Here is a 72,089-nt window from a genome sequence, read left to right as displayed (position 1 = left end):
ATAGGGGCTGCAACCTCACACACTGTATGTAAACATGGAGCAACAGCTCTACAAAACTGTGAGCATACTCACAGGTTTATACATTACACCTTCCATCCAGGTTTGTGCTACAGTTGGCCAATTTTCCACCGCAGGCAACCTGCACCAACTTTGGCCCACATAGCTCGCTCACAAAAAAAACGTTGATAAGGCCTGAAGCTGGAAGTAGTTCGGGTAGGATTGCCAACCCTCTGAGATAATTCTGGAGTCTCCAGGAATTGAAGCGTAATCTCCAGGACACTGCTGAGAGAAAAAAAATTATTCGGGTATTTAAATAAAAAATTATTAGTTGTGAAAATATTGAAGATAGGGAAAAAGTTGTTCTGACTGAAATCCAATTGGTTTTCCAATTGGCATAGGGAGGTGCTGTGAGGATGGATGAGTTGGGCGACCAATGGCGGGAGAGTAGGCTAGGACAGTTAAAAGCAGGAGGTCACATGATGAAACCGCCAGGAATACGTGCAACCAAAGTTGGCGCCCCTAGGATTGGGCCTTCCGGCTGCCACGTTGGGCAGGCACCACAGACGTATCGCCAATAGCAGCCCATTCAGCACCAAAACCAAAAGTTTCCCCATAGTGTGAGAACCACAGCTAAGGTAGATGGGAAGATCATTGGTAATTCTTCTAAATTCATTAGGATTACTATCAGAAGTTAAAGCTCCACAGTATTCATGGAGAATAATTCTCTTGGCGTGGCATGGCAATCAAAGAGGCGGCCTGCATACTCTGACTAATTAATCTGAAGAAGCCTATTTCAGAGTTATATTTTCCATCTCTCTGAGGCCAATGTTTCCAAACTGAACTGGCACACTTCACCGCTTCCACATATTGTATATCAATACTGTCGGAATCGCTTAAATCATGCAGCCCATTGTAACACTCTTGTTTCCTAATGCCTTTTTATCACTTGTGATCTTCTCCTCTGCCCCATTGTTTTTCCCCTGAACACTCTTTCAACGACTATTAAACGCAATGTAACCCCACTTTTTAAAAAAGGAGGGAGAGAGAAAACAGGGAATTATAGACCGGTCAGCCTGACATCGGTAGTGGGTAAAATGATGGAATCAATTATTAAGGATGTCATAGCAGTGCATTTGGAAAGAGGTGACATGATGGGTCCAAGTCAGCATGGATTTGTGAAAGGGAAATCATGCTTGACAAATCTTCTGGAATTTTTTGAGTATGTTTCCAGTAGAGTGGATAAGGGAGAACCAGTTGATGTGGTATATTTGGACTTTCAGAAGGCATTCGACAAGGTCCCACACAAGAGATTGATGTGCAAAGTTAGAGCACATGGGATTGGGGGTAGTGTACTGACATGGATTGAGAACTGGTTGTCAGACAGGAAGCAAAGAGTAGGAGTAAATGGGTACTTTTCAGAATGGCAGGCAGTGACTAGTGGGGTACCACAAGGTTCTGTGCTGGGGCCCCAGCTGTTTACACTGTACATTAATGATTTAGATGAGGGGATTAAATGTAGTATCTCCAAATTTGCGGATGACACTAAGTTGGGTGGCAGTGTGAGCTGCGAGGAGGATGCTGTGAGGCTGCAGAGCGACTTGGATAGGTTAGGTGAGTGGGCAAATGCATGGCAGATGAAGTATAATGTGGATAAATGTGAGGTTATCCACTTTGGTGGTAAAAACAGAGAGACAGACTATTATCTGAATGGTGACAGATTAGGAAAAGGGGAGGTGCAAAGAGACCTGGGTGTCATGGTACATCAGTCATTGAAGGTTGGCATGCAGGTGCAGCAGGCGGTTAAGAAAGCAAATGGCATGTTGGCCTTCATAGCAAGGGGATTTGAGTACAGGGGCAGGGAGGTGTTGCTACAGTTGTACGGGGCATTGGTGAGGCCACAACTGGAGTATTGTGTACAGTTTTGGTCTCCTAACCTGAGGAAGGACATTCTTGCTATTGAGGGAGTGCAGCGAAGGTTCACCAGACTGATTCCCGGGATGGCGGGACTGACCTATCAAGAAAGACTGGATCAACTGGGCTTGTATTCACTGGAGTTCAGAAGAATGAGAGGGGACCTCATAGAAACATTTAAAATTCTGACGGGGTTAGACAGGTTAGATGCAGGAAGAATGTTCCCAATGTTGGGGAAGTCCAGAACCAGAGGTCACAGTCTAAGGATAAGGGGTAAGCCATTTAGGACCGAGATGCGGAGGAACTTCTTCACCCAGAGAGTGGTGAACCTGTGGAATTCTCTACCACAGAATGTTGTTGAGGCCAATTCACTAAATATATTCAAAAAGGAGTTAGATGAGGTCCTTACTACTAGGGGGATCAAGGGGTATGGCGAGAAAGCAGGAATGGGGTACTGAAGTTGAATGTTCAGCCATGAACTCATTGAATGGCGGTGCAGGCTAGAAGGGCCGAATGGCCTACTCCTGCACCTATTTTCTATGTTTCTATGTTTCTATGCAACACCTTCAACTTAATTTTCACCTAAAAGTCCTCCGGTTCTGAAATTGTGAGTTTTGCAATCGGCCGCTGTAAGTATAGTGGAACAGGACTCTTTGCCGACCCAACAACCCCCTCCACCGTCTTCCCCTCCTTGCCCCCATCCCTCCCGCCCCATCCCCCCCTCCTCCCCCAACCAGATGCTGACCCTATCCTAAGTCCCAGAGTCACCAGCATGCAGCAATTTCAAACCACAGACCAAAAAATGACTCTGGAAGAAAAGAGCTTGAAACTTCTCAGAGTGATGTAAAGAATACTCGGACAGAAATTAAGCACAGGGTGAAGATGCGTGGGGAGAATAATGCAGAGAAAATGGGTCACGAGATCTGCTGATGTCGCAGCCAGGACCATGTCGAAGCAAGTGGCACAGGTAGTGAGTGGCAACTCCGTAACCCCCAGGACCCTTCTCCAATGGAGGGCCAGATTTAATTACTTCAAGGTCGATAATGATAAGTGTTAAGGCTGCAAGCTGCCATTAATGTCCATTTCAGACCCATATTTATCTTAGAAGTACATTTTCAAATCTAAAGACATCACCTTGTGCATTAAATGATCTGTAGTGACACCTGTACATGGAAGGCTTCATTAAATGGTTACAGCATTCTGCAGGGCAAGCACGCTGCACTACTTCAGTGGGAATTCCATAAGTGAAGTGATGAGTATTCACAAGCAGTTGTCAAATTCAACAGCCTGTGACTGACAATAACGAGCATTCTTTTGGCATGTAGAAATAGATTGCGCGCACTTTCCGAGAACGACAGGCAACAGGAGGAGGAGGAGGCAGCAAAGTAAATCCCTGGGAACTCACACGGCTGATGCTGTAGGGGATAGTGACATGGCAGGGCCTGCGTCGAAAGATGGTTTATGATGACTAAGTACTAATGGTCAAGGATTATGACCTTTTATAAAACACTGGTTCAGCCTCAACAGGAGCATTGTGTCCAATTCTGGGCACTGCACTTTAGGAAGGTCGCAAAGGCCTTAAAGAGGGCACAGAAAAGATTTACAAGAATGGTTCCAGGGATGAGGGACTTCAGTTACGTGGATAGACTGGAGAAGCTGGGGTTGTTTTCCTTAGAGCAGAGACGGTTGAGAGGAGATTTGATAGAGGTGTTCAAAATCATGAGGGGTCTGGACAGAGCAGATAGAGAGAAACTGTTCCCATTGGCGGAAGGGTCGACAACTAGAGGACACAGATTTAAGGTGAATGGCAGAAGAACCAATGACGCCATGAGGAAAAAAGTTTTTACGCAGCGAGTGGTTAGGATCTAGAATGCACTGCCTGAAAGGGTGGTGGAGGCAGATTCAATTGTGGCTTTCAAAAGGGAATTGGATAAGTACCATGTGATATATTCACAGAGCACAGCACTCGCAGCTTTCTACATTGGCAAACAGCATCTCAGAAGTTCTGGAAGCTTCTGGTCAGCTGACTCATTTATTCACCTTTAGTTGCAGTAACACAATACATCCACATCCACAGTGTGGAGCTACAACATTACACGCTTACAGACATTACACTTCTCCTTCCTTAATGAAGTTATTATTATAACAAACATCATACATAACTTGCATGTTTATACATAACAAATGATATGGACTTATTTTGCCATATTTACAAATTTAATTTAACCACATGTTTTCTGTTTCGAAGAGGATTCCTTCGCTCTCGAACAGAACCTTCCAAACATGATGTCGAATTTAAACTCATTCGAGGCTGATCCTGAGGAATGTTTTCCTCCAAGGAATTCCCTTGATTTTCATTTGAACTCTCTCTAACTTCAGACTCTTTGTTTTCCTGATTTGGACTCAGACTTGCATTCTGATTTTCTCTTGGATTTGTTTCCAGTACATTAGATGTAGGATATGCTACTGGTGTATCAAAACTATCTGATGAGTCAGAAATAATTGAATCATTTTCACCTTCAACTCCTTCCGTGTCTGTGGGTTAAATATGATCAACGTGGACAAACCTAACCTGTCCATTGTCAAACATCTTGACCAAATATGTGCGATGACCACATATCTTCACCACTCCTCCTGGTAACTACGTTAACCATTTATGGTGATGGTTCTTCACTCTCACCTTCTGGTTTAATTTCACACTTCTCTCTTTTACTCTACCTCTATCTTGATTCCCTTTCTGTCTTAATTGTGTCTCTTCTACGGACTGTGCCAAATTTGGTTTTAACAACGAGAATCTGGTTCGTGGCTGTCGTTGTAGGAACAACTCTGCTGGTGTTCTACCAGTAGTTGTATGAGGAGTATTACGATAAGTAATTAGAAAATTAGCCAATTTGTGATCCAATGACAACTGTCGTTTCTTTGGATTTGGATCTAACATTTGTTTTATGAGGGCAACATTTGTTTTATGAGGGCACGTTTTACAATTTGTACAGTGCGCTCTGCTGCACCATTCGAAGCAGGGTGGTACGGTGGAACCTTGATATGTTTCACACCATTTTTGCTCGTGAACTGTGCAAATTCTTCTGAATGGAATTGTGGTTCATTACCTGAAACAATTTCTTCTGGGGGGGCCAAATGAAGAAAATAAACTTCGTAAAATGTCTAATGTTTTACTTGTTGTTATTTTCCACATTGGGAACACCTCGACCCACTTTGAATGGCTATCAATCAAAATGAACAATTGTCCTTTTAGCTCAGCAAAATCAATATGTAGCCTTTGCCACACACTGGGAGGCCATTTCCATTGGATGTAATGGAACTGATGGTGGTTGCTTACTTACCGATTGACATGTGGTACACTGACTCATGATGTACTCTATATCTTTATCAAGACCTGGCCACCATAAATAACTGCATGCAAAACTCTTGGTCAAGCACATTCCCAGGTGCTGGTCATGGAGGTCTTCTAACAATTTGGACCTGAATTTATTTGGTATAACCACTCTTGCACCCCACATGATACAATCTTTATCGCCTGATAATTCATTCCTACGGGTGAAGAATGGATGAATATCTTTGTCTATTACCTGGTTTGGCCATCCATTTGCAATACAATCATACACCTTTGACATCACTGGGTCACAGCTGAAGTTATTGCTCTACCAATCACTTCAGCTGTGACTGACAGTTCATCAATGTATGAAAAATAGAATACTTCTTCCCTATCGGGTGTAACTTATGATGGGGAAGGCAATCTAGACATTGCATGAGCATTACTGCGATCAGCTGATCGTCTGTATTCAATATCATATGTATATGCTGACAAAATCAAAGCCCATCTCTGCATTCGGACTGCAGCTAATGTTGGAACTGGGGACTTTGGATGGAGGATTGCTGTTAGGGGCTTATGGTCCGTAACGATGGTAAACTTGCGACCATAAAAGTATTTGTGAACTTCTTGACCCCAAAAATTAACGCCAAAGCTTCCCTTTCGATTTGCGCATAATTACTCTCACTGGCACTGAGAGTGCGTGAAGCAAAAGCAATTGGTCTCTCCTCCCCACTACTTAATACATGAAAGATTACTGCCCCAACTCCATACGGAGAGATATCACATGCTAGCTTAATCTCCTTAGATATGTCATAGTGAACTAACATGGTGCTCTCTACCAATTTGCTTTTACACCCCTTGAATGCTGTATCGCATTCTTTTAACCACTTCCAATGGCACTGTTTTTTCAATAGTTCATTCAGTGGATGTAATACTGTAGCCAAATTTGGTAGAAACTTCCCATAATAATTCAAAAGATCCAAGAATGAACGCAGTTCAGTGACATTCCTGGGAGTGGGTGCATTTCTGATTGCAACCTACTTTCCCATGGTTGGATGTAAACCATCTTTGTCTACTCTGTACCCTAAGTACTCCACTGAGTTTTGAAATAACTCACACTTACAAGCAGACATTTTCTAGCCGTTTGAAGACTTCATTCAATATGTTATTATGAATTTGGCTATTTGGTACTGAAATTAATATGTCATCCAAATAACATACTACCCCTTCAATACCTTGCAAAATCTGGTTCATCACCCCATGGAATATGCCAAGGGTGGAAGACACTCCAAATGGTAGCCTATTAAATTGATATAGGCCGATGAGTATTTATAGTCAAACAATGCAATAGTTAGGAAAGACATTAGCTTGGATGATGTGGAATCTATATGGGTAGAGCTGCAGAACACCAAAGGGCAAAAAACGTTAGTGGGAGTTGTGTACAGACCTCCAAACAGTAATAGTGATGTTGGGGAGGGCATCAAACAGGAAATTAGGGGGCATGCAATAAAAGTGCAGCAGTTATCATGGGTGACTTGAATATGCATATAGATTGGGCTAACCAAACTGGAAGCAATACGGTGGAGGAGGATTTCCTGGAGTGCATAAGGGATGGTTTTCTAGATCAATATGTCGAGGAACCAACTAGGGGGCAGGCCATCTTAGACTGGGTGTTGTGTAATGAGAGAGGATTAATTAGCAATCTCGTTGCGCGAGGCCCCTTGGGAAAGACTGACCTTAATATGGTGGAATTCTACATTAGGATGGAGAATGAAACAGTTAATTCAGAGACCGTGGTCCAGAACTTAAAGAAAGGTAACTTTGAAGGTATGAGGCGTGAATTGGCTAGGATAGATGGCGAATGATACTTAAAGGGTTGACAGTGGATAGGCAATGGCAGACATTTATAGAATACATGGATGAACTTCAACAATTGTACATCCCTGTCTGGAGTAAAAATAAAACGGGGAAGGTGGCTCAAACGTAGCTAACAAGGGAAATTAGGGATTGTGTTAAATCCAAGGAAGAGGCATATAAATTGGCCAGAAAAAGCAGCAAACCTGAGGGAGAAATTTAGAATTCAGCAGAGGAGGACAAAGGGTCTAATTAGGAGGGGAAAATAGAGTATGAGAGGGAGCTTGCAGGGAACATAAAAACTGACTACAAAAGCTTCTATAGATATGCGAAGAGAAAAAGATTAGTGAAGACCAACGTAGGTCCTTTGCAGTCAGAATCAGATGAATTTATAATGGGGAACAAAGAAATGGCAGAACAAATACTTTGGATCTGTCTTCACGAAGGAAGACACAAATAACCTTCCGGAAATTATAGGGGTTCGAGGGTCTAGCGAAAAGGAGGAACTGAAGGAAATCCTTATTAGTCAGGAAATTGTGTTATGGAAATTGATGGGATTAAAGACCGATAAATCCCCAGGGCCTGATAGGCTGCATCCCAGAGCATTAAGGAAGTGGCCCTAGAAATAGTAGATGCATTGGTGATCATTTTCCAACATTCTATTGACTCTGGATCAGTTCCTATGGACTGGAGGGTGGCTAATGTAACACCACTTTTTAAAAAAGGAGGGAGAGAGAAAACAGGGAATTATGGACCGGTTAGCCGACATCGGTGGTGGGGAAAATGTTGGAATCAATTATTAAAGATGAAATAGCGGCGCATTTGGAAAGCAGTGACAGGATTGGTCCAAGTCAGCTTGGATTTATGAAAGGGAAATCATGCTTGACAAATCTTCTAGAATTTTTTGAGGATGTAACTTGTAGAGTGGACAAGGGAGAACCAGTGGATGTGGTGTATTTGGACTTTCAAAAGGCTTTTGACAAGGTCCTTACACAAGAGATTAGTGTGCAAAATTAAAGCACATGGTATTGGGGGTAATGTATTGACGTGGATAGAGAACTGCTTGGAAGACAGGAAGCAGAGAGTCGGACTAAACAGGTCCTTTTCAGAATGGCAAGCAGTGACCAGTGGGGTGCCGCAGGGTTCAGTGCTGGAACCCCAGCTCTTTACAATATACATCAATGATTTAGATGAAGGAATTGAATGTAATATCTCCAAGTTTGCAGATGACACTAAGTTGGGTGGTGGTGTGAGCTGTGAGGTGGATGCTAGGAGGCTGCAGGGTGACTTGGACAGGTTAGGTGAATGGGCAACTGCATGGCAGATGCAGTATAATGTGGATAAATGTGAAGTTATCCACTTTGGTGGTAAAAACAGGAAAACAGAATATTATTTGAATGGTGACAGATTAGGAAAAGGGGAGGTGCAACAAGACTTGGGTATCATGTGTAAGGTTCGAAAATCCACGGCCGCATTTGAAACACCATAAGGACAAAAAAACTAACATGGGATCGTTGCATACACTAAATGAACATTTTTGGCTAAGTAAAATCAGGCTGGGAAAACGTGTGGGTGGATACAGACATTGTGGAGTCTGGCTCACAAGCGAGACAGAGGCACTGGCCAATGGGGGAAAAGTGCATTCTGGCAGGCCAATCAGGGGTCGAGTCGGGCCTGAAGTGGGGAAATCCTCAACCAATAAGGACTCCCCGGCCCAGTTTGAAAATGATTTCCCTCCCCACAAAACAAACTATGAATGTGGGCCATTATCTACCTAATTAATATGGACAATAGCTCTGAATCAAAACTATGAATCACTGCAGGAATGGCCCACTGACTCCCAGGACTATAACAAAGGACCCACAGACTTTCAGGCACCTATGTACCCTGTAACAATACCCTGGTCCTCACACCTGCATGTACCTGTGACATCTTCTGATTAAATATTCAAAGCTATCTCCCCGCCCAAACTTACACAATGGACCACCCACTGGGTTTGAGCGCGAAAAGACCAGAATGGAATTGAATACAAATATAGGACACAGAATCACCAGAAGAGTTGTATGAAAAAAACTTGCAGAAAGGTGGAGAAAAGGAGTTGTGGACCAAAAAGAGTTGTGGACAGAGTTGACAGGGGAGGAAAGGTGTGGAGGGGAAAAGACTTGCAGGAGTTGTGGAGAAAAACAGTTTGGGGTCAGTTCTTGAAAGGGCTGCTGGCTGCTGGGGGGGCAGGAGCTGAGAGATTTTCGCAAACTTTGATTTTGGTTGAGACTAAAAACCCACGAGCCAACCTCCTGGTTGGTAAGTGGCAGCAGGTGCTGCTGTTAGCCCTGAACACACTGGACAGGGTGAGAATAGCCGAAGCATCAGGCTGGGGCACGCAGAGCTGTGCAGACCTGGACACCTGGTTCAATAACCTGGATTCACAGCTGTAGTCTGATGATAACCGAGAGGCAGATAGAAGAAACCGACGTAACATCGAAGAGGAAAACCGAACAATAACATAAAACCCACCCAGAGGGACCCTGAGCTGAAATAAGTGCTACAGAACCCCGGAGTTGATAGGATTGAGTATAGCCCAAACCCCCTCACAGACTCAATTTAGGATCGGAATTGGTAGGAAGGGTGGGAGTGGGGGGTGTGGTTGTGTGTGAGTGGGATGTTTTAACCTCTTGTTTTCCCCTTCCCTGTTGCGAGATTTTTCGGGTTGTTGAATGAGATTTTGCCATTACTGCCATTTTATGACCTCTTCCTATGCCCTCTATCTTTGTGTTTGCTGTTCTGAATAAACAACATTCGCCATTTTGTACTCTTACCCACTGTGTCTGGTGCCTCATTACTCACCCACCCTCATAAATCGCACGTACAGAACCCAAGGGGAGTGTGGATTCGAACCCACACCCCAAACTCCCCTTACACATGGTACATCAGTCATTGAAGGTAGGCATGCAGGTACAGCAGGCGGTGAAGAAGGAAAATGGCATGTTGGCCTTCCTATCTAGAGGATTTGAGTATTGGAGCAGGGAGGTCTAACTACAGTTGTACAGAGCCTTGGTGAGGCCACACCTAGAATATTGTGTTCAGTTTTGGTCTCCTAATCTGAGGAAGAACATTCTTGCTATTGAGGGAGTACAGCGAAGGTTCACCAGATTGATTCCCAGGATGGCAGTACTGACATATGAGGAGAGACTGGGTCAACTGGGCTTGTATCCACTGGAGTTTAGAAGAATGAGAGGGGATCTCACAGAAACATATAAAATTCTGACGGGATTGGACAGGTTAGAGGCAGGAAGAATGTTCCCGTTGCTGGGGAGTTCCAGAACCAGGGGTCACAGTCTAAGAATAAGGAGTAAGCCATTTAGGACCGAGTTGAGGAGAAATTTCTTCACTCAGAGAGTGGTTAACCTGTGGAATTCTCGACAGCAGAAAGTTGCTGAGGCCAGTTCATTAGATATATTCAAAAGAGAGTTAGATATGGCCCTAATGGCCAAAGGGATCAAAGGTTGTGAAGAGAATGCAGGAAAGGGGTACTGAGGTTGAATGATCAGCCATGATCTTATTGAATGGCGGTGCAGGCTCAAAGGGTCGAATGGCCTGCTCCTGCACCTAAATTCTATGTTTCTATAAATGAGTCAGCTGACCAGAAGCTTCCAGAACTTCTAAGATGCTGTCTGCCATTATAGAAAGCTGTTTGTGCTGTGCTCTGTGAATATATCACATACCCAAAGAAAAAAATTGCAGGGTTATGTGGTAAGGATGAGGGAGTGGGACTAGCTGAAGTGCTCTTGTTGAGAGCTGGCATGGGCTCGTAGGGCCGAATGGCCTCTTTCTGTGCTATAACCATTCTATGATTTGCAAATTCGCTGTCGCGTTTCCCACATTACAACAGCGACTACACTCCAAAAGTACTTAATTGGCTGTAAGGCGCTTTGAGACATCCGGTGGTCGTGAAAGTCTCTATATAAATTCAAGTATTTCTTTCTTTCTTCTTACCTCCACAGATGTCATGCAAATGGCATGTTGGCCTTCATAGCGAGGGGATTTGAGTACAGGGGCAGGGAGGTGTTACTACAGTTGTACAGGGCATTGGTGAGGCCACACCTGGAGTATTGTGTACAGTTTTGGTCTCCTAACCTGAGGAAGGACATTCTTGCTATTGAGGGAGTGCAGCGAAGGTTCACCAGACTGATTCCCGGGATGGCGGGACTGACCTATCAAGAAAGACTGGATCAACTGGGCTTGTATTCACTGGAGTTCAGAAGAATGAGAGGGGACCTCATAGAAACGTTTAAAATTCTGACGGGGTTAGACAGGTTAGATGCAGGAAGAATGTTCCCAATGTTGGGGAAGTCCAGAACCAGGGGTCACAGTCTAAGGATAAAGGGTAAGCCATTTAGGACCGAGATGAGGAGAAACTTCTTCACCCAGAGAGTGGTGAACTTGTGGAATTCTCTACCACAGAAAGTTGTTGAGGCCAATTCACTAAATATATTCAAAAAGGAGTTAGATGAAGTCCTTACTACTAGGGGGATCAAGGGGTATGGCGAGAAAGCAGGAATGGGGTACTGAAGTTGCATGTTCAGCCATGAACTCATTGAATAGTGGTGCAGGCCCATTGAAGGGCCGAATGGCCTGCTCCTGCACCTATTTTCTATGTTTCTATGTTTCTATGTCGAAAGCAAAAAAGATTCTGCAGTGAGAAAGAAGGAGCCAATGCCAAAACCTTCATCATCTGACAATGCCAGCAAAAACTGGCCCACTCGGTCAATAACTCTAATACTTGCACTCACCAGCCCAGGCAGGTTAACTTGGGGTGATATCTACTCAAGGTCTTTAAAATGATTAAGGGATTCGATAGGGTGGATACAGAGAGACTATTTCCTCTTGTGTGGGAAATTAGGGCTAAGGTATTTAGGAGTGAAATTTGGAAGCACTTTTTCACACAAAGGATTGTGGATGCTGGTCAATTGAAATTCTCAAAACTGAGTTTGATAGATTTTTGTTAGCTAGGGTATCAAGAGATATTGGACAAAGGCAAGTAAATGGAGTTGTGATACAGATCAACCATGATCTAATAGAATGGTGGAACTGGCTCGAGGAGCTGAATGGCCTGGTCCTGTTCTTATATCTCTGCAACAACGCAAGCGCTCTACTCGGAACTCCTTCGCGGCAAACGACCCAAAGATGGACAGCGGAAACGTTACAAGGATACCCTCAAAGCCTCCCTGATTAGGGTCCCCATTGACACCTGGGAGTCGTGGTCAAAGGCCACCTTAAGTGGAGGAAGTGCATCCGGGAGGGCATTGAGCTCCTCGAGTCTCGTCGCTGAGAGCATGCAGAAATCAAGCGCAGGCAGCGGAAAGAGCGTGTGGCAAACCAGTCCCACCCAACCTTTCCCTCAACGACTATCTGCCCCACCTGTGACAGAGACTATGGTTCTCATATTGGACAGTTCAGACACCTAAGAACTCATGTTAAGAGTGGAAGCAAGTATTCCTCGATTCCAAGGGACTGCCTATGATGATGATGATGATGGATCTCTGCAACCAGCCATTTATCTCCTCCACGATCCAAGATCCTCTGACTGGACTTTTCTGCATCTCCAGTCCTCTCTTTGCCCTACCATTGGTGGCAGAGCCTTCAATCACCTCAACCCTATTCTCTGGAGATATCTCCCTAAACCCCACCATCTCTCCATTTCTCTCTCTCTCCACCATGGAACCTTCTCAAATCCAACCTTTTCAACCCAGCTTTCAGCCATCCGTTCTAACTCTTCCTCCTTAACTCAGCATCCATTCTTGTGTATCTGTTATGTATGCCCCCCCCCCCCCCCGCTGACCCCCGCCTCCTCTCCATAAAGTGCTTTGGGGGGTTTTCTTCATTAAAGGTGCTATATAAATGCAAGCTCTTATCGCTGGGTTGCACGCTTGTTGGGGTGTATGTTTGTGTCTATCAATGGCTATGCGCATGTGTGTCTGTCTGTTTGTGTCTATATTTGCTACCTGTGTTTGTTTAAAAACATATATTCATGTTTGTATTTTTGTCTATATTTGTGCTTATGTTTATATTTATAGCTATAATCAGTGCATCTCTCCATATTCGTGTGAGCTTGTTTTAGTCTCTGTGTGACTTTGCATACAATCTCCAAGTTTGTCTCGGTAGATATATACATATTCATAGACACATACATTTCTGTAGATGGTTTTATACTAGTGCTCATTCAGTTCTGATTCTGGGAGACTGGGGTATGTGAACCAGCTCCCCATTTTTACGCTGCTAATTCCAGCTCCCTTGTCCCAGTGACAGAATCGTAGATCCCCCTAAAATTTCGATCTATGATCCTGACACTGATAAAGGATTCTGATTTTGCCGTGCCTATTTGTGAAGGGTGGGATTCACATCTATTCCCCTGTTCCCAATGCTGGAACATTCTGTCCTTCAGAAGGAGAAAAAAATATTGAATGTGACATTGTGATGCCATCTGCCAGGGTATTATTCAATTTCCTTTTCTATGGCAATCCTCATCAATCCACAATATAACTTATAATTTAAAGCTCTGTATTTGAAAATGATTTACGTGGTTTATTCTGCTAACTCTTAAATGCTTCAGCTTTATACCTTCAAATACTAAAAGAAAGTACTTTCTGTTTTTTCAGTATTGTTCCTGAACTGAAAGGAGAGATATTTTAAAATTTATATTGGTTATATATTATATTGCATCAGCTGGAAGGTGGGGCAGATAAAAGTTTTATCCCAAAGACATTTCCTGCCAACAATTCTGAAAGAAACAACTTACATTAATATAAGGACATCTCACAACACTTCACATCCACAGCTACATAGAGCTAGAATTTCAGTACCATTTCCGCCCAGTTTCTCAGCATAAAACCATCCGGCGGGAATTTCTACAAAGAGTCTCGAAATATCGCTGGGGGGCAGACCGCCGGCATGCACCACCGAAAAAATTGCTACTGCCCAAGTATGGCCACAGTGGTGAACCATCGGTGAGTAGAAAAAAACTGGCCACGAGAAACCAGTCAGAGCTGGGCAGTAGTATGAAACCCTGCATAAAAAGGTAAGTTAAAGTTTTTTTTAAATTCTTTTACAGCGATTAAGTGGAAAGGGGGCCTGAGAATGTTTTCCGACTTTTTATTTTTTGGAAAAATATTGTGTGTGTTTTCCCCTCGGATTAAATTTTGAGTAAGTACCGCCCAATTTGCCCAATTTGCCCAGGATCGCGTTTACCGCCGAGAATCAGCCAAGAATCCGTGTGTCAGACCCATTTTTCATGCCGGGCGGAATGTGTTCCTGTCTTTCGCCAATTTTTCGCCGGCGTTACTTTAATAATCTTAAAGGTTTTTTGGCCGGCATTCTGGCGGTGATGGATTTTGTGGAATTTCTAGCTCAAGGTACTTACAGCACAGAAACAGGCCATTCAGCCGATGTTGGTGTTTATGCTCCACATAAACCTCCTGCCACCTTACTTCATCCCACCCTATCAGTATATCCTTCTATTCTTTTCTCTCTCATATATTTATCTAACTTCTTTTTCAATGCATTTCTGCTCTTCACCTCAACTATTCCATGTGACAGCAAATTCCACATTCTAACCACTCTGAGTAAACATTTCTCCTGAATTCCTGTTTCTCCTGACTATCTTATATTTATGGCCCTTAGTTTTGGATAACCCCATAAGTGGCAACATCTTCTCTACATCTACCCAATTGAACCCCTTCAAAATGTTAAAAACCTCTCAAGTCACCTCAAAGGCTTCTCTTTTCCAGAGAAAAAAGCCCCAGCCTGTTGAGTCTTTCCTGATAATTATAAACTCTCAGCTTTGGTATCATTCTTGCAAATCTATTTTGTACCTTCTCCAATGCCTCAAAATCCATTTTGTAATATAGAGACCAGAACTGAGCATAGTACCTTAAGTGTGGTCTAACCAAGGTTCTACATAACTTTACTATAACTTCTCTGCTGAATTAGAGATGAACCCCAGTGCTTTGGTCGCATTTTTGTGGCTTTGTTAACCTGCGTTGCGACTTTTAATGATTTGTGAATCTATACCCCTAGATCCCTTTGCTCCTCTACCCCAGTTAGAGTCTTATTTTCCAAGGAGTAGGTGGTCTTTTTATTCTTCATACCAAAATACAGCACATCACATTTATCTATATTGACATTAATTTGCCATTTACAACAACAACAACTTGTACTTATATTGCGCTTTTAATGCAGTGAAACATCCCAAGGTGCTTCACAGGAATATTATGAGATAAATAGTTTGACACCGAGTCACATAAGGAGAAATCAGAGCAGGTGACTAAAAGCTTAGTCAAAGATATAGGTTTTAAGGAACGTCTTGAAGGAGGAAAGAGATGTATAGAGGCAGAGAGGTTTAGGCAGGGAATTCCAGAGCTTAGAGCCTAGGCAACAGAAGGCACAGCCACCAATGGTTGAGCGATTATAATCAGGGATGCTAAAGAGAGCAGAATTAGAGGATTGCAAACATCTCAGTGGGTTGTGGGGCTGGAGGAGATAGGGAGATATGGAGATGCGAGGCCATGGAGGGATTTGAAAACAAGGATGAGAATTTTGAAATCGAGGTGTTGCAAAGTGCCGCAGTACAGCAGGACCTGGGGGTACTTGTGCATGAAACACAAAAGGATACTATGCAGGTACAGCAACTGATCAGGAAGGCCAATGGTATCTTGGCCTTTATTGCAAAGGCAATGGAGTATAAAATCAGGTAACTCTTGCTGCAGCTGTACAGGGTATTGGTGAGGCCACACCTGAAATACTGCGTGCAGTTTTGGTTTCCATATTTACGAAAGGATATACTTGCTTTGGAGGCAGTTCAGAGAAGGTTCATTAGGTTGATTCCGGGGATGAGGGGGTTGACTTATGAGGAAAGGTTGAGTAGGTTGGGCCTCTACTCATTGGAATTCAGAAAAATGAGAGGCGATCTTATCAAAACATATAAGATTATGAGGGGTCTTGATAAGGTGGATGCAGAGAGGGTGTTTCCACTGATAGGGGAGACTAGAACTAGAGGGCATGATCTTAGAATAAGGGGCCGCCCATTTAAAACTGAGATGAGGAGAAATTTCTTCTCTCAGAGGGTTGTTAATCTGTGGAATTCGCTGCCTCAGAGAGCTGTGGAAGCTGGGACATTGAATAAATTTAAGACAGAAATAGACAGTTTCTTAAATGATAAGGGGATATGGGATTAAGGGGAGCGGGCAAGGAAGTGGAGCTGAGTCCATGATCAGATCAGCCATGATCTTATTAAATGGCGGAGCAGGCTCGAGGGGCCGTATAGCCTACTCCTGCTCCTATTTCTTATGTTCTTATGTTAACTGGAAGCCAATGCAGGTCAGCGAGCATAGGGGTGATGGGTGAGCGGGACTTGTTGCGAGTTAGGACACAGGCAGCCGAGTTTTGGATCACCTCTAATTTACGTAGGGTAGAATTTAGGAGGCCAGCCAGGAGCGTGTTGGAATAGTCAAGTCTGGAGGTAACAAAGGCATGGATGAGAGCTTCAGCAGCAGATGAGCTGAGGCAAGGGCTGAGATGGGCGATGTTACGGAGGTGGAAATAGGCGGTCTTAGGTTATCCTGCGGATATGTGGTCAAAAGCTCATTTCAGGGTCAAATATGACACCAAAGTTGTGAACAGTCTGGTTCAGCCTCAGACAGATGTTAGCGAGAGGGATGGAGTCAATGGCTAGGGAACGGAGTTTGTGGTGGGGACCGAGAACAATGACTTCAGTCTTCCCAATATACATTTGGAGAAAATTTCTGCTCATCCAGAACTGGATGTCGGACAAGCACTCTGACAATTTAGAGACCATGGAGGGGTCGAGAGCAGTGGTGGTGAGGTAAAGTTGGGTGTCATTAGTGTACATGTGGAAACGTTAACTATATTGGTGTTGAACCTCATTGTCGATGTCTGTCCTTGCTGGTAATAGGCTCCCGAGATATGGAAAGTGGTCCACGTTGTGGGACCAGTACAAACCGGACGGTCTGCACTTGGGCAGAATTGGAACCAATGTCCTCGGGGAAGTGTTTGCTAGTGCTGTTGGGGAGGAGTTAAACTAATATATCAGGGGGATGGGAACCAATGCAGGGAGATAGAGGGAAACAAAAAGGAGGCAAAAGCAAAAGACAGAAAGGAGATGAGGAAAAGAGGAGGGCAGAGAAACATAAGGCAAAGAACAAAAAGAACCATTGTACAGCAAAATTCTAAAAGGACAGAGGGTGTTAAAAAAACAAGCCTAAAGGCTTTGTGTCTCAATGCAAGGAGTATCCGCAATAAGGTGGATGAATTAACTGTGCAAATAGATGTTAACAAATATGATGTGATTGGGATTACGGAGACGTGGCTACAGGATGATCAGGGCTGGGAACTCAACATCCAGGGGTATTCAACATTCAGGAAGGATAGAATAAAAGGAAAAGGAGGTTGGGTAGCATTGCTGGTTAAGGAGGAGATTAAGGCAATAGTTAGGAAGGACATTAGCTTGGATGATGTGGAATCTATATGGGTAGAGCTACAGAACACCAAAGGGCAAAAAACGTTAGTGGGAGTTGTGTACAGACCTCCAAACAGTAGTAGTGATGTTCGGGAGGGCATCAAACAGGAAATTAGGGGTGCATGCAATAAAGGTGCAGCAGTTATAATGGGTGACTTTAATATGCACATAGATTGGGCTAACCAATACGGTGGAGGAGGATTTCCTGGAGTGCATAAGGGATGGTTTTTTAGACCAATATGTCGAGGAACCAACTAGGGGGGAGGCCATCTTAGACTGGGTGTTATGTAATGAGAGAGGATTAATTAGCAATCTCGTTGTGCGAGGCCCCTTGGGGAAGAGTGACCATAATATGGTGGAATTCTGCATTAGGATGGAGAATGAAACAGTTAATTCAGAGACCATGGTCCAGAACTTAAAGAAGGGTAACTTTGAAGGTATGAGGCGTGAATTGGCTGGGATGGATTGGCGAATGATACTTAAGGGGTTGACTGTGGATGGGCAATGGCAGACATTTAGAGACCGCATGGATGAACTACAACAATTGTACATTCCTGTCTGGCATAAAAATAAAAAAGGGAAGGTGGCTCAACCGTGGCTATCAAGGGAAATCAGGGATAGTATTAAAGCTAAGGAAGTGGCATACAAATTTCCAGAAATAGCAGCGAACCTGGGGACTGGGAGAAATTTAGAACTCAGCAGAGGAGGACAAAGGGTTTGATTAGGGCAGGGAAAATCGAGTATGAGAAGAAGCTTGCAGGGAACATTAAGACGGATTGCAAAACTTTCTACAGATATGTAAAGAGAAAAAGGTTAGTAAAAACAAACGTAGGTCCCCTGCAGTCAGAATCAGGGGAAGTCATAACGGGGAACAAAGAAATGGCGCACCAATTGAACAAGTACTTTGGTTCGGTATTCACAAAGGAGGACACAAACAACCTTCCAGTTATAAAAGGGGTTGGGGGGTCTAGTAAGGAAGAGGAACTGAGGGAAATCCTTATTAGCCGGGAAATTGTGTTGGGGAAATTGATGGGATTGAAGGCCGATAAATCCCCAGGGCCTGATGGACTGCATCCCAGAGTACTTAAGGAGGTGGCCTTGGAAATAGTGGATGCATTGACAGTCATTTTCCAACATTCCATTGACTCTGGATCAGTTCCTATAGAGTGGAGGGTAGCCAATGTAACCCCACTTTTTAAAAAAGGAGGGAGAGAGAAAACAGGGAATTATAGACCGGTCAGCCTGACATCGGTAGTGGGTAAAATGATGGAATCAATTATTAAGGATGTCATAGCAGTGCATTTGGAAAGCGGTGACATGATAGGTCCAAGTCAGCATGGATTTGTGAAAGGGAAATCATGCTTGACAAATCTTCTGGAATTTTTTGAGGATGTTTCCAGTAGAGTGGACAAGGGAGAACCAGTTGATGTGGTATATTTGGACTTTCAGAAGGCGTTCAACAAGGTCCCACACAAGAGATTGATGTGCAAAGTTAGAGCACATGGGATTGGGGGTAGTGTGCTGACATGGATTGAGAACTGGTTGTCAGACAGGAAGCAAAGAGTAGGAGTAAATGGGTACTTTTCAGAATGGCAGGCAGTGACTAGTGGGGTACCACAAGGTTCTGTGCTGGGGCCCCAGCTGTTTACACTGTACATTAATGATTTAGATGAGGGGATTAAATGTAGTATCTCCAAATTTGCGGATGACACTAAGTTGGGTGGCAGTGTGAGCTGCGAGGAGGATGCTGTGAGGCTGCAGAGCGACTTGGATTGGTTAGGTGAGTGGGCAAATGCATGGCAGATGAAGTATAATGTGGATAAATGTGAGGTTATCCACTTTTGGTGGTAAAAACAGAGAGACAGACTATTATCTGAATGGTGACAGATTAGGAAAAGGGGAGGTGCAAAGAGACCTGGGTGTCGTGGTACATCAGTCATTGAAGGTTGGCATGCAGGTGCAGCAGGCGGTTAAGAAAGCAAATGGCATGTTGGCCTTCATAGCAAGGGGATTTGAGTACAGGGGCAGGGAGGTGTTGCTACAGTTGTACAGGGCATTGGTGAGGCCACACCTGGAGTATTGTGTACAGTTTTGGTCTCCTAACCTGAGGAAGGACATTCTTGCTATTGAGGGAGTGCAGCGAAGGTTCACCAGACTGATTCCCGGGATGGCGGGACTGACCTATCAAGAAAGACTGGATCAACTGGGCTTGTATTCACTGGAGTTCAGAAGAATGAGAGGGGACCTCATAGAAACATTTAAAATTCTGACGGGGTTAGACAGGTTAGATGCAGGAAGAATGTTCCCAATGTTGGGGAAGTCCAGAACCAGAGGTCACAGTCTAAGGATAAGGGGTAAGCCATTTAGGACCGAGATGCGGAGGAACTTCTTCACCCAGAGAGTGGTGAACCTGTGGAATTCTCTACCACAGAAAGTTGTTGAGGCCAATTCACTAAATATATTCAAAAAGGAGTTAGATGAGGTCCTTACTACTAGGGGGATCAAGGGGTATGGCGAGAAAGCAGGAATGGGGTACTGAAGTTGAATGTTCAGCCATGAACTCATTGAATGGCGGTGCAGGCTAGAAGGGCCGAATGGCCTACTCCTGCACCTATTTTCTATGTTTCTATGTCCAGGGACGCGCCGTGGATCTTGATGACTAGGATGACACCATCTCCAGTGCACCAGCGCAGCGTTCGGCCGCCTGAGGAAAAGAGTGCTCGAAAATCAAGCCCTCAAATCTGCAATCAAGCTCATGGTTTACAGGGCTGTAGTGATAACTGCCCTCCTGTATGGCTCAGAGACATGGACCATATACAGTAGACACCTCAAATCACTGGAGAAATACCACTAACGATGTCTCCGTAAGATCCTGCAAATCCCCTGGGAGGACAGAAGCAGCAACGTTAACGCCCTTAATCAGACCAACATCCCTAGAATTGAAGCACTGACCACACTCGACCAGCTCCATTGAGCGGGCCACATTGTTCACATGCCTGACACAAGACTCCCAAAGCAAGCACTCTACTCTGAAATCCTACACGGCAAGCGAGCTCAAGGTGGGCAGAGGAAACATTTCAAGGTCACCCTCAAAGCCTCCTTGATAAAATGCAACATCCCCACCAACGCCTGGGAGTCCCTAGCCAAAGATCGCCCTAAGTGCATCCGGGAGGGCGCTGAGCACCTTGAGTCTCATCGCCGAGAGCATGCAGAAAACAAGTGCAGGCAGCGGAAGGAGCATGCGGCAAACCAGTCACACCCACCCTTTCCTTCAACGACTGTCTGTCCCACCTGTGACAGAGACTGTAATTCCCATATTGGACTGATCAGTCACCTAAGAACTCACTTTCAGAGTGGAAGCAAGTCTTCCTCGATTTCGAGGGATTGCCTATGATGATTGAAGGGTTTAATAGGGTTAGTGCGAAATTGCTGTGCTTGAGAAAAACAAAACAATTGCAAAAAGGTCACAAGATGCTGAGCAACATGGAAACCAACTGCCAGCTTGAGGGAAGAGGTCAGTCACACAACAGATGCTGGCCAAAGATAAGGAAGGGTGCCAAACAACAAACTGTAAAACTGCTGTATGGGGACTTTTGAAATGTCAGATGATCGGGTCATGTGGAAGTAGTGACATGTGACCTCTGTGGTTTACAACTTTAAATATGCTGTATGTGTAACACCAAGTTGAGTTTGTGCCTGGTTGAGGAACCTACACAAAGCTCCCCGGTACCTTGAATTAATAAACTGTGTGTGTTCTCTACTCTCTAATTTTGGTCTCGGAGTAGATTTATTTCTACCTCGGGGTTTTATCCCAACAGTTTTGGCGCTGCGAGCAGGGTGTACCGGTGGGCGGAGTCGACTGAGACTCAAGTGTATGGGGATAAGGTCGGATTTTACGACATCCCGGAAATTGGAACGCCTGAAATGGCAGAGTTGAAGCCGTCGGACACCCAATGGAAAAAGTGAGACACGGCGAGAGTTGATAATAGACACAGTGAGTAGAGACTAAGATAAAGTAGAGTATAAGTAGGATAAAAGTGGCGTGAAAGAGAAACGAATGTCCTCGTCACTTCAATTGTCACAAACTATCTCAGTCGCCTAACTTGAGCAAGAATGAAGAGGGCAAATGCCTCACGTGTTGGCCAAGGATTAAGGTCGAAGGTACCACTGAGAGGACAAAGTGACGGCGGAAACCTGTGAGTGACTGTGTGATACGCATGAGTTGGCGTGAGAGTTGAGGGATAATCCTATCGCGATAAATAAGTAATGAAATAGAAGTAGACCCGCGTGAAGAGACTCATTCACAGAGGAAGTGAAGGAAGGTCCGATCACATAATGGCATCAGGGAAAAACCTTGAATGGGGGCCGGGAGGGTCTCTTAGTAGGTTCTATGCAGACGACCAGAAGGGCTTAATAGACAAAATGATTAAAAACCGGGTGAGATCTCTCGGCTGTCGCCAAGGAGCAAAAGAATTGGTGGAAAAAACAGAAACAGAAAAAGGCAAAGAAAGCCGGAATACTTTTAGTATATCAGTTATGTGTATTACAAAGTAAAACTGAACAATTAGTAGAAAAAACTAAGGAAACAGAAGCCAAGAATAAGAAATGGAGAGAGCGGTATGAATAAACCGGCAAGTGGTGGGGATCAAATTATGACCTCCCTCCGACTTATGTTGCCGCAGTAGCGGCCTCGGCTCCTCCCTTTGATGAGGAGACAGAAATGAAAGGATCAAGTGACGAGAGAGGAGATGAGGAAAGAGCAGACCCTGTTAGGGTGACCCTGGGCCCAGCGGGAGGAAATCCCTGATATGAATACCACGCTTTTACTCCCACAGAAAAACAAATGATGAATCAGGATTTGGGGAACATACAACCACGGAAAAGGTATGTAGAATTTTGGCAAAAGTTGGAAGAATTATACGAAACTCACAACATGCATCAAAGAGATGTCCATCAAATAGTTCGGGCTAAGTGTCCGATAGATCGGTGGATAGGGTTAGTAGCCCCTCACAGTTATGGCAAATGGATACCCACCATAGGCACCACAAAGGCACAACGAGATACAACCAGAATGGAGTTCGTTCAGGCTGTGCAGGCATTAATGGGAGCATCCACTCCAAATTGGGGATTGATAATGCAAGCCCGCCAGAAAAAGGGAGAAAACGCCAATGACTATGGAGAAAGGTTATGGTTTCAGTACCAAGAATCCTCGGGACAGGCAGCACGACCAGAGATGACCCAGTCTTCATGAAAATGTTTAAGGATGGCCTTTCGGCCGACCATCAAAAGATCTTGAAAATAGGGGTGTTAGTCGCAGACACCTATGACCAAGCTGTCTGGTGGGTATGCCACATTAACTCTGGGGAAATAAAACAAGAAGTGGCCGCGGCTAAAAGTAGTAAGAGTGCAGACCGAGGGGAAGGCTACAACTGTGGCAAGACGGGTCATTTTGCCGCCGACTGTAGGGGCCCCAAGAGACCAACCGTCCGATGTGACAATTGCGGGAAAAAGGGACATGCCACTGATAAATGTTGGGTGCCCAAATCAGAAGAGGAGAAAGGAAATAGTCAGTCAGGCCTTAAAGTAGAGGAGATGAACCGACAGCAGCTAATCAAAGCGCTGAAGGACTTAGGGAAGGACTGAAGGTCAGCGGCCCCCGTGGGGCAGGGAGAGGATCCGCGTATTCACATAACAGCGCTGTTAGGGGGCCAGTAGTGTGATATATTGGTGGATACCGGAGCATCGGTATCTAGGACAGATATTCCCTTGCCCACAACTAAACATATCGTCCATATAACTGGCGTGGGAGGATCCGCCAACAAAGCCCACCAGAGCGAAGTAATCCTATTGGAAGTAGCCGGTATTCTGATCCCGGCACAATTTTATGTATGCCTGAATGCAGAAGGGACCATATTGGGGATCGACCTCCTGGAACAGTTAGGGGCACTAATAGACGCACAAAATAAGAGAATAGTCTGGAAAAATAAGGGAGGACGCAAAATCACGACATACGGGGAAACAGACTAATTTGCACAATCATGCAAAGGTCGGAAGTGTGCAACTCCTCACCCGAGATTGGGGTACAGCAGGAGACTATGGCCCATTATGCGAACAAATGAGGGAAGTGTGGGCTCAATCAAAACAGGATTGTGGGCTGGTAAAGACCAAGCCAGTGGTCATTCCTGGGCCCGAACACCCTCCTCATAAGCAATACCCCATTAAACCTGAAGCCCGAGAGGCTGTAAAACAAATAGTGCAGGACCTCTTGCGGAGCGGTGTCCTTCGGGAAGCCGAAAGCATTACGAACTCGCCAACCTGGCCCATAAAGAAACCAGATGGGTCATACCGATTGACCATAGACTATACACCGTTAAATAAAGTAACTCCCCACCAGCACCCCATTGTAGCGAGCCCAGCAACCATAGTTAATGGACTGAAACCGGAACACAAAATATTTACGGTCTTAGATATAGCTAATGGATTTTGGTCCATACCATTAGCCCAGGAGTCCCAAGATAAATTCGCATTCACGGTAAGGGATAGGCAGTACACTTGGACGCGAGTGCCCCAGGGTTTTCACAATAGTCCAGCCATATTTTATAGCCAATTTCACGACAATTGCAGAACCAATACAGAGGCTAGTCACAGGAGGAAAACCAGCTCTAAAAAGTGTGGAGTGGGGCCCGGAGCAGGAAACCGCATATGGCCAGATAAAGGCAGCCCTAATGTCGGCGCCAGGCTTAGGACTGCCCAATATGAACGCACCGTTTCACAGCCATTGTGAGAATGAGGGTGGGTTTTACGGGGCAGTAGTTGCCCAAATGCATGGGGACAGAGCCTGCCCGGGAGCTTACTATCCCACCCAACAGTCGCCCATGGCAGGAGGTCTGTCAAGATGTGTAGCAGCCTTAGACTGTGCGACCTGGGCGGTGAAAGTTAGCGAGCGACCAGTAATGATGGGGGAAGTCATACTGCACACCAAACATACCTTGGTGGAAATGCTCAACACCGGGAAATTGCGCTCCTCGTCCAACGTACGCCGGGCCAAATGGGAGGCAGTGTTACTTCCCTTAGATGGGTCCGTAAAAATCATACGAGATACGTGGGAAAACCCGGCAGCGAGTCTCTTATCCATGGGTGAGCCTCATGAGTGGCAGGCACAGGAATGGGAGGACTCACCGGGACACATAAGTGAGATTCCCCTTGAAAACCCCGAGCTGACCCTGTATGTGGATGGGTCCCGGAAATATATTCAGGGGACCCCGCATACGGGATGGGCGGTGGTAGACGAAGCTCTAAACACTGTCCGAAAGGGAAGGTTAGACGGAGGACTGTCGGCTCAAGTAGCTGAACTCACTGCCCTGACTGAAGCCCTCCAACTAGCCGAAGGCCGGCGGGCAAATATCTATACGGACAGCCGCTATGTCTTCGGGGTAGTCCATGATTACATGACTACCTGGGCCAGGAGAGGATTCATCACTTCGGGCGGGGAGACTATCAAACATGAGGGCCGAATCAGACTACTATTAGACGCCGCCAGTAAACCCGCAGAGGCAGCAGTGATCAAGGTTAAGGCTCATCAGAAAGTAGTAAACAATGTCCAACAGGGCAATGAAGCGGCGGATAATATGTTTGAATATAAAGGTGCTGCCGGAGGGGTCAAAACTAAAAATCTTGGTTTAAAAACTAGTATTAAAACACTTTACCTAAACGCACGCAGCATTCGAAACAAAGTAAATGAGTTGACGGCACAAATCATTACAAATGGGTATGATTTGGTGGCCATTACTGAAACGTGGTTGCAGGGTGGCCAAGACTGGGAATTAAACATACAGAGGTATCTGACAATTCGGAAAGATAGACAAGAAAGGAAAAGAGGTGGGGTAGCTCTGTTAATAAAGGATGATATCAGGGCATTTGTGAGAGATGATATTGGCTCTAATCAACAAAATGTTGAATCATTGTGGGTGGAGGTTAGAGATAGTAAGGGGAAAAAGTCACTGGTGGGCGTAGTTTATAGGCCCCCAAATAATAACTTCACGGTGGAGCGGACAATAATCAAGGGAATAATGGAGGCATGTGAAAAAGGAACGGCAGTAATCATGGGGGATTTTAACCTACAAATCGATTGGTTAAATCAAATCGCACGGGGTAGCCTTGAGGAGGAATTCATAGAATGCATATGGGATTGTTTCTTAGAACAGTATGTTACAGAACCTACAAGGGAGCAAGCTATCTTAGATCTGGTCCTGTGTAATGAGACAGGAATAATAAACGATCTCCAAGTAACAGATCCTCTCGGAATGAGTGATCACAGTATGATTGAATTTGTAATACAGATTGAGGGTGAGGAAGTAGTACAAGCATACTATGCTTAAACAAAGGGGACTACAGTGGGATGAGGGCAGAGTTGGCTAAAGTAGACTGGGAACACAGACTAAACGGTGGCACAATTGAGGAACAGTGGAGGACTTTTAAGGAGCTCTTTCAAAGTGCTCAACAAAAATATATTCCAGTGAAAAAGAAGGGCAGTAAGAGAAGGGATAACCAGCCGTGGATAACCAAGGAAATAAAGGAGAGTATCAAATTAAAAACCAATGCATATAAGGTGGCCAAGGTTAGTGGGAAATTAGAAGATTGGGAAAATTTTAAACGACAGCAAAGAATGACGAAGAAAGCAATAAAGAAAGGAAAGATAGATTACGAAAGCAAACTTGCGCAAAACATAAAAACAGATAGTAAAAGCTTTTACCGATCTCTAAAATGGAAAAGAGTGACTAAAGTAAATGTTGGTCCCTTCAAAGATGAGAAAGGGGATTTAATAATGGGAAATGTGGAAACGGCTGAGACCTTAAACAATTATTTTGCTTCGGTCTTCACAGTGGAAGACACAAAAACCATGCCAAAAATTGCTGGTCACGGGAATGTGGGAAGGGAGGACCTTGAGACAATCACTATCACTAGGGGGGTAGTGCTGGACAGGCTAATGGATCTCAAGGTAGACAAGTTCCCTGGTCCTGATGAAATGCATCCCAGGGTATTAAAAGAGATGGCGGAAGTTATAGCAGATGCATTCGTTATAATCTACCAACATTCTCTGGACTCTGGGGAGGTACCATCGGATTTGAAAGCAGCTAATGTAATGCCTCTGTTTAAAAAAGGGGGCAGACAAAAGGCAGGTAACTATAGGCCGGTTAGTTTAACATCTGTAGTGGGGAAAATGCTTGAAGCTATCATTAAGGAAGAAATAGCGGGACATCTAGATAGGAATAGTGCAATCAAGCAGACACAACATGGATTCATGAAGGGGAAATCATGTTTAACTAATTTACTGGAATTCTTTGAGGATATAACGAGCATGGTGGATAGAGGTGTACTGATGGATGTGGTGTATTTAGATTTCCAAAAGGCATTCGATAAGGTGCCACACAAAAGGTTACTGCAGAAGATAAAGGTACGCGGAGTCAGAGGAAATGTATTAGCATGGATCGAGAATTGGCTGGCTAACAGAAAGCAGAGAGTCGGAATAAATGGGTCCTTTTCGGGTTGGAAATCGGTGGTTAGTGGTGTGCCGCAGGGATCGGTGCTGGGACTACAACTGTTTACAATATACATAGATGACCTGGAAGAGGGAACAGAGTGTAGTGTAACAAAATTTGCAGTTGCACAAAGATTAGTGGGAAAGCAGGTTGTGTAGAGGACACAGAGAGGCTGCAAAGAGATTTAGATAGGTTAAGCGAATAGGCTAAGGTTTGGCAGATGGAATACATTGTCGGAAAATGTAAGGTCATCCACCTTGGAAAAAAAAACAGTAAAAGGGATTATTATTTGAATGGGGAGAAATTACAACAGGCTGTGGTGCAGAGGGACCTGGGGGTCGTTGTGCATGAAACTCTTTTTGGAGTTTATCTGAAAAACATAAAACATTAAACTGTGCCACCCGACCTGGATGACACGCCAGACATTTACAAGGCCCTTTTTTTCTTTTTTTGTGTTTTTTATTGTGTTTTTCTTTTTTTGTGTGTTTTTTTTGGGGCACTAAAATCAAATTTTTTCCAGTGCCCCCTATAAAAGGGGAGGGGGACACTAAAATCACCGGCAATTAAAACAAATGAAACTTTAAAACATAAAATCAAATTAAAATTTGGTTGCCGGGCGTGACGATGCACTCCAGTCCCTCCGGTGCCCACCTCTCGCGGAAGGCCGCGAGCGTACCGGTGGACACCGCGTGCTCCATCTCCAAGGACACCCTGGCGCGAATGTATGCGCGGAAGAGAGGCAGGCAGTCAGGTTGAACGACCCCCTCGACCGCCTGCTGCCTGGACCGGCTGATGGCACCCTTGGCCGTGCCCAGGAGCAGTCCTACGAGGAGGCCCTCGGACCTACCCGCTCCCCTCCGCACAGGGTGCCCAAAGATCAGGAGAGTGGGACTGAAGTGCAGCCAGAATTTCAGGAGCAGCCCCTTTAAATAATAAAACAGGGGCTGCAACCTCATGCATTCCATAAAAACATGGAACACGGACTCTTCCAGACCGCAGAAATTGCAGGCGGCCTGAGAGTCCGTGAACCGGCTTAAAAATTTGTTGCACGGCACTGCTCCGTGCACCACCCTCCAGGCCAAGTCCCCGATGAATAGTGGGAGGACTCCCGCATAGAGTGCCCTCCATCGGGGACCCCTGCCTCCTCCGGACGTCAAGATGGTACGCCATGGCGTGTCCGGACAGCCAGCGAGGATGGCAAAGTTGAGAGTGTGCAGGAGCAGCCCGTACAGGAAACCCCTCCGCGCGGAACTGAAAGGCACGGAGGGGATTTCCTCGAGGCGGCTCAAGTTGTGAGGCGCCGGCTCCCGAGGGAGGTTCCGGGGTTTGGCGACGAAGAGGAATTCCGTCCGGACGGGGGTCAGTTCGGACGGGATCTCCCCACGTGCTTGAGCCTCCTCGATGCACCTAACAGAGTCAGGGCCCAAAGCTGTTTTTAGCGACTCGATGGCTTCGGCCGCGCAGCAGACGTTGGCTGAATTTAGGCGCCGCGCCAGCGTGCCTGGCGCCATCCAGCCCGCTCCTCCGCCATCGAGCAGGTCCCTGACCCTGGTCACCTCACCAGCCACAGCCCTCTCTTCCGACCGCCACATAAAACCTCGGTCGTGTAGGTACGGATTCCCGAGCAGCGGCTCCTGCAGGACGGCTGCCACTCCAGCCGGCGGAGAGCTGCGCTTGGTGGAGACTTTGTTCCAGACCCTGATGAGTTCCTTGTAAAAGACAGGCAGCTCCTGGAGGGCGGTCCTGACACCCCCCAAGTTCACAAACAGGAGCTGCGTGTCGTAATTGAGGTCGCGCTGCTGGCGGAAGAAATACGTCGCCAGAGCACACCACCTAGCAGGGGGCTCGACGTAAAGGTATCTCTGCAGGGTCTGAAGACGGAAAGTCGCGAGCTGGGCGCTAACGCACACCAACGACTGACCGCCTTCCTCAAGCGGGAGACTCAAGACCACGGCAGAGACCCAGTGCTTCCTGTTGTTCCAGAAGAAGTCCACCAGCTTCTTCTGTATCTTGGCGACAAACGCAGGGGGAGGGGTCAAAGTGACCAGCCGGTACCACAACATTGCGGCCACCAGCTGGTTTATGACTAGCGCTCGACCCCTGTAGGACAGCACTCGGAGCAGTCCTGTCCAGCGCCCTAGGCGAGCGGCGACCTTGGCCTCCAGCTCCTGCCAGTTCGCCGACCAGGCTTCCTCGTCGGGGCTAAGGTAGACTCCCAGATAGAGGAGATGGGTCGTGCTCCAGGCAAAAGGCCTGAGCTCCTCCGGCAGGGAGTCCACCCGCCACTGACCCACCAGGAGTCCGGAACATTTCTCCCAGTTGATTCTGGCGGAGGATGCGGCCGAGTAAATCTCCTGGCACTCACGCATCCTCCGCAGGTCAGCGGGATCCTCTACCGCGAGGAGCACGTCATCGGCGTAAGCCGAGAGGACGACTTCCACGCCCGGCCCTTGTAGAGCCAGTCCCGTCAACCTCGTCCGCAGGAGGCGCAGGAAAGGCTCCACGCAGATGGCATATAACTGGCCGGACATGGGGCATCCCTGGCGCACCCCTCTCCTAAAGCGAAGGGGCGCCGTCAAGGACCCGTTAACCTTAATCAGACACTCCGCGGCGGCGTACAAAAGTCGGATCCGGGCGACGAAATGCGTCCCGAACCCGAAAGCGCGCAGAGTTCCGAGCAGATAGTCGTGATCCACCCTGTCGAACGCCTTCTCTTGGTCGAGAGATAGGAAGGCGACCGACAGACCAGCCTCCTGGGAATGATGGATGAGGTCCCGGACCAGATGGATGTTATCGTGGATTGTCCGGCCCGGGACCGTGTAGGACTGGTCGGGGTGGATCATGTGGTCCAGCACGATGCCAAGGCGAGCAGACATCACCCTGGCGAAGGTTTTGTGGTCTGTGCTGAGGAGGGAGACCGGGCGCCAGTTCTTAAGGAGGCGGAGATCGCCCTTCTTAGGCAGCAGGACGATGACTGCCCTGCGCCAAGAGAGGGGCATCTCCCCGGTCGCCAGACTTTCCCCCAGGACCCGCGCGTAGTCGCTCCCCAGGACATCCCAGAACGCCCTGTGGAACTCCACGGTCAGCCCGTCCAGCCCCGGGGATTTTCCCCTCGAGAGCCGGTCGAGGGCACCGGTCAGCTCCGCCAGGCATAGCGGAGCTTCCAAATTTTCACCGCCCTCCGGGCTGACTTTCGGCAGGTCCTCCCACAAAACTCTACGCGCTTCCTCGCTGGACGGATCCGGAGAGAACAGAGCCCCGTAATATTCACCGGCCCTGTTGTTGATGCCCTACGGATCCGAGACGAGAGAGCCGTCGTCGGCCAGCAGCGTCAAGAGCTGCTTACGGACACTCTGCCTTTTTTCCAGCGAGTAGAAGAAGGGGGAGCCGCGGTCCAGATCCCGCAGGAACCGGATCCGCGACCTCACGAACGCACCTCAGGACCCGACGAGCTGCAGGTCCTTCAGCGCGGCCTTCTTAGCTTCGTACACCGTCCGCAGGGCCGGGTCCTCGACGACTTGACCGAGACGGGATTCCAGGTCGAGCACCTCTTTTACTAGGCGCCCGACCCTGGCCGCCCGCCTCTTGGTCGACCCCCTCGCGTACTCTTGACAGAAGACGCGGACGTGAGCCTTGCCCACGTCCCACCATAGCCTCAAGGAGGGGAAGCCCCCCTGCTTCCTTCTCCAGTCGGACCAGAATCGACGGAACGAGTCCTGGAACCGCACGTCCTCCAGCAGCCGGTTGTTAAAGTGCCAGTACCTGGACCCCGTCCTCGCGCGGAGCGAAGCGAGCTCCGCCCACACCAGGTGGTGGTCCGAACACGGCACCGGCCGCATGGAGGCCGCCGGGACGCAGGAAACGTACGCCCCAGACACGTAAAGGCGGTCGACTCTGGACCATCCTACTCCAGGCCTCACCCAAGTAAAGGCGCTGGAGTCGGGGTGGAGATTTCGCCAGACGTCCACCAAGTCGAAGGACCCGACTTCTCCATCGCCGTCATGCACTGCGGGGCACCGGAGCGGTCCCTTGCCTCGAGGGTGCAGTTAAAATCCCCCCCGAGGACAATGCAGTCGCCGACGTCGACGGAGCCAAGAAGAGCGGACACTTCTTCGAAGAAGCGCGCCTGCTGCGGGCCGGGCTGAGGGGTGTACACGTTCACGAGATGGAGCGGACCGTCCCCCAGGCGAACCGTTACGTGCAGCAAGCGGCCTGGCACGGGCTCCTCGACCCCCAAGATCTCCGGCTGAAAATGCGGGCCCAGCAAGATGGCCACCCCACTAGAAGTGGTGAGGTGGCTCATGCGGACCTCTCCTTGCCATTCCAGGAGCCACGTGGCTTCGTCTCCCGGAACGGTGTGGGTTTCTTGCAGGAAGCACACTGCATATTTCCCCTCCCGCAGGAGCGAAAAATTGTCAAATCTACGACGTGCCCCTCTGCCGCCGTTGATGTTGAGGCTGGCTATGGTTATCTTCATGGCAAAAGCATAGTGCAACCTCTACCTTAACCTATTGCGGGGGAGGGAGCGGAGTCTTTTGTTGACCTCCACTCCTTCAGCAGCCCAGCGAGGAGTCCCTCGAGCTCGCGCAGCTCAAGCCCTTGCGCCCTTGCGCCCGCGGCCATGGTTTTAGCGGCGACGCGGACGGAAGCGATGAGCAGCCCCGGCTCAGACCATCTTTCCCGGGCCAGATGGGCTCGGTTGCGGCGACCCTGGCTCTCGACCAAAAAGTCCCGGAGACCCTCTACGGGAATGAGGGGGTCTCAGCGGCGGGCACGAGGAGATCCACCGCCTCAGTGGCGATGGACTCGAGATCTTCACCCGAGTCCTCCACCGAGTCCCCGTCCTCCTCCGGGAGGTCGCCGCTAGCAGCCGGCCCGTCGACCGCACGAGGTACGGCAAACGGCCCGGCCGCTCCATCCGGCCCTGGCTCTGCCCTGATCCCGCCCCCAGGATGGTCGGCAGAGGAGTCCCCACTGGGCTCTTTTAGAATTGGTGCTGGGTCGGGAAGCGACAGCGGAAGGGGTTCCTCCTCCGCCCCAGGAACCGGGGAACAAGGAGAGACCCGGCCATAGAAAATCCCCAGGCCCTCCAAGCGCTCCAGCTCCAAAGTAGGGGGCGAGGGTGGGTGTTCCTCCCCCTCCCCGCCGCCACCCCCCGGCCCAGCGTGTACAGATTCATTAAAAGTGTTAATACTTTGTATTTCTGCCGAGTCGAGCAAATCCCGGGGGAAGTTGGATATTGGCTGGGCGGGCTCAGGTTCGGCCTTTTCGGCCCCGCCCGCCTCAGTCCCCGGGACGCTCGACCCGGCGGCTACGCATTCCTCCGCGATCCCCACGCCCCCCATGACAGGCAGATCTTCCATGCCATCCCCGGGAGGCAGCGGCTGGGCAGCCTCGACTGCCTCACCCTCCCCGGGGACAGATTCCTCGTACCTGCGGCGCAGTTTGGGGGCGCCGGTGGGGGACGCGGGGGACGCGGCGGGCACCGACTCCTCCGCGGAGGGATGTTGTTCCCCCCCCGCCTCATTGGAGCGGCGCCTCCTTTTTTTCCTGGGGGGGCACGGAGACAGGGAGACACCAGTGTCTGCCGAGGCCTCCCGCTCCACTCCCCCCTTTTTCTTATCTTGCCCGCGCCCGAACCCCTCTGCGGTATTAGTCAAGGGCTTGGGCACAGGTTCAGGGCACCCCGCGCTCGCCGGTGACGGGGTTGGGCCTAGCGCGGTGAACAGCTTGTCTGGCGCACTAAGGGGACCCGCCTCTAGGTGTTTCGCCGCCTTCTGCGCCTTCTTTCTGGCCGGATGCTCTCCCTCCCCCCCGCCGGAGGCCGTGAAAACAAAGGCCCCCGACGATGCCCGCGCACCCACAGCTCCCGGCACGCGGACGCTACTAGGGGGAGAGGTGGCGGCGTCGCCAACCTTGGCCGCCCTCGGTGGTTTGGCGGCTTTGCGAACGTGCCCCACCTCCCTGCAGGCATGGCACCGCACGCCGTCCGACGTCCAAAAGACGCGGTAGGCATTCCCCTTGTGCACCACATTAAAATTGCCCTCTGTCGTCTCTTCCCACGCCAGCCGGACAAAGAGCTGGCGGCGGAAGGAGAACACGTGGCGCAGGCTGTTCTCCCTGAGGCCAAGCGCTTTGGGGTTGATCCCCGACCTTACCTCCCCCAGTTGGTGTAGGTGAGGGAGGAGGAGCTCAGCGGGAACAAAGGGCGGGACGTTTGATAGAATGACCCTCTGCGCGGTGGCCTCGAGAGGGTCCACCAGCAGGAACGCCCCGCCCACCGTGAGCCCCTTTTCAATGGCCAGGGACACCGCCCGCTCCGACCCCAGGAAGAACACGGCCTTCCCAGACATCTTGGAGGCTGCGACAATGGCCGAGGGGCCGACTACCCCAGCCATCGCCCGCACGCACTCCTCAATGCTCATTGTGGGGTGAGTGTAGCTCTTGACGCCGTGTTTCTTAGTTATAAGTCTGAATGGTGGCAGGGCAGCAGGTGGCGCAAGAGGTGCCGTGGATGTGGATGCCGCCTGCGCATAAGTCCTAGCTGGCTCTGCCACCGACGTAGATGGGGTCGCCATCACGGGGTCCCTTTAAGGGCTACACCCACCCCAAAGTCACAGGCCTTAATGTTCTTTAAATGGCCTCGTTTAATAGACTGAGCAGAGGAGTTCTTAACGAGGCACACCTCTCCCCTAGTTGACAATTGGGGAGGGGCCTTGCTCCCTCTGCTCAGTTGTCTTAATTGTTTTATATTTTTCCAATCAATTTGGGAGGAAAGGGCTCAGAGAGAGAGGGGAGAGACAGAGAGTAACAGAGAAAGAGAGAGGGGGGTGGGAAGGGGGGAAACTGTGAGGGAAGGTCTCCCCTCGCAGCTGTGGGTGGGTGCAATCCCCAGATTAGTCTTTGGGGTGGTTTTCGGGTGAGGGGAGAAGATGTCTTCACCTGGTGCAGCTGGAGCCACACAGGCACACACTCCCAACGATGTTAATTAGGGTGGATTAATTGTTTCTTCAGCCTGGTAGCTCCAGCTATCCCAGGCTAGGCAATGGGGGAGGGGTGCTTCAAAGGTGTGTGGGGCCTAGTTGTAAGCAAGGCCCCCACACACACTTCCACACACACACACACCCCCCGCGATGTTCTGGCCCCCGACTGGTCTTCTTTCCTCCCCCCACCGATACAGCAAAGTCTTTTAGGGACTGCACCAATACACCCACCTGTAGAATGGTAGAGTCTCCCTCCTTCCACACTGGATGTTGTTGTTGGTCTTTCCCCCTCTCTCCAACTCTTTGTAGAAATGGTGAAGTTGTTAAAGTTTTCTGCTTTTTTCCCTCTCCCTCTGGGTGAAAGTTGGTGGTGAAGCCCCTTCCTTCCTTCCTTCCTTCCTTCTCTTCCTGGGCTGATTCACAGGCCCAGCCAGGAGCAAAAGCAGCAGCTCCTTCTCTCACTGCTCACAGCTCCAACTGTTTAGGCCACGCCTCCACTGCTCCACAATTGGCCCAGGTGCAACAGGTAATTAGGAAGGCGAATGGAATGTTGGCCTTCATTGCGAGAGGGATGGAGTACAAAAGCAGGGAGGTCGTGCTGCAACTGTATAGGGTATTGGTGAGGCCGCACCTGGAGTACTGCTTGCAGTTTTGGTCACCTTACTTAAGGAAGGATATATTAGCTTTGGAGGGGGTACAGAGATGATTCACTAGGCTGATTCCGGAGATGAGGGGTTACCTTATGATGATAGATTGAGTAGACTGGGTCTTTGCTCATTGGAGTTCAGAAGGATAAGGGGTGATCTTATAGAAACATTTAAAATAATGAAAGGGATAGACAAGATAGAGGCAGAGAGGTTGTTTCCACTGGTAGGGGAGACTAGAACTAGGGGGCACAGCCTCAAAATACGGGGGAGCCAATTTAAAACCGAGTTGAGAGGAATTTCTTTAGCAGAGGGTTGTGAATCTGTGGAATTCTCTGCCCAAGGAAGCAGCTGAGGCTAGTTCATTGAATGTATTCAAATCACAGATAGATAGATTTTTAACCAATAAGGGAATTAAGGGTTATGGGGAGCGGGCAGGTAAGTGGAGCTGAGTCCACGGCCAGATCAGCCATGATCTTGTTGAATGGCGGAGCAGGCTCGAGGGGCTAGATGGCCTACTCCTGTTCCTAATTCTTATGTTCTTATGTTCTTATGTTCTTATGTAGTGGCAGTGGAAGCAGGGATATCCTCAGAAGTACAGGAAGAAGTTGTATGTAGTATCATTACCGGGGAAGATATAGACATTGTGAGATTACATGCCAATGTAAGTGATGAATAAAAGAAAGATTGGGGCACAAAAGGAGGGAGCCAGGATGAAGACTTTGTATGGAGGAAAGATGGGAAGGTGATAGCCGCAGCTTGTATTCGACAAATGCTCATGGAACTACACCACGGCATCAATCATGTCAGACGGAACGTCATGATAACAAACATAACTAGGGATTGGTGGTGGCCAGGAATGGGACGGGACATAGCTAAGTATTGTCAGCAATGTGTCACGTGTGCCCAGCACAACCCAGGAAAGGCCGTTAAGGTTAGAATGGCTCACCAACCACCACCAAGGGGGCCGTGCGAGTGTGTACAGATAGACTTCACGGGACCTTTACCATTCTCAAGGGACAAGAAATACTGTCTCGTAATAATAGATCAGTTTCCGCAGTGGGTAGAAGCGTTCGCCACGCGAAATTGCACCGCAATCACGGTGGCCCGAATATTGGCAGAGGAAGTAATCCCACATTGGGGCGTCCCTATCCAAATCGATTCCGACCAGGGAACCCATTTTACCGGACAAATAATGAGGGAGGTGTGTGCTATGTTGGGTATTAGACAGAAGTTTCAGATCCCCTACCACCCGCAAAGCTCTGGGATGGTAGAACGTAAGAACGAGACACTTAAAACAGCCCTAGCAAAGGCCATCCACGAGACGGGACAAGCTTGGGCGGATTTACAACCCACAATCTTGATGAGACAAAGGGCGATTCCTAACCGATGGACGGGATTAACTCCATATGAGTTGATGACTGGCAGGGTGATGCACCTGCCGGAAGGAATCATAACTGGGGGATCCGACGTAGGGCCCCTGAGGGATCGGATTAGAAAGTACGTCTTGGAACTGAGTAAGCAACTTAAGGAATTGAGGAAGGAAGTGAGGGAATGGCAAGCAGGCAGGGACGAACAGAAGGAATTGGAGGACCAGGGAGAGGTCCCACAGGTAGGCGTGAAGGTAATGGTAAAATGTCTGCCAGGACGAACGGGGTTTGCTCCCCGTTGGTCTGGCCCATTTGAAGTCCCAATTAGCGGAGATACGTGCGCTTGCATAGATATGGGTAGGGTTGGCCGATGGAAACATTGGTCCCAGCTCAAAGAATATGAATCCAACGACCCCAGCACCAGCGAACAAAACAAATAACCCTGCCTTCATACACATTCTAGGAAACTGAAGGCGGACGCTTCAGCAGAAAACGCAGGAAGGAATAAAGACGATCCAAGATGAATGTGTTACGCGATATTATGTGCAGTGAGCTTTTTTGTGTAATTGTAATATGTAGCCTTGGGAGGACTCAGGCCAGAGTACCCCCACGGACCAAGAGAGAGTTGTATGTGAACACCTTTTTGTACATGTCATACACCTATGCCAAGAAAGCCAACGTTGCCAGCTGTTGGGTCTGTGCCCATGTCCCCACACACTCTGAGGAAGGAATTCCCCTACAACCAACCCCACTTAATGATGATGAGACGGCCAGCTGGATGTTTGGAGTTAGAACAGGATCCACAAGCATTGGCTCTTGTGCCATAGAGGCAGACGGCAGCACCATGATAAAACTTAAAAGTCATGGGTATAATCCAGAATAGTGTAGTGGGTGGACACGGTCAACCTATAACGATTCCTATCTACCACCGTTCCTGAGAACAAGGTGTAAGAAGGGACAGGGAGGGGGGCTATGTCTCACAAGGCAGGGACGACCAGAAGATCCTATTGTGAGGTACAGTAACTGCACATATAGCCTTACCTTACCTGCCGAAGCAGGTAGGGTGACACTCCCGTCATTAAACGGAAACGGTGACTTTTTGGTCCAATGGGACCTCCCAGCGATAAATAAGTATACGCCCTGCAACGGGACTCATTTTGTGTGCGGTCACAGGGCCTACCTCTGGTTGCCCCAAGAATGGACAGGTTCTTGTTATCTGGCTTATATCGTATCCTACATGTATCACCTGGGTTCTCTGAAGGACCTCCACCGGAGAGCCAGACGAGCCATCACGGAGACTGAAAGATTCTGGGCCATTGCCCAGAAAGTTTCCCTGGTATGGAGTGGGTAAATTGGCAAGGAAATTCATTAACATGGCTTCCATCCTGGAACAGGTGGCCAACGATACTGCTGAAGCCCTAGTTAAGATTAATGCAGAGATGGTAGCCCTCCGCATAGTAGCTCTGCAAAATCGGATGGCCCTTGACTATGTGTTGGCAGAAAAAGGGGAACCTATGCCCTCATCGGGGCCGAATGTTGTACATACATCCCGGATAGCTCGGAAGAAATTACCAATTTGGCAGAGCATATCCAAGAAGAGGTTAAAAAGCTTAAGCAATCACCAGCCTCCATGTTGTGGGACTGGTTCTCAGGGTGGTTAGGATTTATGGGAACGTCACTAATCCAAGGCCTGGTTACCCTTGTGGTGGTGGTAATAATGCTGTATTGCCTATGTATGTTACTTAAATGTTGTATCCACAAAGCACTGTCATCTTTACTATCGAGCAGACCTGTAACCCAACCACCCTCAAACAATGAGAACCTAGCAGCGTCTCAGAAGGTGGCGTACATACGCCCAAAACACCTATATGATGAGGTTTTACCAGCAGCAGAATGAGGTGCGACAGGAGATGGGAACCTGGACCCCAGAGTGGAGACCCCGGGGCTCAGAAACCGGCACATCACATCACCAATTTCTGCATAAAGACCGGGTATACGTTGGCCTAGAATTATGTATATGAAAAATTTTGGTTAAATGGGGGATTGAAGGGTTTAATAGGGTTAGTGCGAAATTGCTGTGCTTGAGGAAAAACAAAACAATTGCGAAAAGGTCACAAGACGCTGAACAACATGGAAACCAACTGCCAGCTAGAGGGAAGAGTTCAATCACACACCAGATGCTGGCCAAAGATAAGGAAGGGTGCCAAACAACAAACTGTAAAACTGCTGTATGGGGACTTTTGAAATGTCAGATGATCGGGTCATGTGGAAGTAGTGACATGTGACCTCTGTGGTTTACGACTTTAAATATGCTGTATGTGTAACACCAAGTTGAGTTTGTGCCTGGTTGAGGAACCTACACAAAGCTCCCCTGGTACCTTGTATTAATAAACTGTGTGTGTTCTCTACTCTCTAATTTTGGTCTCAGAGTAGATTTATTTCTACTTCGGGTTTTTACCTCAACAATGATGATAATGATATCCCACAGTTGATATATTATACTTCCCGAGTACAAATCATTATTGTAATTGGTGAACAACAGTAGTCCCAACACCAATCCCTGTGGAAATACCACTTCCCACCTTCTGCCAGTCTGAGTAATGACCATTAACCCCTACTTTTTGTTGTATAACTAGTTTGCTACCCATTCTGCTACTTGTCCCCATCCTCACTGTGTTGAAAAATAGATTCACATTACCATCGCCCACTCTAAATCATTATTTCTTAAGAACTTTATACTGGAACTCTTCACTCCCTTACTCTTCCCTTCCTCCTACAACCTACGAGATATTAAAATCCAACATCAGCATCATTCAACTACTACTTGAGTTACCTCATCTTCTCTCCTACTCCTTTCCACCAAAATCCTGCTCTATGGTCCTTGGTCCTGCTTCTGGCTTTCTCAAAAAAAAACACTCATCCAGACTGGAGGAAAAAAGTTGTTAGAATATCAACATCATAGAATCTTATAAGAACATAAGAACATAAGAAATAGGAACAGGAGTAGACCATATGGTCCCTCGAGCCTGCTCCGCCATTCAATAAGATCATGGCTGATCTGATCATGGACTCAGCTCCACTTCCCTGCCCGCTCCCCATAACCCCTTATCCACAGAAGGAGGTTATTCGGTCCATTGTGCCCGTGCAGGCTCTTGGAATGAGCTATCCCATTAGTCCCACTCCTCTGCTCTTTCCCCAAAGCCCTTCATTTTCATCCTTTTCAAATATTTATCCAATTTTGTTTTGAAAATAAATATTGAATCTGTTTCCACTGCCCGTTCAGGCAGTGCATCCCAGATCATAACAACTTGCTGCATAAAAAAATAATCTCCTCATCTCCCTCCGATTCTTTTACCAATTATCTTAAATCTGTGTCATCTGGTTACCGACCCTCTTGCCAGTGGAAAGGGTTTCTCCCTATTTACTCTTTCAAAACCCATCATATTTTTGAACACCTGTTAAATCACTCCTTAACCTTCTCTGCTCTAAGGTGAACAACCTCAGCTTCTCTCATCTCTCCACATAACTGAAGTCCTTCATCCCTGGTACCATAGCTTATAAAAGTAGCCTAACTAAATGATAGAAGCACTGGAATATTACCTTTAACAGTTCTCAATATAGGTTACTGCAGAGCTGCAAGAATTGCATTGTAAGATCATAGCTGCTTGATTTAAAAATCACAGTTTGGTAATACTGGGTAGATCAGGTCATGGGGCCTATATTCCAAGTTTGTCATAGAATCATAGAAATTTACAGCATGGAAGGAGGCCATTTCAGCCCATCATATCTGCGCCGGCCGACAAAGAGCTATCCAACCGAATCCCACTTTCCAGCTCTTGTTCCATAGCCTTGTAGGTTATGTCACTTCAAGTGCACATCCAAGTACTTTTTAAATGTGGTGAGGATTTCTGCCTCTACCACCCTTTCAGGCAGTGAGTTCCAGACCACCACCATCCTCTGGGTGAAAACATTTCCCTCAAATCCCCTCCAAACCTCTTACCAATTACTTTAAATCTATGCCCCCTGGTTGTTGACCTCTCTGCCAAGGGAAATCGGGCCTTCCTATCCACTCTATCTCAGCCCCTCATAATTTTATACAATAAGGTCTCCCCTCAGCCTCCTCTGTTCCAAAGAAAACAAACCCAGCCTATCCAATCTTTTCTCATAGCTATAATTCTCCAGTCGAGGCAACATCCTCGTAAATCTCTTCTGTATTCTCTCTAGTGCAATCACATCTTTCCTGTAATGTGGTGACCAGAACTGGTCTAGCTGTGGTCTAACTAGTGTTTTATACAGTTCAAACATAACCTCCCCGCTCTTGTATTCTATGTCTCGGCTAATAAAGGCAAGTATTCCATATGCCTTATTTACCACCTTATCTACCTGGTCTGCTATCTTCAGGGATCTGTGGACATGTACTCCAAGGTCCCTTTGTTCCTCTATACTCCTCAGTATCCTACCATTTAATGTGTATTCCCTGGCCTTGTTAGACCTACCCAAATACCTCACACTTATCCGGATTGAATTCCATTTGCCACTGTTCTGCTCACCTGACCAGTTGATTGATATCTTCCTGCAGTCTACAGATGATTTCTTCATTATCAACCAGACAGCCAATTTTTGTGACATCTGCAAACTTCTTAATCATATCCCGTACATTCAAGTCTGAATCATTGATATATACCACAAAAAGCAAGGGACCTAGTACTGAGCCCTGCAGAACCCCACTGGAAACAGCCTTCCAGTCACAAAAACATCCATCAACTATAACCATTTGCTTCCTGCCTCTGAGCCAATTTTGGCTCCAACTTGCCACTTTGTCTTGGATCCCATGGGCTTTTATCTTCGTGACCAGTCTGCCATGTGGGACCTTATCAAAAGCCTTGCTAAAATCCATATATACTACATCATACGTACTACCCTTATCATTCCAGCGGAGGTTTAACAAAGTAATAATTGTTTCATACCAATAAACTAAAAACACCAATTGAGCTTATTTTGAGGAAGAGAAGGGGACGTGATCCAATTAACTGAAGTCACAGTCCAAATTTTAAAATGCTGTATATCAGCAATATAATTCACACTGGGATAAGGCTTTTTTCCAATTGACCTGAGTCAATATGATTTGGTTCAATTAACTGCTTAACATCACATCATATTCGAGCATTATTCTGAATAGACATATTGGAAAAAGATTCAAGAGCAACACCATATATATGGAGAAAATCTGTATCTGTTGTAACGAGTCCAAGCTAAGTCACTCTCTGTATGCATATCTAAATGTCAGCAGAATCCACAAAATAAAAGTAAACAATAAGTGACAGAATATTCCAGAAACCTTTGCACCCAGGAAGGTAAAGCAACCAAAAGATCCAAATCCACATATGAAATGCCATATAAAAAGTTGGATAAAAACACAGCTGGTCATGGGGTCAGTGGAAAAACCAAAAGAAAGATTTGTATTTATGGGCAAGACGTTCCACTTCACATCGCTGAGCTAGTGCCCTTTTATCACCCAAAACAACCTGCTATCGCCCATTTTGACGAAAAAGTGGAAAGTTGGGCTGGAACATCGCCGCAAAATTGTCCCCCCAACTTTCGGCTCACATCACCGAGGTGATCGCCCGCACATCGTCGGGTGCAACTTTCGGCACATCGCCGAGTTAATTGCTCACCGAGAACATTGCTGGAGAATAGTTGCTTTTCCCTGGCCTTCCTCAGGACCTCAGGATGTCCCAAATTGCTTTACAACGAATTAAATATTTATGACGTATAGTCACTGTTGTAATGTAGGAAACGCAGCAACTAATTTGCACACAGCAAGATCTCGCCAAGAGCTATGTGATAATGATCAGATAATCTGTTGTTGGTGGTGTTGGTTGAGGAATAAATACTGGCCAGGACACCATGGAGGACTCACCTGACCTTCAAAATCTTCTTTTACATCCCCAAGAGGACAGAAGGAGCCTCGGTTTAATGTCTCATCTGAAAGACGGCACCTCCTACAGTGCAGCACTCCCTCAGTACTGCACTGGAATGTCAGCCTAGATTTTATGCTTACGGCACTGGAGTAAGATTGAACCCACAACATTCTGACTCCAAGGCGAGAGCGCTGCTCACTGAGCCACAGCTGACGCACAAAATATCGAAGGCAAAAAATAAAGGCAATGGAGACAGAAGCAAGAAAATCAAACATTTCAACTCGAGGACAAAATAAATATTACTGACAAAACTAACGGCACAACCTCATTCATTATTCATAAATAAAGTAATATCCACAGGTTGGCAGGATATTGGCAGATAAGCTTGGAGAGGGCCACCATTTGAAGGATGCTTCACCAAATGTTATTCTGAATCAGGGGTCACCTCAGCCACAGAAGAACCAGATTCTAGCCATAGAAGCCTCAGAAAAACTTTAGCATAGGTATTTTATGTAATATTTATTTTGTCCTTGAGGTAAAATGTTTATTCCTCCCATTTCCGTCTCCAGATGTTTTGAAGTAGCTATGAGTGGCAACATCCCAGATCTTGGCCAGCTGAGCCTCAAATTCTCAGGAGATTCCAGCAGTTAACTTACCAGCAGCAGTAATATGATGCTGCGCATTGAGTGTGCAGTGTTCAGAGCTGGACAGTAAGGGCAACTCTCTAAAGTACATTTGGTACTGTCATGTATGTAATCTTTATGTAACAACACTGCAATACTGTATATACGTAAGAAATGCACACCTTGACCACAGGGGGTGAACTTGCGGGAGACACTCCTCACCTGGTCACCCAGGTATATAAAAGGAGGTCCCACGCAGGGTCATCACTTCTTGGTCCTGTGAATAAAGGTTCAGGTCATGGAGTGACCTTGTCCATAGAATGTGCCTCGTGTGGATTTGTGATATTGTGTAAGGAGTTTACAGGGAGAATATTAAAACCTGGGAAACTCTCACAAGCTGACAGCTTCAAAAAGGAAAAGACAGCCTCAAAAACAGCTCACAACTCAAAGCTGGAAAAGCTAGTGGGCCGCTGGCCGGCCATAGTTTAAACTGTAAGTATCTTTCATCACCTGTATAAGGGAAGACTGTGGCAAAAGATGTGGGATTTTTCTTAATTGTTTGCTGAAAATTATTTACGCTTTCCCTGTTGCAGAACCTGATACAGAAGCATTCTTCTCCCTCCCCTCCGTTCAAAGACACTGTTCTCTCTCTCCCACCCATTTCACATTAACAACATTTCCTTCCCCCAGTTTATGTTGGAATTCTGCTGTTAATTCACACCAGTACTTTTCACTCCCTTCCCAGTCAGTTCATGTTGGCAATCTCCTCCTCCCGTAGATTACATACTGGCACTGTTCTTTCTCCTCCCTTATGACATGCTGGCATGCATTATTCTCCACCACCAATTAATCTCCTCCCTCCTCCACCCATTTCATACCAGCACTGTCCTTTCCATTCCCCCTGCCCCCCATATCATACTGGCACTCTGCTTTCTCCCACACCCTCAATTTGATGCTCGCACCCTCCTTTGAACCCCCCTTCCATATTCTACCCTACGTAAACTAGAGGTGATCCAAAACTCGGCTGCCCGTGTCCTAACTCACACCAAGTCCCGCTCACCCATCACCCCTGTGCTCGCTGACCTACATTGGCTCCCACTTGAGCAACACCTCGAATTCAAAATTCTTATCCTTGTTTTCAAATCTCCCCATGGTCTCACTCCTCACACAATCCACCGAGATGTCTGCGCTCCTCTAATTCTGCCCTCTTGAGCATCCCTGATTATAATCGCTCAATCATTGGTGGCTGTGCCTTCTGTTGCCTAGGTCCTAAGCTCTGGAACTCCCTGCCTAAACCTCTTCTCCTCTCTTTCCTCCTTCAAGATGCTCCTTAAAGCCTACCTCTTTGACCAAGCTTTTGGTCACCTGCATTAATTTATCCTTAGCAAATTTTTTGTCTTATCATACTCCTGTGAAGCACCTTGTGACATTTCACTATGTTAAAGGTGCTATATAAATACAAGTTGTTGTTGTCGTTCTTCATTCTGGCACTCCTCTCACTTCCCCCAATGCCCCTCCCAGGTCACCCTCTTAAGCCAGCACCATTTCCAGCTCCTATCCCTTGCTGTTGCTCCAGAGCAGCAAAGATTTCTGATCTTCCAAGTACTCCTGCGCACTACGTGCAATGGTGTTCAATTCCCTGGAGCAATAGCAAGCAAAGGGAGAAGCCAACAATGGTGCTGAGGTAAAGAGCCAGCGATAGCATTCGAGGAGGTGTCTGGAGCTGTGCTGATGTTCAGACATGAACATTGATAAGCAGAAGCTGCCCTAAAATGCTGACTGCACACATGAAATACAGCCAGTAACATGCAAGACAATATCAAACTAGCCCCAATTCATAAAGCTTTCAGTCTGTTTTATACTGGTGGGTGATGTTTTCCTACCTTAAGCACTGATCACAGATTGTTACATCTGTGCCTTTTGTGGTTGGAAGAGATGTTTTCCCATTTTCCTCCTCTCCTGTCTTGGAAGCGGTGACTCTTGCTAGGATACAATTCCATGGGTTCTGGGAGCTCCCCACCACCCTTGCTTAAATAGCCATTCCGCACGCATGAGCCCGGACAGCAAGTTTCAGCGAACAATTCAACCGTGGAATGCATTACGTGCGAGTCTAATTCTGTGCTCGCCTAACATCTATATTTGTGGACTTTCCAGCAAAGACCACTGGACAGCAATCAGAAACAGGAGTACTAGCTCATTTTTCCCCCCTCCTTTACTCAGGAGGGCTGAGGCCGGTTGTAGCATTCTTACCACTCTCCTTGCTGAGATTAATTTAGCACAGATTAAGATCAAAACTGGGAATTATAAGGCTCAGGACAACACTGGGCTGTGCATTCTACTAGTTAGACCATCGGGGAATGTTAATTCTGGCAATAATCCAGCACTTTATAATTAGAATCATTTTGTATGGACCACCCAATATTAAGAACAATATTAGTTAAATAGTGCCAGTTGACTAAAGCACCAATTAAGATCATTTTGGGGATAAGTTACTTGAATTAAATACACCAAAACAATCCCCTTTATTGGCAATAAAAATGTACTGTTGTGCCTAATATTAACTTGCTATTGATTTTACAGTTACTGGTACCCATATTATGACAATTTTATTCTAAATTACGTATTCGCTGTTGACTCATTTTAGAAATAATTGAAAGGGTCAGCAATCCTCTGACCTCTAACCTTATCAGGGAGACAGCTGGGTTCTTATCAATTCTTTAATAAACAAAAAGATACATTTAAATACGTGGCATATTTAACGCTACTCCCACAAGTGACATATTTGACAATAAAATATAGCACTGTGAAAAATAAATGGTGGCATCATCCTGCCAGCTGCAACTTTCTTAGCAGAAAAGATGATGATTGTCAAGTAAGGTAAAAACTGAGTTTGCAGATGCTCGACTGGTTTTTCTACCACAGCCCATAACAAAAAACATTGTCTTCCCACGCCCCCCCCCCCCCCCACTCTTAAACAAACAGTGAGAAGAAATTATTTCTTTTTTTAACTAGTTCAGTTGTAGCTGTTTGGATTTTACTAATTTGGTAACATGATCAAAATTAACCAATGAGGTCAAGTGACCTGCTATCTTAAGTGACCGAGCACTTGACCTCAACATGGGAGGTCACAGATCAGAATCCCTCAGGTCCCTGCTACTCAGATTCGATTGAGTTTTAAGTCAGTCTTGCCTGATCTCAGCTGGGCCAGTTGACAGAGGGCCGTACTGAATTGGGGCTCTCTGGGGCTGGGTTTCTCCGGTGCGGAAGATTTTAAACATAGACGTAGAAATATAGAAACATAGAAAATAGGTGCAGGAGTAGGCCATTCGGCCCTTCGAGCTTGCACCACCATTCAATATGATCGTGGCTGATCATTTTTGCAACTTTAGTACCCCATTCCTGCTTTTTCTCCATACCCCTTGATTAAGGAGTGCCCGAAATACAGCGAGAGAGGTTAAGGGAGCAAAATCCAGAGCGTAGGACCTAGACAGCTGGAGGCACGGCCGCCGATGGAGGGGTGAAGGAAATCGGGGATGGACAAGAGGTCAGAATTGGAGGAATGCTGAGCTCTCAGAGAATTGTAGGGATGGAGGAGGTTACAGAGAAAGGGTGAGCAAGGCTGCAGAGCGATATAAGCACAAGGAGGTTGCTGGACCGGAAGACAATGTAGGTCAGCGAGCACAAGGGTGATGGGTGAATGGGACTTGGTGCGAGTCAGGATACGGGCAGCAGTTTTGGATGAGCACAAATTTACAGAGGGTGGAAGATGGGATGCCAGACAGGAAAGCATTGGAAGAGGAAAGTCTACAGGTAACAAAAGCATGGGCGATGGTTTTAGCAACGGATGTGATGAGTCAGAGATGAAGATGTGCACTGTTACGGAGGTCTTGGTGATGGAGACGCTATAGGGTCGAAAGCTCATTTCAGGGTCAAATACGACACCAAGGTAGTGAACAGTCTGGTTTAGCCTCAGGCAGTTGCCAAAGAGGGATGGAATCGGTGGCTAGGGAACAGAGTTTGCGGCGGGAGCCAAAGACAACAGTTTTGGTCTTCCCGATATTTAATTGGAGGGAATTTCTGCTCACTGGATGTTGGACAAGCAGCGTGACAAATCAGAGGCAGTGGAAGGGTCAAGAGAGGTGATGGGGAGGTAGCAGTGGGTGTTGCCAGCATGAATGTAGAATCTAACCTATGACATCTTCTATGTGTTTCCCAGTGGATGAGCATCTGTACTTGCTGACTGCAGGGTTTCAGTGAGAGCTGCTTGGGACTCAGGCAGTTCCATACTCCTTGTGTTGATTCCTGTGATGGCCCTGCAATTAAAACATCCACATCCACTGCTGCTTGTGACTTCAATGATTGGATTTGCATGGCTGTCTACTCCCAGTCGTCAAGATTTGTTCCGCGCCAGCTGATCTTGTGCACATTTTGTAAATATCTAATGTACAGGAGGGGCTGGCTGTGCCATTGCAATAGCCATCTCCAGCCACGTCGGTGCTGCAGAGTACTCCTTCAACATGCCCTCTGATTTACATGAGGGTAAACATTCGGCCAGCAATGAGGTGTTTGAAGCTCATCATGAATGCTCTCCATCTGATCTCATAACATGTTGAAGCCAGACAAAAGTGTCTCGTGCATATTGGAGCCCAAGGCCTCTATAGCAGCATTTATGAGATGTACTGATGGAGTTGCCACATACGCCATGGTAAATTGAAGTGCATGAAGCTTTCCTGCAGGAGTGGACAGATGTTGACTGGCGGACACCTCCACATTCCTAGTCAGGCGTTGCAGAGTATCTTGGAAAATCTCATGTGACTTCTGCTTAGACAGCCCTCTCCTTTTATAAGCAGATGACTGAATCCCTTGGCACTGTAGCTGAGAAGGGCACTGAGCTAGCACTTCAGCACACATCTTGCCTCCTCCTCTGTCACCATCTCCTCCTCACCTACGCACTGTGACTCACTCGCTGCTATAGCCCTCAAACCCGCTACTCACAATTCTCTGGAATGTTCAGCTGTGCCAGTGCTGGTGTGCTTGGAGCCAATGGCATTGCTGATAGGCTGACAGGCATACGAGCATATGGTATAATACAAACATTGAGAGACCCCTTCAGACTGCTTGCATGGCAGTAATGTTTTTGTGGTTGAATGTCTGCCTGCGAGCGAGTGGACGAGGCGTGACCACAGTGAATGATATTGGGGAAGCTCTCCCGTTGATGGAACCAATGCAGGGAGACAGAGGGAAACAAAAAGGAGGCAAAAGCAAAAGACAGAAAGGAGATGAGGAAAAGTGGAGGGCGGAGAAACCCAAGGCAAAGAACAAAAAGGACCATTGTACAGCAAAATTCTAAAAGGACAAAGGGTGTTAAAAAAACAAGCCTGAAGGCTTTGTGTCTTAATGCAAGGAGTATCCGCAATAAGGTGGATGAATTAATTGTGCAAATAGATGTTAATAAATATGATGTGATTGGGATTACGGAGACGTGGTTCCAGGATGATCAGGGTTGGGAACTCAACATCCAGGGGTATTCAACATTCAGGAAGGATAGAATAAAAGGAAAAGGAGGTGGGGTAGCATTGTTGGTTAAAGAGGAGATTAATGCAATAGTTAGGAAAGACATTAGCTTGGATGATGTGGAATCTATATGGGTAGAGCTGCAGAACACCAAAGGGCAAAAACCGTTAGTAGGAGTTGTGTACAGACCTCCAAACAATAATAGGGATGTTGGGGAGGGCATCAAACAGGAAATTAGGGGTGCATGCAATAAAGGTGTAGCAGTTATAATGGGTGACTTTAATATGCACATAGATTGAGTTAGCCAAACTGGAAGCAATACGGTGGAGGAGGATTTCCTGGAGTGCATAAGGGATGGTTTTCTAGACCAATATGTTGAGGAACCAACTAGGGGGGAGGCCATCTTAGACTGGGTGTTGTGTAATGAGAGAGGATTAATTAGCAATCTCATTGTGCGAGACCCCTTGGGGAAGAGTGACCATAATATGGTGGATTTCTGCATTAGGATGGAGAATGAAACAGTAAATTCAGAGACCATGGTCCAGAACTTAAAGAAGGGTAACTTTGAAGGTATGAGGCGTGAATTGGCTAGGATAGATTGGCGAATGATACTTAGGGGGTTGACTGTGGATGAGCAATGGCAGACATTTAGAGACCGCATGGATGAATTACAACAATTGTACATTCCTGTCCGGCGTAAAAATAAAAAAGGGAAGGTGGCTCAACCGTGGCTATCTAGGGAAATCAGGGATAGTATTAAAGCCAAGGAAGTGGCATACAAATTGGCCAGAAATAGCAGCGAACCTGGGGACTGGGAGAAATTTAGAACTCAGCAGAGGAGGACAAAGGGTTTGATTAGGGCAGGGAAAATGGAGTACGAGAAGAAGCTTGCAGGGAACATTAAGGTGGATTGCAAAAGTTTCTATAGGCATGTAAAGAGAAAAAGGTTAGTAAAGACAAACGTAGGTCCCCTGCAGTCAGAATCAGGGGAAGCCATAACGAGGAACAAAGAAATGGCAGACCAATTGAACAAGTACTTTGGTTCGGTATTCACTAAGGAGGATACAAACAACCTTCCGGATATAAAAGGGGTCAGAGGGTCTAGTAAGGAGGGGGAACTGAGGGAAATCTTTATTAGTCGGGAAATTGTGTTGGGGAAATTGATGGGATTGAAGGCCGATAAATCCCCAGGGCCTGATGGACTGCATCCCAGAGTACTTAAGGAGGTGGCCTTGGAAATAGTGGATGCATTGACAGTAATTTTCCAACATTCCATTGACTCTGGATCAGTTCCTATGGAGTGGAGGATAGCCAATGTAACCCCACTTTTTAAAAAAGGAGGGAGAGAGAAAACAGGGAATTATAGACCGGTCAGTCTGACTTCAGTAGTGGGTAAAATGATGGAATCAATTATTAAGGATGTCATAGCAGTGCATCTGGAAAATGGTGACATGATAGGTCCAAGTCAGCATGGATTTGTGAAAGGGAAATCATGCTTGACAAATCTTCTGGAATTTTTTGAGGATGTTTCCAGTAAAGTGGACAAAGGAGAACCAGTTGATGTGGTATATTTGGACTTTCAGAAGGCTTTCGACAAGGTCCCACACAAGAGATTAACGTGCAAAGTTAAAGCACATGGGATTGGGGGTAGTGTGCTGACGTGGATTGAGAACTGGTTGTCAGACAGGAAGCAAAGAGTAGGAGTAAACGGGTACTTTTCAGAATGGCAGGCAGTGACTAGTGGGGTGCCGCAAGGTTCTGTGCTGGAGCCCCAGCTGTTTACATTGTACATTAATGATTTAGACGAGGGGATTAAATGCACTATCTCCAAATTTGCGGATGACACTAAGTTGGGTGGCAGTGTGAGCTGCGAGGAGGATGCTATGATGCTGCAGAGTGACTTGGATAGGTTAGGTGAGTGGGCAAATGCATGGCAGATGAAGTATAATGTGGATAAATGTGAGGTTATCCACTTTGGTGGTAAAAACAGAGAGACAGACTATTATCTGAATGGTGACAGATTAGGAAAAGGGAAGGTGCAACGAGACCTGGGTGTCATGGTACATCAGTCATTGAAGGTTAGCATGCAGGTACAGCAGGCGGTTAAGAAAGCAAATGGCATGTTGGCCTTCATAGCGAGGGGATTTGAATACAGGGGCAGGGAGGTGTTGCTACAGTTGTACAGGGCCTTGGTGAGGCCACACCTGGAGTATTGTGTACAGTTTTGGTCTCCTAACTTGAGGAAGGACATTCTTGCTTTGAGGGAGTGCAGCGAAGATTCACCAGACTGATTCCCGGGATGGCGGGACTGACCTATCAAGAAAGACTGGATCAACTGGGCTTGTATTCACTGGAGTTCAGAAGAATGAGAGGGGACCTCATAGAAACGTTTAAAATTCTGACGGGTTTAGACAGGTTAGATGCAGGAAGAATGTTCCCAATGTTGGGGAAGTCCAGAACCAGGGGTCACAGTCTGAGGATAAGGGGTAAGCCATTTAGGACCGAGATGAGGAGAAACTTCTTCACCCAGAGAGTGGTGAACCTGTGGAATTCTCTACCACAGAAAGTAGTTGAGGCCAATTCACTAAATATATTCAAAAGGGAGTTAGATGAAGTCCTTACTACTCGGGGGATCAAGGGTTATGGCGAGAAAGCAGGAAGGGGGTACTGAAGTTTCATGTTCAGCCATGAACTCATTGAATGGTGGTGCAGGCTAGAAGGGCTGAATGGCCTGCTCCTGCACCTATTTTCTATATTTCTATGTTTCTATGTTTCTATGTTTCACCCTCCCCTTCTACCTTGATGTCCTTTTTGAAGGAAGTTCAGTGCATGAATTTTCTGGGCTCTCCTCCATTTTGGATCTCCTCCCTTTTATCGTGTTCTGCAAGCTGAGACGATTCCTGATGTTGCAAGTTTAGACAGCGCATACAATCAAAAACATGTGTCAAACCATCCTGTGTGTCAGTAAATGTGGCATGCCGTTTACATTGCATAAGAAGGTTTTGCTGTGTGAAACCCCTTTTAAGATCTTAGCGCGACAATAGTTTTGGTTCTAATTTGCAGCTTGTATTTGTGCCCTGTTGCAATATGGCCATGCATGGTATTAATTCATGCTGCATGGTTGTATGAAAGCTTAGAATGGGTCATAGAAACATAGAAACATCGAAAATAGGTTCAGGAGTAGGCCTTTGAGTCTGCACCACCATTCAATAAGATCATGGCTGATCATTCCCTCAGTACCCCTTTCCTGCTTTCTCTCCATACCCCTTGATCCCTTTACCCATAAGGGCCATATCTAACTCCCTGGTTTAGGATTTCGCTTGCAGGGTCCGGATGGTGACGCCGTCTTCTGCATGGCTGCTGACCCGCATCCTGGTCCTCCTCCTGCGCTTTCTCCTCCTCCTCCTCCTCCTGCGCATCATAGTCCTGCGCCTCCTCCTCCTGGTCCACCTCCTCAGGTGGTACTGCTGCCTCACCCGACAATGGTTGTGCCCCCATGATTGCCAGTTTATGAAGCATGCAGTAGACGACGACGAATAGGGACACTCGTTAAAGCGAGTACTGCAACACTGCTCCTGAGTGATCCAGACAATGGAACCTCTGTTTAAAGATTCCGATGATCTGCTCAATGATACACCTTGTCATGTATGTATGCTTGGGGTTACTAGCCACCAGGTGGCGCCACTGTCGGAGGTCAATGGGCTGTACGCACGCGTGTGCGGCCCAGGTATAAAAGGCAAGCCATCATGTAATGTAATCACTTTGGGCCCTAATAAAGCAGAGCCACGTTTGTATCTGTGTTAGTTTACAGTATTCAGTCTATCGAGTTATTACATACATAACATTTGGCGATGAGGTAAGTTAAGAACATTCGCATACAAAAAATGAGCACAATTGGAATTCTGGAGAGATTCGTGGAGGGAGAGGGCTGGGCAGATTTTGTAGCTCACCTGAACCAGTACTTCGTGGCCAACAAAATGGAGGAATCGACTGACGCAGTTCGGTGCAGAGCGGTCTTCCTCACGGTTTGCGGTCCAAAAATCTATAGAATCATAACGAATCTTCTCTCGCCTGCAAGTCCAATGGACAAGGACTATAAGGAATTGTGTGCTCTGGTACGTGACCATCTCAAACCAGAAGAAGGCACCATCATCTCACGATATCAATTCTACAGGCACATTCGTTCTGAGGGCTAGGATGTGTCGGAATTCGTCGCCGAACTAAGATGTCTAGCTGGATCGTGTAAGTTCAAAGGTCAGCAGGAAAGGAGTAACAGGTTGCGAGGAAACACTTTAAGGTATTTCTACTTGGCATGAAAAGCTGTTGTGTAGCATCATCTTGGCATCTTTCTTCAGGTCTGCCATTTTCTTTGTATTTGGAACCAGATATTGATGACAGTATTCACTCCAGCAGATGGCTCCTACCAGGCTTGCTGCACCAATCATTTCTGTGGAGGGCATCCTTCCATGTCAAAGAGGATACCCTTCCTTTCCCTCACTCCTTCCTTTTCCTGAATCCCAGAGCAGCATCAGTGAATCTGACAGTACGTAGTAGAGAAGTCAGCATTGTCCAGGAATCTTCCAGTGCAAACCTCATCCCTTTTCTAGCAGGTGTGAATGTTGCAGTTTAGATAACAGCATAATCCATTTAAATCTCAACTGGTTTTTGAACTGATGTGAACCCTCCACTCGACAGCTACTGTGCAAGTGAGAGCTCGGAATGAAGTCAAAATATGCCAATATTGAATATTGGAAGTAAATAGCGATGGAAACCACTTGCAGTGCACTTTTTACCTCTGATTTTTTTTGGGGGTACAGGAATTTCCAGTCATTTGCCGAGATTCTCACATGGCCATTCGAGCTGACTACTAAAGGAGGAGCAGACAACAGAGAAGGCCATGGCCTGTTCACCATCACAAACTCTGGAGGTCAAGATAGAGCAGTTCCTTGGTCTGGTTATAGGAACACGAGTAGGCCATTCAGCCCCTAAGGCCTGTTCCGTCATTGCATTAGCTTGTGGCTGATCTGCATCTTAACTCCTCTACCCACCTTGGTTCCATAACCCTTAACACCCTTGCCTAGCAAACACTCCTATGAATATTAGTTTTGATATTTTTAATTGGTTTAGCCTCAGCATCATTTTGGGGGAGAAGTCCAAGTTTCCACTACCCTTTGTGTGAAGAAGTGCTTCCTCACATCTCCTCTGAACGGCTTAGCTCTAATTTTAAGATTAAGCCCCCTTGTTCTGGACTCCCCCCACCAGAGGAAATAGTTTCTCTTTATCATCCCGATCAAATCCTTTAATCATCTGAAACAGCTTAATTAGATCACCCCTTAATCTTCTATACTGAATGGAATACAAGTCTATTCTATGCAACCTGTCCTCAATTTAATCCTTTTAGCCCCAGTATCATTCTGGTGAATCAGCGGAGCACACTCCAAGGCCAATATATCCTTCCTGAGGTAAAAACAGAAAATGCTGCAAATGCTCAGCAAATCAGGCAGCATCTGTGGAGAGAGAAACAGATTTAATGTTTCAGGTCGGTGACCTTTCATCACAACAGGCCTCATACAAATGTTGACTCACGTGGTTGCTAGGAGCTCAGATGGATTTGGAGGTAATGTACTTGGATATCAGTGGGCAAGTGCCAGATTCACCATATTCTAGGTGGAAGTTCTGATTTCCAGCATCCACAGTATTTTGCTTTTGCATCTTTCCTGAGGTGTGGGTCCCAGAACTGAACTCTTAATGGAGTCTCATCAGAGTCATTGCTCCTATCCAGCTAGTTACATTGGGATTAGGTGCACTGATCTAAGGGTTCCTAGTAAAAAAAACGTTCCTGATGTATGCGGTTGTATATTGTGGTTCTAACTAGTTTTCAGGCTATGGGTGAGCTTATTAATGAAAAGACACATTTGTCACCACATTAATAAAGATTTCATTTGTTTAGATGGCAACTATTATTGTTATTAGTTAACAAAGCAAGACGGCACATTTGGAACTTCCATCTAGAATAAGGGGAATCTGGTACGTGCCCTGTGATATCTAAGTACATTTTCTCCAAATCCTTCTGAGCTCCTATTCAGTCACCTGGGTCAACACTTGTAAGAGGTCTGTCCTTATTGCAGTTATCTCCAGATGGCACGGTGATGTTACGTGACAAAGTAAAAGAGTAAGCTAACTTGGAACATCAATGCCGAGAGATTCTCAGAGCCTGATATAAATTTCATAACCAGCAAAGGATAAACAGTTTACTGTTGCTGATCAGAAGTTAACACTTCATAATGCAAACAATCCTGATAACAGTTTCTTTAAACAGATGCAATTAACTGACATCTATCTTCATATGTTTAATCAGTCTGGCACAGTCAGTTTACCCACTAAATACTGCAAGGAACAGGTTCTCTCTGCCACACTGCCCCAAAACATTTTTGAGAAGAAGAAAAATGCTGTGAATGTCAGAAAGCAGTAATAAATCTAGGGAATGACTGGATAATCAGTTTTAGTGATGTTGATTGAGGGATTGAAGGACACCTGGAGAACTCCCCTGCTCTTTTTCAATTAATTCCAAGTGAATTTTCTGTCTATCTAAGAGGGCATAAAAGTCTATTACTTCAGGCTTCTGAAATGACTCCTCATCCTCCGATGCATCCAATTCAAACTGTTGTCCTTGTCCATAAATTACTCATGGCCTGCCCCATCTTTACGAGGTGTAACATAGAATCTACAGCACAGAAACAGACCATTTGGCCCAACTCGTCTATGCCTGACACATACCCCACATGGGTCACTTCCCACTCTATTCATCATCTTCTATTGCTACTTTTAGTGATTTATGTATCTGTATTCCCAGATCTCTTAGCTCCTCTCTTGCATTCACTTTTTACTGTTCACATAATAAGTGGCCTCCTTATTACTCCTCCCAAAATGGACCACACATGCTTCACTATATTGAAATTAATTTGCCATTTGCCCACCAACTCTCCAAGCCTGTTTATGTCTTCCTGTATTTTGGTGCAGTTCCCCACATTCTGAGTCCAAATCATTTTTGTAAACGGTGAACAATTGTTTCCAGCACGGATCCCTGCGAGACCTTACTTCTCACTTTCTGCCAGTCCCTTAACTCCTACCCTATATTTTTATGTTTTGTAGCCATCTTTCAATCTATTCTACCTGGCCCCTGACTCCACAAGCCCTGACCTTTGTCGTGAATCTCTTGTGTGACACCTCATCAAAGGCCTTCTGAATGACAATATATACTATATCCGTTGTATTGCCCTTGTCTACACTTTCTGTTATTTCTTCAAAAAAATTCAATGTTGATTAAATATGACCTTCCTCCGATCTTTGCAATACCCTCCATTTCCTGTATATGTGGTCTATTCCTTTGACTACAGCCTGCTGAGGATTAACGTCTCATCCAAAAGAAGGCACCTCTGACAATGCAGCATTGTCAGTGACAGTGTCAACCTAGATTATGTGTTCATATCTCAGGAGTGGGGTTTGGATCTATAAATCCAACTGTGGCATGGGAAAAAGAAAATCCCTGAAGCCTTGGGTTCTGGAAATTATGCATTGAACCAAGAGAGTTATAGAGTTGTTCATTACAATTCAAAGCTTTTTCATTATTTCAATGACCTAGCGGCTCTCCCATGGCATTGTTCATAAACAAGAAGAAATGCATCTCTTTCGTCCTCTTTTTCTGCATGACTCCCATTAATTCTTTCTGGCTCCCAACTTGTCTCATTTTTCTGTCCCTCTCTTTTTCCCTGACACATTTTCTCACATTGTTGTCTCTATATCCCTGTTCCTGGTTTTCTTTTTTAGTTCTGTGAGAATCCCTATATGGAAGCAGAGCTACAAATTGCTTCAAATGATAAGAATCTTATATTTTTCATATGAATTTTTTAGCTATGCTGATTCTTGTAAATTTAAAAGTAAACTTTGTTAGCTGCTTTTGAAAGGAATTGTATTGCCTTTGCCAATAGGCTTCAATTAAAGCAATATATAATACTTTCTGGAGAATAACTGCTCGCACAAAGGTTGCCAGCTAAATATTGCCTATAAACAAAACGTAATCAGGTCTAGGTTCCTTGCTTATTAGCTCCAGGATTTGAAATGATTCCCCATCCCCCAAATTCAAATCATGGCCTTATGCATAAATCCCTCTGTGGCCATGCCTCACCTTATCTCTGCAATCTCCTCCAGTGCTATATCTCCTCGCGAATACTTTGCTTCTTTGAATCCAGCTTTCGGTGCAACCCTACTCATCTCACCGCCACCCCATCCCCTATTGGGCTGCCCCAGTCCCAAGCTTTGGAACCCCTAGTGAAAGATTGGAGAAGTACATGTGAGGGCACATGTGAAAGACATGATGTCAAGTTCAGATCACACGGGCTACTATTGTTATGCTCCTTGGTTACTCTATCACCTAATTAGCTATTGGAAAGTATGGACACACTGAATGTAAGACGTGAGCATTGCTTATGAGAGTGACCATTACTGCTGAACCTGAGAGAGTACCTAAGGCAGTCATCAACTAATGCCAAAAGGAATTGGAGGCCAAAATGTTGCATTTTATACTTCCCTGAAACTGATCGCATGGTTACCACAGGCCAATGAAATGGCTTGAGACAGGTGGGCATGAATAGACACAATCCTTTTCTAATGTTAATCATTCAAAGGTATTAGTTGCCAAGTTTCAAACATTAGATCCTGCAACAGAAAATGTGAGCGCTCCAAGTGCATGGACCAATTACAAAGTATGCTGAGTTGATTAAAAGACAAACACATCTATTTGTATGTATAATTCTAATATTTCTATATTCTATCAATGCTAGGGTATAGCTCAAATGGTAGAGTACAGTTCCCATTCAAACCAGGAAGCCACTCAATCTAGATCATAAATCAGCCATTCCCTTCCATAAAAATCATTGTACTCCGCTTGCCACTCACTGCTATTACTGACTCCTTCTAGCCACTTTGTTCAGGAATCCAGCTCTGCTGCACACCATGGTGCAAATGATTGCTCTTGTTATAGTTTTGCAAGAGCTGAAATTCATTCATGCCCAGAGATTTGGATCCCCAAACAAAGCTGCAGCAGCAAGGAGTCAAGTGATGGTAATGAGTGGCGAATTGTGGGAAGGAGAGTGTCTCAGTGAGAGGGAGAAGCATTGCTCCCATTAACTGGGAATGGGAGGGAAAGAAGGCATCCGAGAACTGGGAATGGGGGCAGGATGGGGGGGACAAGTAAAAATGCATCCTAGAACTGAGGTTGGGGTGGAAGAACAATGCATCCATGAATTGAGTAGGTGGGAGGAAGGGCGAGGGGAGGTAGAAGAGTGCCCCCTTGAACTGTGAAGGGCCAAAGGAAGAATGAGAATGGCTGGGGAAGAACATGAGAGGAAGCAAACAGTTGAGAACGGGTATTGTGAAGTCGTAATTCTCTGCAAGTAACTAATTAAAACAAAACTACATTGTTGCTTTCAATCTTTTGGGACTTGACCCTCAAAATTGTGCTGTGCGATGTTAATTATACGTTGCATATTCAACCTATTTGTATTCAGTTGGGAACTCCAGGCAGCAAGTTCATTGAGGTTTTTGGTCCGTGGCCCTCCAAACAATAGGATCTCTTGTGGTATTACTTGTGGGCAGTGGAGCCAGTGTACTCAAGGCAGGCTTGAAGAAACAAACTACGAAAAAGAATTATAACATGAGCTCAAATGGTCAACTTGCAGGGCAGCACTTTGTCAGGAATTATGGTCATGAATGTGTACAGGTCTGAAATATTGCATTCTGTTTGTCAGCTCCTTATTTTTCTTTTGCATATACAGACATCATTCCCTCCTGCTCTTTCTCTCTTGTTCACACGGGAGTTAGCTGCGTATGGTTGAAACAAATACTCTGTTTGGCCACATAGATGATTTCATTGGAGCCAGAACAACATTGCCAGCTAGAGCATCAAGTGAGCAATGCACCTCCACACAAGTGAGCTGAGAACACCTACTAATGGGTAGCCATTGCGTGATCTTGTGGTGCTCTGGCATGTCTTTCAGGATGGACCAGGAGCACCAGCACCATAATGTCAAGACAACAGCAGCCAGTGAATGGTTTGGTTGCTTGTTGTGCACTGGGCTGATGTAGGAGGAGGATCATGGGGCAATAAGTGGCATATGGTGAGCACAGAGGACAAGGGATGCTGGGGATCGGGGGCAGGAGTGCTCAAATTTTCCTTTAAAGGTGATCTCTCTTTCAGTGCCCATTTCAAGCAGGTGTTGCTCAAGCCCTGCAGCCACATTATGGGGCAGCAGCCAAATGCTCAGACTCTCTGCCCCTTGCACTTGCTGCCTTTGAAGTCCATTTGCAGAAGATATTGAGAGATTTTTCAAAAAAGATTTGGCAGGCTTCTTTTCCCATTGGTTCCAATTTGAGTTGTTTCATTCCACTTGGGCTATTTCCAGCAAAATTATTTATTTCCAACAAATTCTTATCCTTTATATAAAATGATAGTATGCAGATACAGCAAGTGATCAGGAAGGCCAATGGTATCTTGGTCTTTATTGCAAAGGGGTTGGAATATAAAAGCAGGGAAGTCTTACTACAGCGTATAAAGTATTGGTGAGGCCACACCTGGAATACTGTGTGCAGTTTTGGTTTCCATATTTACGAAAGGATATACTTGCTTTGGGGACAGTTCAGAGAAGGTTCACCAGGTTGATTCCGGGAATGAGGGGGTTGACTTATGAGGAAAGGTTGAGTAGGTTGGGCCTCTACTCAATGGAATTCAGAAGAATGAGAGGTGATCTTATCGAAACGTATAAAATTATGAGGGGACTTGACAAGGTGGATGCAGAGAGGATGTTTCCACTGAGGGGGGAGACCAGAACTAGAGGGCATGATCTTAGAATAAGGGGCTGCCCATTTAAAACAGAAATGAGGAGAAATTTCTTCTCTCAGAGGGTTGTAAATCTGTGGAATTCGCTGCATCAGAGAGCTGTGGAAGCTGGGACATTGAATAAATTTAAGACAGAAATAGATAGTTTCTTAAACAATAAGGGGATCATCATCATAGGCAGTCTCTCAGAATCGAGGTAGACTTGCTTCCACTCTTAGCATGAGTTCTTATGTACAGTTCAATACGAGAACTGCAGTCTCTGTCACAGGTGGGACAGATAGTCATTGAGGGAAAGGATGGGTGGGGAGTCTGGTTTGCCGCACGCTCGTTCCGCTGCCTGCGCTTGATTTCTGCATGCTCTCAGCGACGATACTCGAGGAGCTCAGCGCCCTCCCAAATGCACTTCCTCTACTAAGGGCGGTCTATGGCCAGAGACTCCCAGGTGTCAGTGGGGATGTCGCACTTTATCAAGGAGGCTTTGAGGGTGTCCTTGTAGCGTTTCCGCTGTGCACCTTTGGCATGGGCGAGTTCCGAGAAGAGTGCTTGATTTGGGTGTCTTGTGTCTGGCATGCGAACTGTGTGGCCTGCCCAGCGGAGCTGATCAAGTGTGATAAGGGGTTATGGGGAGCGGGCGGGGAAGTGGAGTTGAGTCCATGATCAGATCAGCCATGGCGGAGCAGGCTCGAAGGGCCGTATGGCCTACTCCTGCTCCTACTTCTTATGTTCTTCTGTTCTCTTGCATTGACTTTTCAGATGAATGCAGACCAACTTTGAATTGCCAAGGAACCGTTGCCTGAGCTTTGCTTCCATTATTACGGTGGCAAGTGGTTTCCGTTCGCTTTCCTATTTTGAAACTTATGTTTTCTTCACTTGCATGGACATGGGACACCCAGGAGCATAAGTTATCTGTGGTCAGATTACATTGGGAATTGTTGTGATGTCTCGTAACATTAGCTGCTGCTTCATTCGTCCCAGAATGTTGTGTTCACAGCGCCATCTGCAGGAGCAATGCCTTTGAAATCTTGGGGCCGTTCACCATTTTTAATATGTAATGGATATACATTTGCAATTAATAATTTTAGTTTACACTCAGATATATATCTAGCATTTTAATGCAATTTTGTCATTTAGTACAATTATACATTTGATATATTTCATTTTAATATATTTGCCTATATTTAAATAACATATATTTCTAATTTTTGTATATGCACCCTGTAGCCACATTCAATTTTAAAAACTGTAATTTCATATTGAGCACGTTTCTCGGTAACTGCAATGGGTGAACAACACAGATTTAATCATGTAATTACAAAATGTTACATGCAGAGATTTATTAATTGAATTGAACTTTTTAAAATGTATCCACCAAAAGAGGGTGAGGAGCACTCTACTTACATAAGTAGTCAGTTTATTTATATTTTTAATTTTTATCTGTAGACAATCCCAATGCTAAATAACTGGATCTCATCAGTTTTTTACGTCTGGAACCTGAGTTCTAAACCAGTGCACACTGATAAAATGAAAGTCTGTCCTTTATGTTTGCTGCATGGATCCTATGTCAACTGAGTTTGGCTGTCTCAACCCAGTTCGAATGAGTATCAAGCCAAAGCAGATAACTGTCCTTAATTTGGCACTAACTGGGATTAATTTAGCAATTTAATTCAGACTGGTGTGAGAAATGGAACAGGTTGTTCTGGGACATTGGAGGTGGTCTTCTGACTTTGTGTCAACCGTGGCTCAGTGGGTAGCAAACTCACCTCTGAGTCAGGGAAAGTTGTGGGTTCAAATCCCACTCCAGGAACTTGAACACCTAAATCTAGGCTGACACCCTGGTGCAGTGCTGAAGGAGCGCTGCACTGTTGAAGTTGCCGTCTTTTGGATGAGACGTTAAACCGAGGCCCTGTCTGGTCTTTCAGGTGGACGTAAAAGATCCCATGGCATTATTTCAAAGAAAAGCAGGAGCGTTATCCCTGGTGTCCTGGCAAATATTTATCCCTCAATCAACATAACAAAAACAGATTATCTGGTCATTATCACATTGCTGTTTGTGGGAGCTTGCTGTGTGCAAATTGGCTGCCGCATTTCCCACATTACAACATTGACTACACTCGAAAAGTACTTCATTGGCCGTAAAGCATTTGAGTTGTCTATTGGTCGTGAAAGGCGCTATATAAATGCAAGTCTTTCTTTTTGGGGCTAAGTCTTGTTGGAACACAGAAGAGGGATCTTTACTTTGTAGATAGCAATGCTGCACCTGACCTGACAATGGGTACCCGAAACAGAGAAGAGTTCCGTATCCCAATGCTAACGCCTCTTCTCAATAGGTATAAACTCACCAAGTATTTGAATGTATATGCTAACTTCCTTAGTCCTCTAAAATCTTATTTATAGTTCAATAATGAGCAGCAGCAGAATTGAGATTTTTAAATTGGCTGGTTTCCCACTGAAGTCACTATTGTTTTGTGATAATGGGAAGTGTCTCTCTCTCTGGGGCCTCCATTGTACCGAAGCTATGAAAAGCCCAAAATCAGGCAGGAGCTTTCTCTGAAGGATCCTGTTGTTCTCATTACTCAGGAGATCTGGAGTTTGCCATTATTCAGATCATAACTGATCTGCCAAAGGAGCTTATTTTGACATTCTGAAACTGGCATTATTATCCTTGTTCTCGCTGATACCCCGTAACATAATCCAAACTAACCATCCCCATCCACCTGGGTGAAATAAATGGAACTGTTCCCATCCTGTTTATGCTGAATATTCTGGCACCTCACCCAAGTGGCTGTGTACCATGGGCAGTGTGGCGTGTAGGCTAGCACAGCCAACCCCATTCTTGCCCTCACCCGACATCCACACATGGATGGGAATCAGCCCTGCGAATTCTAACAGATTTGATTCCACTTTAGCTCAGGGGTACTGAACCCAGCTGTAATTTCCCTATTGTCAAGCTGGCTGCGACCACCAGCACAGCATGGAGAGGAGGATCGGACATGGTATATTCTGTATTCACACTGACTAGTGCAGTTAGCCACTGATCGAGCGGGAGAGCATTTAGCTATAACTGTATTTAATCTGTCCTGTGGTGACAGTGGGTTATGTAGGACATGGGAAGCACTGAAGAATGTATTGCTCTATCTGTGGGCTTTACCTTGTGAATCCACTTTCTGCTTACACTGGTCGGAAACCCCATGCGTTCAAATCCACACCAGTGTAATGCTGATCACAGCAGTGACATGAGGTTATACCTGCACAGATTCGAAAAATGGAGTTCAGACAGTTTATAGGGATAAAGGGGTCAAAGCTTAGTCAAATCCAGTTTGCTTTTATCAATACAAGTGGGAGAATTGATTAAAATTCAGAAAATGCCTCCAGCAATTGAAGTCATATGTCAATTCAGATCCTCAAGCACAAAATTAATAAGCCTCAAGTGAGACTTGGGATTAGAAGGAATTTTATTCCACTCCTCCCGCCCCCCCGCCCCCCTCCCATGGCATTGCAGATATGTGGAATAGACTCACATCTAAAGTTGTGTCAATTAACGCCTTTAGAAATAAATGAGATGAATATCTGGCTAGCAACTGGATTAAGGGCTTTGTGGAACAGTGCAGATAGAAATGGCCACATGCTGGGTTTCTGAGCTGCTGCAACTGAAAGGCTACTTGTTGAGGTCCTGTGAAGTAGATTGTGGATTAGACAGTTCTGGAATTTAGCTTTGTAGACCCTTTCCTTTTTTACATTTTTGTTGATACATTCTTGGGATGTAGGCATCGCTGGCAAGGCCAGCATTTATTGCCCATCCCTAATTGCCCCTTGAGAAGGTGGTGGTGAGCCACCTTCTTGAACCTCTGCAGTCCGTGTGGTGAAGGTACTCCCACAGTGCTGTTAGGGAGGAATTTCCAGGATTTTGACCCAGCGATGATATAGGAACGGCGATATACATCCAAGTCAGGATGGTGTGTAACTTGGAGGGGAACGTGGAGATGGTGTTCCCATGCGCCTGCTGCCCTTGTCCTTCTAGGTGGTAGAGGTCGCGGGTTTGGGAGGTGCTGCTGGTGCTGCTGAAGAAGCCTTGGCGAGTTGCTACAGTGCATCTTGTAAATGGTAAACACTGCAGCCATGGTGCGCCGGCGGTGGAGGGAGTAAATGTTTAAGGTGGTGGATGGGGTGCCGATCAAGCGGGCTGCTTTGTCCTGGATGGTGTCGAGCTTCTTGAGTGTTGTTGGAGCTGTATTCATCCAGGCAAGTGGAGAGTATTCCATCACACTCCTGACTTGTGCCTTGTAGATGGTGCAAAAACTTTGGGGAGTCAGGAGGTGAGACACTCGATGCAGAATACCCAGCCTCTGACCGGCTCTTGTCGCCACAGTATTTATGTGGCTGGTCCAGTTAAGTTTCTGGTCAATGTTGACCCCCAGGATGTTGATGGTGAGGGATTCGTAGATGGTAATGCCGTTGAAAGTGATGGTGGTTAGACTCCCGCTTGTTGGAGATGCTCATTGCCTGGCACTTGTGTGGCGCAAATGTTACTTGCCACTTATCAGCCCAAGCCTGAATGTCATCCAGGTCTTGCTGCATACGGGCATAGACTGCTTCATTATCTGAGGTGTTGCGAATAGCATTGAACACTGCAGTCATCAGCAAACATCCCCACTTCTGACCTTATGATGGAGGGAAGGTCATTGATGAAGTAGCTGAAGATGGTTGGGCCTAGGATACTGCCCTGAGGAGTTGAAATTCAATTGGTTGGGTAGAATCCATAATTCAGCAGACTGTTACAGATGGTAAATACTGTTAGTGTGCTCTCATAACTTTATATCAATACAGCTTCAACTTCTAAGAGACGACAGCCGGAGGAGAAGTTTATCCCGGCAGTCTGGGTTGGAATTGAACTCGGGTCCCCAAGGTGAAAGATAGTGAACTGAAGTTACGGAGTAAGTACAGTACAAACATAAACGTATTTAGGAGCAAGAAAAGCCCCGTTGCTCCAACAAGACTGTGACCTGGGATTTGCGGACGGGATGGCGGTGATCTGGCAGCGTTCGCCATTATTCTGCCTTTTAAACTGACCATAACTTCGGGTTTTGGCACTGACTCATGCAGAAATCCTGAAGCTGTGGTCTGTAAATGACAGCTCAAAAGCAGGCTGCGCTGTGCCCCTCCCACTACCCCATCACCCCCCACCCCACTCTGTGTAATCATCCAAATAGGGAAACTGACAAAAACTTTGGCTCTTCCAAAGTAAGTACACTGTTAAATTCCCCACTAAATGTGATTAGGTGTAACTGGGGTTTTGACAGCATTATTACTGCGAAACAAATGTTAAGGGAATGGAAATCAATTTTAATTTTGTACAGTGTGAAATTTTAAACATTTTAATAAAAATTGTTAAACATTTTTTTAAGGTTTGTCCATCTTTTATTTCAGGTTTGCCTTTCCCCGTGTGAGAGCCTGAATATCTGTTTTGCTCTCGCTAACATTTTTTTAAAGTTAGAATTATAAGAGCTTACACACTTCCTTGTTCGCTGTCCTCTCACTGTGTCTCACAATACCTCCTCGCTCCAGTAACACCTGCAGTTGATGCTGTCTACTTCAATAGCCCTCCCTGAGAATTCATTCCACAAGTCATTTACCCTTTGGGTGAAAAAAACTCCCCCTGACTGCCCATCTTACTCCTCACTGCCCAAATATTCATTTCCATTACTTGAACCATAGTTACCATAGTTACCATAGAAACCATAGTTAAACCTGTTTTACTGTTTTAAAAAAAGGTTATTTGTAAATCACCACAATTAATTTTAATGACAGCTGTTGTGAGATCCCACAAGGTACTGCGGAACCTTGCTATTTTTGTGTATCAATGATAAACCAGCTTTAAGTATTGCTCCGTTCATTAGAAAAATCAGCACTGCTCATTTTATTGCATTGACGTCCAACCATTGCCCCACAATTTCTTCTGAAAATTTGCAATCATACTTGAAATATCATCAGGACAGTTTGGTCAAACCATGTTACTGTGTTCAGCTGCCAGACTCCTGTAATACAATCAGCATAACTATTGGGAAGTAAGAGCATAAGAATCTTTGGGAAATGCCATTGGGCACAACATGCCCAACCATTTTGATAAATTCACTCTTATGTTGAAGTGTTTGTGATCAGGACCATTGATTTTCAAAGGATTCCTTGAGACTTTTTTGGCTTCAGCTGTAGAACAGTTGGTTTGCTCTGTTTTAAGACACGCCTGAATCGCAAGTGCTAACAGCACTCAAATGTCCAGTCTAACCTCATTTGCATAATTATTCACAATTCTGAGTGCAAACTCAAGTAAGTCCAGGGATAATACAACTTAACTGGACCAGCCACATAAATACATTGGCAACAGGCAGGGTATTCTGTGGTGAGTGTCTCACCTCCAAACTCCCCTGAGCCTTTCCACCATCTGCAAGGCACAAGTCAGGAGTGTGATGGAATACTCTCCACTTGCCTGGATGAGTGTAGTTCCAACAACACTCAAGAAGCTCGACACCATCCAGGACAAAGCAGCCCGCTTGATTGGCACCCCATCCCCCTACCTTAAACATTTACTCCCTCCACCACCGACGCACCGTGGCTGCAGTGCGTACCACCTATAAGATGCACTGCAGCAACTCGCCAAGGCTTTCTCAGCAGCACTTCCCAAACCCGCGACCTCTGCAATCTAGAAGGACAAGGGCAGCAGGTCATGAAGATCTCCTAACAATTTGAAACTGAACTTATTTGGCATAACTACTCTTGCAACCCACATGATACAGCCTTTATCGACTGATAATTCATTGCTACGAATGAAGTATGGATGAATATATTCTTCTGATACCTGGTTTGGCCAGCCATTTGCTATGTAATCATACACCTTTGACATAACTGGGTCACGTTTGGTTGCTCTACCAATCTCTTCAGCTGTGACTGGCAACTCATCAATGTATGAAAAATAGAACACTTCTTCCCTATTGGGTGTAACTTTTAATGGGGATGGTAACCTGAACATAGCATCAGCATTACTTAGATCTACCTTGGAGATAATGTTCCCAGTTTCTATTCTTTTCAGTTCTTGCTCAACTTTCTTCTTGAGTGTGTATGGTACGGGACGTGGCTTGCAGTAACCTGGTCTTGCATCCTTCTGTACTTTGACACTTACCTTGAAGTCTTGAAGCGGACTGCCTGTTTCATGGAACACATTCGGATATGGCTCAATGCAAATTTCATTTCCACACGAAAAATTGAATTTCAATCCAGTTTCAGTGATCCCTACCAATTTCTACCTATCAAGGCAGGTTTGTCTCCTGCCACTGCTATGAGAAGAAAGCTCTGAAACTGATCCTGGTATTTCATCGGTACGATGATACGTCCTACAACAGGGATTTGCTCTCCTGAGTAGCCTCGCAACTCTATCTTTGATTTCTCCAGTGGAAAATCACTCAAATTGTCGAGATATAGTGATTCCAGTACTACGCTTACAGATGCACCCATGTCGATTTCCATGGGTATCCTGATTCCTGCAATGTATACTTGGATGATGATACTTTGTGAATCGCTGTTAGATACCCTTGTGCTCCTGTCCTGATGACGTGTAACTCCAGAACCTCCTCATCCTGTTGCTTCTCTTCAACGCTATGTAGTGTCTGGCAATTTCTACTTCTAGCATTGAGCATCGGTTTATTCTACAGTTGGCATGCCTTTGCAAGATGCCCAGTTTTCTTGCAGCAGAAACACTCTGCCTTCACAGATGGATAGCTTTGAGCAATGTGTTGTCCCAGACACTGATAGCATGACTTCAATGCACTGTTATCTTGGTCAGTTGCTGAGGTCTTGGGGCTGAAAGGCCTTTTACTTTTAACCTGCAGTCCAACCTGATGACTGGAAATGCCACAACATTTTCGGGACATTGTGACAAATTGTCTGACAAGCTAAATCAAAAGTCAACTTAGGGATGTCAACAATTTTATTCTGATTGCTTCATTTTTCATCCCATGAACAATGCGGTCATGCAATGGTCGGTCCTGAAAGTTTCTGAAATGACAGTGAATGGATAGCTTTTATAAAGCAACAATGTACTTGCTGATACCCTCATCAATTAATTGATCTCGCATTCCAAAACGGTAACTTTCAGCAATTTTCAAGGGCTCAGGACTTTAGTGCTGTTATAACTTGGTTGGAATCTCCGTCAGTGGCATTATGGGAACAAGCACATTTTTCAGGGTCTCCAACACCCTGGGACCTGCTTCAGTTAAGAAAATTGCCCGTTTCCATTCAAAAAGAACCTGCTTACGGTTTTCACCATTGGGGACTTCGACGATACTATTCGTGGTGAAAAACATGTCTAGCCGCTCCACAAGTGCTCAGAAAATCTTCAAAAGGACATAGACAGGCTAAGTGAGTGGGCTAAAATTTAGCAGATGGAGTATAATGTGGGAAAGTGTGAGGTTATCCACTTTGGCAGAAAAAATAAAAAAGCAAATGATTATTTAAATGGAGAAAAATGACAAAATGCTGGGGGTCCTTGTGCATGAAACACAAAAAGTTAGTATGCAGGTACAGCAAGTGATCCAGATGGAAAATAGATTGTTGGCATTTATTGCAAAGTGGATGGAGTATAACAGCAGAGAAGTCCTTCTACAAATGTACAGGATATTGGTGAGGCCATAAAGTTTTGGTCTCCTTATTTAAGGAATGTTATACTTGCATTGGAGGCAGTTCAGAGAAGGTTCACTAGGTTGATTCCTGAGAGGAAGGGGTTGACTTAGGAAGAAAGGTTGAGTAGGTTGGGCATATACTCATTGGAGTTCAGAAGAATGAGAGGTGATCTTGTTGAAATATATAAGATAATGATGAGACTCAACAAGGTAGATGCAGAGAGGATGTTTCCACTGATAGGGGAGACTAGAACTAGGGGACATAGTCTCAGAATAAGGGGCTGCCTATTTAAAACTGAGATGAGAAGGAATTTCTTCTATCAGAGTGTTGTAAATCTGTGAAATTCTCTGCCCCAGAGGGCTGTGGAAGCAGGTCATGAAAGTGGAGCTGAGTCCATGATCAGATCAGCCATGGTCTTATTGAATGGCGGAGCAGGCTCGAGGGGCCAAGTAGCCTACTCCTGCTCCTGTTTCTTATGTTGTTATGCAAGTCTCTTGGTTGCGATGGAACTCACCCAAGCGCCCTATTATTCCCATCTGGCAACGTCAACAGTTCAGCCAAGTGCTTGAAATTTACCTGGGATTTTTAGCTGTTCTGCAAAACAAAAAACTTCTCTGTTGTTTGGCAGGAACATCCACCAACAAAAATTTCAGCTGGGGAATCCTGAAATCCTATCCTCATCACCAAAGTGATATATTCTTACAATACTAACACAGCACACGCACAAGATGGCTCTTAACCAGAAACTGTCATCATGTGACTTTGCCACATGACCCTTGTATTGTATTTACATCAGTAGTTGCATTGCATCGGTAGTCCACTAGGCAGATCAGTAGTCCACTAGGGGGAGCTCTATTACAAGTTTCACAAGGAGGCAGGCAAAATCTTGAGAAAGCTTCTAGAGAGTATTAAAAGGCATCACACCACCCATCAGCAACCTTTGCCAAGGTTGAAGCAGCAGGGAATTAACAAGTGGCAGGCTAGGATGAGGAAAAGGGTGCATGCATGAAAGCACAGCTCAGCATTCCTCTTTCATGGCTGCTGAAATCACGGTGGTGCTGCATGCGATGGTTGCGAGACGGGTTTTCCTTTGACCACTCTACAGCACCATCCCATAGACCAGCCTGCAAGAAGGCGCAGCCAAGTTCCATGTCACACCTGACCTTCACGTTCAAACGTGAAAGCTCTACGCTGCACGGTAGTCACTGGTGCCCTTGCAGCAGAGCTCAGCGCCTTTCTCTCCGTTAATCCAGACTCTAAGAAGACAAGGTCGCCATAGTCAATCCCAGGTGGGTGTGTCATCTTGGCATCTTGGCAAGCGGAAACACTGACTCTTGTTCGCCCTGGCATGTCTTCATCCATGTAACACCGTGTAAAGCTGTCATTGAGATGCTTCTGAAGAACCTTCCAGCATAAGGGTTAGGCAAGAATTGGCATTCCATTGCCATGCCACTGGGAAGCTGTCAGTCAGCCATCATTGGGAAGAAGAACCACTGCCAACAACACCTGTTAAGATGAGGTTTGCAAATGTTGGGGTGCTGGCAGTGGAGCACAGAGCATCTATTGGGCAGTCTGACAGGCCTGGCATCTTGCCAATGGTCTCCTCTTCCTCTAAACATGTAAGTTCAAAGGATTCATAGTGGCAAACCCTTTCATGTCACTAAAAGGACCTTCGGACAAAATAAATCATAGAATCCATAGAAATTTACAGCACAGAAGCAGGCCACTTGGCCCATTGTGCCTGTGCTGGCCGAAAAAGAGCTATCCAGCCTAATCCCACTTTCAGCTCTTGGCCCGTAGCCCTGTAGGTTATGGCACTTCAGGTGCACATGCAAGCACTTTTTAAATGTGATGAGGGTTTCTGCCTCTACCACCCTTTCAGGCAATGAGTTCCAGACCCCCACCACCCTCTGGGTGAAACAAGATTGCCTCAACTCCCCTTTAATCCTTCGATCAATTACTTTAAATCTGTCTCACCTGGTTATTGACTTCTTTGCTAAAGGAAATAAGTCTTTCCTATCCACTCTATCTAGGCCCCTCATAACTATATACACTTCAATGAAGTCTCCCCTCAACCTCCTCTGTTCCAAAGAAAACAACCCCAGCTTATCCAATTTTTTCCAGTCCTGGTAACATCCTCATAAATCTCCTCTGTACCCTCTCGAGTGCAATCACATGTTTCCTGTAATGTGATGACCAGAATTATACATAATACTCTAGCTGTGGCCTAACTAGTATTTTATACAGTTCAAGCATAACCTCCCTGCTCATATATTCTATGCCTCAGCTAAAAAAAGAAAGTATCCCATAGAAACGGTACACAGGAGATTTATGAGGATGTTACCAGGACTGGAAAAGATTGGATAAGCTGGGGTTGTTTTCATTGATAACTTCCTGCAGACTACAGCTTCATTCCTTACTATAAACCACATGGCCAAAATAAATAACAACAACTGGCACTAAGGCTCATTGTAGCAGGAAATAAAATACAAAAGAACATAAGAACATAAGAACATAAGAAATAGGAACAGGAGTAGGTTGTACGGCCCCTCGAGCCTGCTCCACCATTCAATAAGATCATGGCTGATCTGATCATGGACTCAGCTCCACCTCCCCGCCCGCTTCCCATAACCCCTTATCCCCTTGTCGTTTAAGAAACTGTCTATTTCTGTCTTAAATTTATTCAATGTCCCAGCTTTCACAGCTCTCTGAGGTAGCGAATTCCACAGATTTACAACCCTCCAAGAGATGAAATTTCTCCTCATCTCCATCTTAAATGGGCGGCCCCTTATTCTAAGATCATGCCCTCTAGTTCTAGTCTCCCCCATCAGTGGAAACATCCTCTCTGCATCCATCTTGTCAAGCCCCCTCATAATCTTATACGTTTCTATAAGATCACCTATAAGAACTCATTCATCTGAATTCCAATGAGTAGAGGCCCAATCTACTCAACCTTTCCTCATAAGTCAATCCCCTCATCTCCGGAATCAACCTAATGAACCTTCTCTGAACTGCGTCCAAAACAAGTATAGCCTTTTGTAAATATGGAAACCAAAAATGCACGCAGTATTCCAGGTGTGGCTTCACCAATACCCTGTATAACGGTAGCAAGACTTCCCTGCTTTTATACTCCATCCCTTTGCAATAAAGGCCAAGATTCCATTGGCCTTCCTGATCAATTGCTGTACCTGCATACTATCCTTTTGTGTTTCATGCACCAGTACCCCCAGGTCCCGCTGTACTGCGGCACTTTGCAATCTTTCTCCATTTAAATAATAACTTGCTCTTCGATTTTTTCTGCCAAAGTGCATGACCCACACTTTCCAACATTATACACCATCTGCCAAATGTTTTCTCACTCACTTAGCCTCTCTATGTCCTTTTGCAGATTTTTTGTGTCCACCTCACACATTGCTTTTCCTCCCATCTTTGTATCATCAGCAACCTTACTACTCGGGGAATCAAGGGGTATGGCGAGAAAGCAGAAAGGGGGTACTGAAGTGCATGTTCAGCCATGAACTCATTGAATGGCGGTGCAGGCTAGAAGGGCTGAATGGCCTACTCCTGCACCTATTTTCTATGTTTCTATGTCTATGTAACCTTAGCTACAAGAGCTTATAAAAGTCTTATTACACTTACTTTTAAAATCCATGGGCTAAAAATTTGATAGCCCCAAAAACAGGCATGGAGATCACAATGCATGATTAACCCATGTCTGTTTAAAGTAATGCAAGCAGCACACAGACTTTGTGCTGCCTGCTAATTGTAATGATAGTGGTGTGCAGCCCTGTGCTAAACGTGCTGCTGAGTGGCTGCACGCTCAGCAGGGGGCCCAAGTTTGTGTGAGGCTTGCACCAATTAAAGCTAGCCTGCACCTCTGAAAGGGTCACGCAGTTTGATGGGAGCAGATGCTGGAAGTCGTTGTAGAGGAGTGTGTGTCCTATGGGAAGAGTGAAGATGGTGCAACATGGCAGAGAGAGAGAAAGCACCCAGAATTTCTGATGCAGCACGAGGCCCTGGTTCAGCAGGTGGATAGGAGGAGAGGTGTCCTCTATCCACAGGGGGTCAGGAGGCCAGACAGAGGCTGAGAAGGGAATGGGAGCAGATAACTGTCGCTGTCAATGCAAGCAGTGTAGCCTGAGGACCTGGATGCAGTGCAGGAAGAAGTTTAATAACCTCACACGGGAGGTCAAGGTCAGTGAATTCATCTTCAAATATAATGGGCCAAAAATTCGGGTGTTTTATGCAACCCGCTACGGCGGCCGCTGCTCTTTCATCAGCTGGTGGCATGTCCCGAGGCCACCACC

This window comes from Pristiophorus japonicus, chromosome 2 (assembly GCF_044704955.1).
Source record: "Pristiophorus japonicus isolate sPriJap1 chromosome 2, sPriJap1.hap1, whole genome shotgun sequence".
NCBI lineage: Eukaryota > Metazoa > Chordata > Chondrichthyes > Pristiophoridae > Pristiophorus > Pristiophorus japonicus.
This window is presented reverse-complemented; position numbering follows the sequence as displayed.